This window comes from Chenopodium album, chromosome 20 (genome assembly GCF_948465745.1).
Source record: "Chenopodium album chromosome 20, dcCheAlbu1.1, whole genome shotgun sequence".
Lineage (NCBI taxonomy): Eukaryota > Viridiplantae > Streptophyta > Magnoliopsida > Caryophyllales > Amaranthaceae > Chenopodium > Chenopodium album.
The window spans coordinates 14,355,514-14,427,602 of NC_137853.1; the positions used below are offsets into that span (position 1 = coordinate 14,355,514).

Sequence of the window (72,089 nt, forward strand, 5' to 3'; positions counted from 1 at the left end):
TTTATCGTTCAAGAACTTTAGAGCCGTCTCTCCTACCGTACAGGCGTACGGGTCTCTGAAGTTGTCAATATTGGCGACGTTCTGTTCGGTCGTCGCCTCGCCTTCGGCTGTCTCACCCTCGGCCTCTTTTTCAACTTCTTCTTCCACTTGGTGAGAAGGGGCACTCCCAAATTCCGAGGACAGCACTCTGTCCAAATCTGCTGCCTCGGCCGAGCTTCGGCCCCTTGAGCTAGGAACGCCCATAGAAGAAGGAACGTCCTCCTCAACCATTCACTACCACAAAATAGGGAATAAGTAACGCATAATAGAGAGCTGTCAAGTTAGATAGGCGATCTCTAGCATTCTATAGAACGCCTATGTAAGATAAGCGCTTTGTATATTGTACCTATAGAGCGCCTCTGCTAATTAAGCGTTCCATACGTTTATATTAAAAAATATGATTATAGATATAGATCGCCTTTCTAAGCTAGGCGATCTATATGATTTTTAGATAATTAAAAAAAAAAGTAAAAAAAATAGAAATCTTACCCTAAAATAAACACGCCGCCTCCTCCTCTCCTTTCTCTCTCCTCTTTCTGTCCTCTCAACTCCATTCCTCTTTCTTTCTCCTCTTTCTGTCTTCTCAACTCCATTCCACTTTGTTCTAAAAAAAAAAAAAAACTCCATTCCTCTTTCTTTCTCCCCTCATCTCCTCTCCTCTCAAACCCCAGGTTGCTAAATTTGTTTGTTGGTTTTAAAATCAAGACCATAGATCGAGTAAGAGAAGTCGTCGTCGTTTATCTCGATGCATTGAAATGAAGTGTTGCTGCTGTAAAGTTTTATGAAGATTAATCCCGTTTGTGTCCGAATTTTAGTGTTCAAATCCGTTTTTTATGTTTTTAGAGTGATTGATATGATTTTTTTTGCCCCTTTTTTGTCAATCTATGTAGGTCATAGTTTAATTCTAATTCAAACTTTTGATTTTCATTTTAAATATTCGTTTTACTTCTCATTTATTTTAGATCTGTGGGTATTTGGTTTTCATTTTTTTAAATTCTGATTTTCATCTTTTATCAATTGATTTTGGTGTTTTTTTTTTTACAAGGATTTTGGTGTTATAATTAGATTAATTTCTGATTTTTCATGTTTATGTGTGGGTTTTTGGTGCAGAATCTCTATTTTAGTGCGTTGTTAGTGGAAGCCTAGAAGGTGGTTAAGGTTGGTTGAGGCGCTGCTGTTTGGGGTAAAAATACCCCCTATATGTGGACCAATGCCACCTCGACACCTGTCCGCAAGCTCAGCGCTCAATGAGCCAATTAGAGCATGACACGTGTCACTTAATGATAGAAGGGTGAAAATGGGCTCTAAGCCCACAACCCTAGAAACCGTAAAATGATGGGAAAGCCAATCTACTTAGGTTAAATAACCTAAGAGGCACATATCCCAATGCTCTATAAATACTGATCTTTACATCAGTTTCAGGGGATCCAATTCTCTCTCCAAGGGCCATGCCCCCCACGATTACTCTCCCTTCTCTCTACTTTCTCTCTCTAAAATACATTATTTCGATCACTGACTTGATCATCGGAGGCGGACCTCCGGCCCCCCGGGGTCCGTTGTTTTGTAGGTGTCCGAGCCGCTCGAGTGTTGCATTGCGGATCTGTCTCCCGAGGGACGTACACACCCTCCATTCGGGTACGTACAAAAAACCCCAAAACATTTGGCGCCGTCTGTGGGGAGATACATCTGTAATGGCACAACGGTTGTGGATCACCGACTCAAGAGAGGAGCCTCCTTTGGGAGGCAGCAGGCGTCATGAGGCCGGATGTCAAGTACAACAGGCGTCATGAGGCTGAATGTCGAGAGTCAGGCAGCCAAAAAGGCCTGTCAGACTAAGTCATGCATCTTTTATTCTCTCAATGAAAGGCCAAAAGGCAATGTCGTTTGATCTAAGTTGGAGGATGATACATTAGGGGTGAGACGGCTAAATTGGCCAACTCCACTATTTTAAACCAACTCATTTAATGAGTTGGCCGCATGCTATGCAGCCGGATATATACAGACGGTGGCCGCATGTTACTTTATCTATATATATTCCACTAGTTTTGACAACTAATGGAAGGAGCTTATTCATCTTTGGTTAAAAAGAGAAATAAGAATTTAATGGTTTTTTAATTAAACCAACAAGGTGTTGTTATGCACTATCACATGCGGCCAAAACATCCATCCTTCACTTTACACTCAAGCAGCATTTTATTATAATGATGAGCTAGCCCACCTTATAATTTGCATGAGAGCTTGGTGGAAAAAGTTGCCAGGCGGCAATAAACTATCAAATGGGGATTAGCTACGTACTCCACTTGTTTTAATAAGGTTCCCCTTTATTATACTCATGCATTATATAGGAAGTAATAAGCAGAGAGTTTGCTAGCTTGAGTTCTCAAGCAGAAATTAATAAGAGGCGGCAGCCGTATGTAATTAACCAAGCGTCTGATGGTTATTCATTCCAAACAGCTAGCTAGCTAACTCTTCCCATTTGTAATTTTTCATATTTATATATGTGAAAGCTTTTGAAGAGTAATATCCTATTAACAAGGGTATACAAGCGGCATCATCTTGATGTCAGATCATCATCACACAAAATTATTCATATATATTGATATATGAAGAGCCGCATGCATATAGCATTTGTGGGGGAGATCGAGAGCCGCTCATTCATGAAAAATGGAGCTTCATCTCCATAGCCGGCACCTAATCATCTTGATGGCTCATCATTTAAGAATGAGCACAAGCGGCCAAGCTTCTTTCTTGTCTTAGCATACACAAGCGGCACGCGACCGTAGTCAGTCCAACTCAACTGTTATGCAGGCGGCATGGGGCAGCCTTGCTCCTATGGTGTCAGCCAGTGATTGCTAGCAACAGTGGCAGCCGGTCAGAGCCATGATCGGTGCCTCAATTAAACGGCTGCCATGGCTGCATTGCGCGTCAATTTATCCCGGCTGTAAGGGCAGCCTTACTCACCAATTAAGCCCGCCTGCAGGGGTGCCTTGTGCCTCAATTATGCCCGGCTGTGGGGTGCTTTGTTCATTCCCAAGCCCAGCCGTGAGGGCTGCTCTATGCTTCAATCAGACCCAGTCGTAGGGTCTGCTGCTTGATTGCCTCATTTATGCCCGACTGTCGTGGTTACTTTGTTCAACCTCAAATCCGGTTGAATGGTTGCTATATTACTCATCATTATTATGATTCAAAAAAAAAAAAAAAGGGAGAGCTACTCCATTATTTATTCTTGCCTTAACAAGACAGACTCGGCAATTATAACCAACCAGTAGAAGTGGTTATCAAGGATGGCAGCCGGTCTCCGTCATTAATGGTGTCAGCCGGTTACCATCATCAAGCATATCAGCCGGTCAGCATTATCAATGGTGTCAGCCCGCCTGCGTTCGATTTTAATCTTGAACAAGCGGCATGTGTGCTTGGCCTAAGTAGTAATGTCAAGGCAAACTGATTGTGAGTATCAATAGGGTCAGCCGGTTACAATCACCAATGTTATTAACCCGGCTGCAGCATTGGCTCATTGAGCTCGAACTGACTCTAAACCGGCTGGGTCGTAATCAATCAATTCATATTTTTGCACTCCATACCGCCTGGGTTGTAGCCAATTAAACCCGGCTGCAGGGGTTGCTTTGAGCAACCTCAAAGCCGGCTGCCAAGGTTGTTTTGTTCAATCTCAAAAACGGCTGTGATGTGAGCTTGCAATGACAGATAAATTGCAATCATTATTATGATTACGAAAAAAAAAAAAAAAAAAAAAAAAAAATATTATGAGCTTAGTCAAAGGGCAACTAAGCCAAATAAAGCTACAAACTGCTGCTTTGTTTCTTCATTAAAACCGGCTGCATGGCTGCTATGTTCATCATTGCTCAAGCCTATTTGCTTACATGAAATATTGGGTTGTCATGAAAATTATCAATAAAATGCTTTGCATAATTGATAATACCAGGCGGTTGCTTTTGACAGCTAGCTTGTTTATTAATTCACAAAGCTTAATCTACTACTATTTCAATATTAACTAGTGGAACAAGCTTGTCTATTATTTTATTCATCTTCCTTTTGCAACATAGGAGCTGGTATGGATGATGGAAAAGCCGCATGTACAAGCTAGCCTTATTTTTTCATCTCCCATCTACAAGCGGCATTCTCAATAATTTACGAGATCCGTCTGTATATGTGTTGAAGCCGGATGTATAAATAATTATCAAATCGGCAGACGACACTTGATCATTGTTCATCAATGAAGCCCGGATGAGGGGCTGCTGCCTGCCTTGATTAAGTCCGGTTGTGGGGCTTTTTCTTGCCTCGATAAAGCCGGCTGCCATGGCTGTTTTGTTCAAGCTCAAAGGTGGCTGCCATGGCTGTTTTGTTCTTCAATCAAGGCCGGTTGTATGTGCTGTAGGGGCTGCTTTGTTTAAGTTGTTGGCATTACAAATTACTCGATGTATGCGGCTGTGGCTATATGTATGCCGTTTAAGTAGTGAGCAAGCAATCTCTAATTATTTACTTGAGTTCAAGAGCTTGGCTTTCAAGATTGTTCTAGCAGCGAACTTCAACTCCATATCTCATTGGTTGAGCTCACTCAGTCGGTAATCATGGAACCGCTCGACCTCCAATCTGATGCAAAGAAGCTCACCTTGAGAGAGCAGCCGCACCTACCGAATGTAGGGGCTGCTCTGCTCATCTATCCATCTCGGCTGTGGGCTGCTTCTTGTCTCAATTAAGCCCGGCTGCACTCAAACGGCTCTAAAGCCAATTTGGATGCGTTGTCTTATGTGAGCAGGGGCTACTATGTTCATCATTATTATGCAAAATAACCGCCTTTGTAATCAATGATCAAAATCATTCTTCAAGCTCAGTCGCTTGACATCTCAAAGCCGACTAACCTTCGAGAACTTGTGTTCAAGCGTGTATAAGCTAGCACAGGCGGCAAATTAAGTTCAAAGCAGGCGGCATGAAATGACAAGTGCCGCATGGCACTACAATAAGGATCTTGCGATGTCTCCGGCTCCGATTCTTAAGCTTTCAAAGCAATTCAATGACGCACCAAGCATTTGAATATTGGAGGTAACCTTATAATATGATTGTATTCCCTCCGATAATATTAATGCATTAAGATAGTAATGATAGTCTTCATTATTATTGTTATAATTTTTATTATTGATTCATTGATTGAATTTTAATATAATCTGACGGACCGTCCAAACTCCAATGATAAATTAACGTCCAAGTGACGTGAGGCCAATGGCCGGATAATAAACTAAGTTTGAAACTTAATAGCTAAATTAACGTCCTAGAGACGTGAGGCCAAGGGCCGGATAATAAACTATGTTTGAAACTTAGTAACTAAATTAACGTCCTAGAGACGTGAGGCCAAGGGCCGGATAATAAACTAAGTTTGAAACTCAGTATCAAATTCAACGTCCAAGTGACATGCGGCCAATGGCCAGATAATTAAGCTAAGCACAAAACCGCTTAGTGGCTATACAGCCGGTCTCAACCTAGACCAGAGGCCAATGGCCGGATGGCTGCTTTTTTCACAAATTCGTCTGTCCCAACATGGACAAAGGCGTCCGGCGACACCCCTACGGGTGCAATCGTCGCAGAGAGAAGCCAACCTGCTTACTCTACGTACCAATGCAGGCGGCCACAATTGGACGGCTGAATCAGCCATCCATAGCCGTCTGACCTGAGCAATCTACGGAACGACCAAGTTTCTACAACCGGATGTCCAAAAGACATCAGTCGGTGACCGACCGAAGTTCTAACTTAGATAACCTTTTGAAATTATACAAGTCCTCCCAATGGGGTAAAAGGACATTAAAAGTATAATCGGATTACAAACACCTCATGCGGCCATTTGCCTCCTGCCCTGTGAAAAGTGAGGCGGCCATTTGCCTCCTGCCCTATGAAAAGTCAGACGGCCATTTGCCTCCTGCCCCCAGGCGGCATTCGCTTCCTGCCCTATGAAAAGTCAGGCGGCCATTTGCCTCCTGCCCTATGAAAAGTCAGGCGGCCATTTGCCTCCTGCCCTATGAAAAGTCAGACGGCCATTTGCCTCCTGCCCCCAGGCGGCATTCGCTTCCTGCCCTATGAAAAGTCAGGCGGCCATTTGCCTCCTGCCCTGTGAAAAGTCTGGCGGCCATTTGCCTCCTGCCCTATGAAAAGTCAGGCGGCCATTTGCCTCCTGCCTGTGAAAAGTCAGGCGGCCATTTGCCTCATGCCCTATGAAAAGTCAGACGGCCATTTGCCTCCTGCCCCCAGGCGGTATTCGCTTCTTGCCCTATGAAAAGTCAGGCGGCCATTTGCCTCCTGCCCTGTGAAAAGTCAGGCGGCCATTTGCCTCCTGCCCTATGAAAAGTCAGGCGGCCATTTGCCTCCTGCCCTGTGAAAAGTCAGGCGGCCATTTGCCTCCTGCCCTGTGAAAAGTCAGGCGGCCATTTGCCTCCTGCCCCCAGGCGGCATTCGCTTCCTGCCCTATGAAAAGTCAGGCGGCCATTTGCCTCCTGCCCCCAGGCGGCCATTTGCCTCCTGCCTTATGGGATGTCAAACGTCTCACAAATATTCTAAGTCACCCAAAGGTCATATCACCACCATAGTGGGGCTAAAAGAAATAAAAGTCGTCATCTGTCTAGTTCAGGCGGCAATCATTATTATGATTGATTAACTTAGAAAATATCATACCCTTTAAGGTATCAAATTTTCCAAGTTAATCAAATCTCTCTTTTGTTGAACTAGACATATGCCGCCCATAGAGCTTTTGAACAAGCGGATAATAAAGCCTTGATTTCGAAAGGAGTAACTTCTCTTAAAAGAGAAATTACCCCTTTTGAGGGGCTAATGTTTGGGGTAAAAATACCGCCTATATGTGGACCAATGCCACCTCGACACCTGTCCGCAAGCTCAGCGCTCAATGAGCCAATTAGAGCATGACACGTGTCACTTAATGATAGAAGGGTGAAAATGGGCTCTAAGCCCACAACCCTAGAAACCGTAAAATGATGGGAAAGCCAATCTACTTAGGTTAAATAACCTAAGAGGCACATATCCCAATGCTCTATAAATACTGATCTTTACATCAGTTTCAGGGGATCCAATTCTCTCTCCAAGGGCCATGCCCCCCACGATTACTCTCCCTTCTCTCTACTTTCTCTCTCTTAAATACATTATTTCGATCACTGACTTGATCATCGGAGGCGGACCTCCGGCCCCCCGGGGTCCGTTGTTTTGCAGGTGTCCGGGCCGCTCGAGTGTTGCATTGCGGATCTGTCTCCCGAGGGACGTACACACCCTCCATTCGGGTACGTACAAAAAACCCCAAAACAGCTGCGGTGGTTCTGTGGTTGAGGTTGGTGGAGGCACTGCGGTGGTTTCGTGGTTAAAACGGTTTCGACTTTCGACAACAGTTTAAGTTTGTGCACTGCTATACATGTTAGCACATTGATAATTATTTTGTAATTAATTATAGAGAAATCATAATGTAAATTTTTTTTTTAAGAAATTTAGTTGTTAGGGTGTTTTAGTTATTAGCTACTTCGGATGAATTATTATTATTATTATTATTATTATTATTATATATAATAATAATAATAATAATAATAATAATAATTTTTTTTTATTAAAAAAGTGAGGAATAGAGAGCGCCTATCTATGATAGGCGTTCTGTTTTTATGTAGCTAGAGAGCGCCTATGCGAAGTTGAGCGCTCTATTTTCCTAGTTTTTTATTTACTTTTTATATAAAATATGAAGCGCCTATCTTAGATAGGCGCTCTGTATTGTGTTACATATAGATCGCCTCTTTGAGGCGTTCTATAGACTTTATAGGGCACCCCCTCAGAGGAGCGCCCTATAGGCGATCTATATTGGTTGTTTTAGGCGCTCTATATTCCCTATTTTGTGGTAGTGATTGGACGCTTGCCCTTATCTTTGGCAGCGTCCGCCTCATTTCCCGAAGGAGGGGCGTTGCGAATAGGCAGGTCGGACGGTTCCCTAATAGAGATACCCGTCCTAGGTCTGTCCACTCCGCCCAGTTGGAGCAGAGGTTGAGAGGAAGAGGGGACGGACGAACCAGCAGCGTCCGCCCCAGATCGAGTAGGATGGTCTTGGCAGGCAACCAGCTCGGCCTCATCCATGACACAGCTGGCAAACTGAGGGAACCTAAGTTCCGGGATTGGAGCGGACGAGGCGCCCTGAGCTTGTTGGAGCTCCTCGAAAGAAGAAGTAACCTCCACGGCCAAGTGATGGGAGCCCGTGGAGGCGGTTGTTGTCTGAATGGTGGAGGTAGTGTCCACCTCCATGGTGCTAGGGTTACTAGGGTCATAAGGGACCCTAGGATGAACCAGACTTCCGTCTGGGTTCTTGGCCGCATGACGCTCGCGCGTACGCATTGTTCTAGCCATTGCCTGTTGGGACAGAGAAGAATAAGTGGGGGTGAGTATGTACGCACTAGACATAAACTCACTCCAAGGAGGAGACAACTCTTCTCCGTCCACTCTAGACTCCTCAGTCCCACGCGAACGGCCGGCCTCATGAGGAGAGTCGGACGAAGCCGAGTATGGATCCAGAATTGAAGTAAAAGAAAGAAAAACAAGTAAAAGTAAAAGAGAAAATGTAGACGGCCTACCTATGTACGTTCTGAATACTTTGAAGGTGGTGGTGAAGTTCTTGAAGATTGACCGGAAAACTCAAAAAATGCCCGGAAAACTCAAACTCACGGCGGCGCCCTTGAAGATTAAGGAAAAAATTACTTTCTCTCACTAGAACGCTCTGACTTCTCTCTAGAATTCACAATTGGGTAAAGTGTGAAAATGAGAATTCACCTCCCATATTTATATAATGAACTCATGGGGGCAAAATGGTAAAACCATCTTTCCCGCCTAAACATTCAAACGGTCATTTCTTGAGAAATTACTCGAAGAAAGGGACAGAACGACGTTAGGGTTCTGTTAACTTGTGGAAAAATCAGACGGACAATTGACGGCGGCACGTCAAAGTGAGTTGAAATGGGTTAAGTCACAAATTCAAGAGTTTTACACCTTCAACACTTAGTCTCCAAAACTTGAGAATATCTAAGAGAAAAATGCATCCGCCCAGTTCTCAGATGTTTAGTCCAAAAGGAAAAATTCAGACGTACGCAGCATGATTAACGAGCCAGAGAGTACGTCTGAAATCATGGAAGCCCAATCTATCTCAAAAAATATGTGGCCGCTCGGGGTAGTTAGGAGATAAGCTCCTCCCAGAGTATCAGAACGTCCAGCCCCATTGCTGTGGCCGCTCTGGGTAGTTAGGAGATAAGCTCCTCCCAGAGCATCAGGACGTCCAGCCCCATTGTTGTGGCCGCTCTGGGTAGTTAGGAGATAAGCTCCTCCCAGAGCATCAGAACGTCCAGCCCCATTGATGTGGCCGCTCTGGGTAGTTTGGAGATAACCTCCTCCCAGAGCATCAGGACGTCTAGCCCCATTGCTGTGGCCGCTCTGGGTAGTTAGGAGATAAGCTCCTCCTAGAGTATCAGAACATCCAACCCCATTGTTGTGGCCGCTCTGGGTAGTTAGGAGATAAGCTCCTCCCAGAGCATCAGGACGTCCAGCCCCACTTTTGTGGACGTCCCGATGGGTTAGGAGATAAACTCCTCCCAAAGTATATGGACGTCCAAATGAACCTAGAGGTTAAGCCTCTCTCAGAGTACGAGAACGTCCAGTACAAAGTATGGACGTCCAAATGAGCAAGAAGACAAGCTCACTCCAGACTACGAGGGCGTCCAGAACGAAATATATGGACGTCCGGGTAGCAAAAAGAGCCTTGAATCAAAAGTATATGGACGTCCAGGGCAGATGGGAGGTAAACCCAACCCAGAGTACCAGGATGTCCAGAATGCAAGATCAGAGGAGGCGGCCAGTAAGTGTACGAGCCACCCCCTCTGAGGGGCAAATGTTTAGGGTAAAAATACCCCAAGTACGTGGCCCAATCTCATAGTGACACGTGGCCCAGTAAGAAGGCGACACGTGGCCCTATGAGAGTGTGACACGTGTACACCTGACAGGGTGACACATGTCAACCATCTTTAAATACCCAAATACAACATCAGAAAGAGAAAAAAGGCCCTGATGACCTCAGGCCCAAATTCCGAGAAACCCTTGAAAGCCGTAAAACGTCGCCCCCCATGGCACGTGGCGACCTCTGATTGCGCAGCCAATCATGTCACGAAAGTCTAGGGCATAAACCCTAGAGGGGCACATGTTCCCACCCCTGTAAATACCCCAATCATTTATGATGGGAGGGGTGGATGGTGACATAACATAAATATAGAGCACTAAAAGCTCCAACTTCTCTCTACTTTCTCTCTAGCCTTTTCCGGTTTCCGATCACTAACTTGATCGTCGGAGGCGAATATTCCGATCACCGAAATATTCGTTGTTTTGCAGGTGTCCAAGTCTCATTGTCAGCAGAGCGTGACCAGTATCCGAGGAAATCACAAAAAATCCCGAAACAGTTTCTATAAAAGGTGGAGTCTTGTATCATTAACTTATATTTTTCTTCTTCTAATACATATTAAAAAAAATGGCTGATATCTACGCAAATAAGGAAAAATGTTCTGTTAATGTCAGACCAATTCATCGGCTCAGTATGGTAAATACATTATACATTAAGTTTCAAATTTATACATTTGTTTTGTGTTTTTGTTTGTTTTGTGTTTTAGTAAAAATTTAATGATTTCATTCTTTTTTATTTTATTTCAGCCTCTTCCTGGAGAATGGAGAACCTTTCTTTTAAGATTTAGTAATCCTGTTAGAGTCTACTGTGAGAATAATGGCAAACAACGCAGATTTTGGAAAGTAAGAGTGGTAAGCGTACCACAAGATACAGGAGGATGTGGTGGTATTTTGATTGATCGTGCATGGGAAAACTTCATAACAACTAACAACATTGTTCCTGGAGACAGACTTGATATTTACCATGATCATGATTCCATTTACATTAGAGTTTTTAATGCTGATGGTACTGAAAGGCTTCCTACTGAAGCAGAAAATGGTACTAATGTATAAGTTTTTTTTTTTTTATTAAGATTATGTTTGTAATAAATATGATTTTATATCAGAAATAATAATATTTGTATCAAATATTAAATTATGTTTTTCAGAAATAAATTTAGTCAGTAGTTGATTTTAGTCAGAAATTAGATATATTTTGCTATGAATAAAATTTATTTTATTAGAAATTTGATTGTTCATCATCGTCGGGAATTAGATTATTTTTGTCATTTATTAGTTTTGTTTTGTCAGGAATTAAATTATGTATGTTAGGTATTAAAATATGTTGATCAGGAATTAAATCGAATATATCAGGAATTAGATTGAATATATCAGGAATAAAATTGTTTCAATCAGAAATTAGATTGAATATATCAGGAATAAGATTATCTTCTTCATGTATTATATTCTTTAGGTTAGGTATTACATTATTTAGGTCAGGAATTAAATTATTTTGATCAGGAATAATATTATCATGGCAAGGTATTATATTCTTTAAGTCAGGTGTTACAATTTTATGTTAGGAAATTATTTTTTTCAGGAATTAAAATATTTGGATCAGGAATAATGATATTTTTATTTTATAGTAAATAAACAAGTAATAAATTTTAAAATAACAAAGTATGTACGTACCTGATTCATTCTCATCCGATATCCTTGATTTAGCAAGCTTAGTCCAACGTTCCAGAATGTATCTCTCTGGTATAGCATGTATGCTGTACATTTGCATTATCTTGAGGATGTAAAAGTAGAGCAATCCAGTCTCTGTGAAGCACATACAAGAACACATAAACTCATGGTTTTGAGTGTAATATATGACTTGATAGGTGTGCTTATAATCTTCATCAAGAGAAACATCAAAGAATTTGACATATTGCATTGAAGTGGCCTTTACTCTTGCATATGCTCCTAGACTTGTATCAAATTCCAACTTAAAATCCTTGTATAAGTTTAGAGTATAAACTTCAGCTACATGTTTTAATATTTGTGTTGTTGTTCTTGGTTTCTCAGTAGTACATCTGAAGTTGTCACTCTTTTTAGTGCTTCTCCATCTTTTCACAGTAGCTTCAAATATGTAAAAGAACTCCAAAAGCTTAGTGTTTCTGTTGGCCTTAAATGAAACTGCTCTGTTTGTTACTTCTACTCTTTGAGATGAAAGAATTCCAGCTGAGAAAATATCCTTGCTCAATGCTGTGCACCATTTATCTCGTAGACTGAATAACCTGTCAAACCATTCCTTTTTTTTTTTTTTTCCTAATCCATGTTTTTCAACCATCTCGTGCCAGCAATCTTCAAATTCAGATTCTGAATCACAGCCACTTAAGCATTTGTGAAACATATTTTTGAATTCAAGATTGGTTTCTAGAGTTCCAAAGTGTGACACAAAATTCTTTTGCAAATGCCATAGACATAGTCTATGTCTTTAATTTGGGCAAACCTGCATAAAGAATTAAATTACTTTAGCAAGGATTTTATATTTTTCAGTTAGAAATTAAATATGATTATTATAATCAGGAATCAGATTACTTTAGTCGGGAATTAGATTACTTTAGTCTGGTATTAGATAAAGTATGTAAGATATTGGTATATTTTTGTCAGGCATAACAATATAAGAGTCAGAAATTAACATATTTTAGTCAGATATTACTCAGATTACCACCCAAATTAATTTTCCATTGGAATTCTGTCATGTGACCCCCAGTCAACGGCTAAAAAACGGCTGGTTTTTGCCTTCTAATTTAATAGTTTTCCCTCCCCGATTTTTCCTATAAATCATTGCCACTAACACAATTTGCCATCCCACCTTCAATTTCATCACAAATTCCACAAATTAGAGCTCAATTGTAACTGCAGAAGCAACCCTAACTGCGACAAAAAATCTTTTTGCTTCAGGTAACCTCTTTTTCTATAAAAATTAGGGTTCTTGTCTCAATTTAATTGGGGGAATTTGGGTGCTTAATTTATGTAGGGTATTAGGTTATTTACTAGTGTTGAATTGGGTTTCTGTTATAGTGTGTGCTTGAATTTAAAATAATTTTTGTGAATTTGTAGCTACTAATTCTTGGGATTGTTAGAATTGATTGGAACTAGTTTTAAGCTTTTGTTGTTTATTTGTTGTTGGAATTGTTATCGCATAAATGGAGGAGAATAAGGTGATTCTCATATTTAAGTATTTAAGTGTTGTTATTGACATTGAATATGAGATTGGCAAAAATAACTTGCAAGATACAACAATAGCATTTGAAGATCAACTTCGTGATATGGATGATCCAGTAGAAGGATCAATTGACCTCTTGTACCTCGTATTTCAGTATATTTATAAGTGAAAGTATAGGACCTTAGAGGATGATGGTGATGTATTCAAGATGATTAGGAGGTTACCTAATCAAAACATATACAACATACATGTGGGGAGCACAGATGACCCTGGTTTTTTGGCTGACTGTATCATTGAGTACAGGATGAAGCAAAATCGGACTTGGCCACCCCCAGGCTATCCTCATTATGGTGGCCAACCACCACAGTGAATAGGTCTGCATGAGTAAGATGTGTACTACCTCCGTTACTGGTTATCTGCAACTTTGAAATTTTTTATATCTCACAAATAATACCTCAAAGTTGCAGATAACCATTAACGGAGGTAGTATAATTCGTGGTTTGTTGGATGTTGTTGCATAAACTAACATCTTTTATTGTTATTGCAGGTTAGAAGATGTCTTGGAATAACTCATCTCCCACAAACAAGAAGAAATGCAGATCATAAGATGTCTTGAAATATGATTATTATAATCAGGATTTAGGTTTTATTAGTCAGGAATTAGCATATTTTGGTCTGATATTAGATAAATTATGTAAGGTATTAGTATATTTTTGTCAGGCATAACAATATTAAAGTAAAAAATTAGCATATTTTAGTCAGATATTAGATAATTTATGTCAGGTATAAAAATATTTTGGTCAGGAATTAAATAGTCTTATAGTTCACTAAGCGTGACTATGAATACTCAGTGTTTTGGGTAAAGATATTTAGAATCAAGATATTTACTTTGAATTTTGGATAAGGACAAAAAAAATGTAATAATAAGAAATAGAAATATATTTAAAAAGTATTTTTTTAATATTTTTTATTTGTCTATAAAACCATTATTTTCTCACACATTTTGTATGGTTTTGTTCTTGGTATATTCTCTCTCCTAAAATAAGCTCTTTTTTTCTGTATTGCTCAAATATGCAAAACAATTCTCAGTCTTCTACTTCATCAAACAATCCAGAAAAAAATGTAATTGATAACTTGAAAAAAAAATTTAAATGATATGTTGAAAAGGAGAGATAGAGTGAAGGATGGACTGATGAAGCTCTATGAAAAAGTGGAAAAGAATGAAATCGAAGAACTGAGGAAGAGAAAGAGAGTATAAGAGAAATGCCAGGAAGCACACAACAAAAAACAGAAAGAAGAAGATCAACAAAAGAAGGAAGAGAAAGAACAAAAAGAAGATCAAAAGAAAAAACAAGTTAAAAATTTCAAGAAGAACAAGAAGAAGATTAAGATTCTAGGGTTTTTTCTTTTTCTTTTTTTTTCTGTTAAGTTTTAAGCTCAATCAATATCATTAAAATATATGGATAAAATGATATGTAATAATTAAAATTTACTAATACATTATGTTTCTTTATTTGCTGATGTGATTATCAAAAACTTTTGTTTTGTTTTTTATTCAGGTATTGGTTTTATTTTTCATGAATTAATTATGATAGTCAGGCTTGAATAATTTTTCGTCAGGAATTATATTACTTTAGTCACGAATTTGATTTAATTTGTCATGTAGCTATTTATTTTTTTCAGAAGTAAGATATATTATCTCAATCAGGAATAAATGTTCAAGTCAGAAATTAGATAAATTAAAAAGGAATAAGAATATTTTACTCAGGAATTATAACATTTTGGTCAGAAATTGACTTAAAATGAAATCAAATACATTTTTAATTAGTAATGAGATAATTTCGTGCAGGTATTAGAATACTTATGTCAGGATTAAGGATGTTGCTATCATGAATAAGATTCTGTTAATTAGGATTAAATAATTTGAAGTCATTAATATATCTTAGTCAGTCATTGCATTTTTTTTCTCATGAATAATATTATTTTAGTCAGGAATTAGGTTGCATTAAATTATAGAATACATATATTATGATGCTAAAACATATATTATTAGTCAGGAATTAAATAGTTCTTAGAAGTCAAAACAGGTGTAAGATATATGTCAGGAATTAGATAATTTATGTCAGGTATTGATCTATTTTTATCAGTTATTAAAATATTTTAATCAGGAAACCATATATTATGAAGACAAAAATGCTTACCTCTGGTATGGCGGTACTCATTGCAAGATCCTGATTAGTGAAGATTGATTTTGATTCTATTCCACACATTGACTTTTTGAAAATTGAAAGAAGCCAAACAAATGTTTTAGTCTTTTCATTAGTTATGAATGCACATCCAAACATTGTTGTTCTCCAGTTATTATTTATACCAACAAATGGTGCACATATCAACCCATATTTGTTTGTTCTGTATGTTGTATCGAAGATTAAAACATCACCATAGGCTTTGATATCTTCAAGCATTTGAGAGTCACGCCAAAAATAGCTCACCACATTATTTTCTTCTCCAAATTTCAGTCTATAAAAGAATGAAGGATCATTATCTGCTCTTTCTTGAAGGGTATCTAATACATTCGGCATGTCTCCACCTTCAACCATACTCATTTTCACCCTTGATACATAGTTAAGGTGGTCTCTCTTAGTATGACTTACACATTCTTCTCCTCCAGCTTCATTGCTTATATAATTGTAAGCATGCATTAGTTTAATACCACTTTCAACCATGCTCTCAATTAGTTCACCCATTGGAGTTGATATTTTCCTTTCTGATCTTAGATGATGTCGTTGAACTGCTATTACCAATTCATGATTATGTTCCAACTCATGTGTAAGAGCAACAAAATTTCCTTCTTTGTTTTTCTTGAAACGAATATGAGCTTTGCATCCAGTTCTTGTCTCGTTTACCTCCCTTTCTTTTCTCTTTTTTTCATCAGTTTTACCCAATATGGGTATTTCCACTGAATTTTGTTCACCTGCTATCTTCATTTTACCCTTCGTATGTATGTCCTTCCTTAGAGCATCCAAAATAAAACTCATACAATTTATCATTGGTATCTCTTCTCTTTATTGATTTCCTGACGCTGAAACCAACAGATCTTGAATGAGCTTTGTGTAAAAAAAAAATCCATCATTGTAGTCTGATTCTGTATAACCTGCTAGACATCTACTTATGTTTTCACCCTTGTCATATTTGTAATAATCTGCAACAAAAGTAAATTTAAATCATATCATACTTTATATTTATTAGGAATTACAATACTATAGACAGTATTAAATATTTTTTAAATTTATAATACTCAGGAATTAGCATGTCTTAGTCAGGAATTAGATTATTTACACCATGAACTACAATATATTAGTCAGGAAATAAATTATCTCAGTCAGGAATTAGATTATTTAGATATGGAATTACAATATAGTAGTCAGGAAACAGATAATAATAGTCAGGAATTATATAGGAGTTAAAAAGGAAATAGATAATATTAGTCAGGAAATAGATAATGATAGTCAGTTTTAAGATAATAATAGTCAGTTTTATTATAACATACAGAAATTAGATTTTTTTATCCAGACAGAAATACATTGAAATTGTCAGGAATTAGATTATTTTCACAAAATACCATATTATGTTTCTTAGGAAATAGGTTCTATTAGTCTAGAAATATATTGTTTCTGTCAGAAATTAGACTATATTGTTTCTGTCAGGAATAATATTGTTTAGATCAGGAATTACAATATATTAGTCAGGAATTAAATCATCTCAGTCAGGTTTAGGATAATATTAGTCAGGAAACAGTTAATAATAGTCAGGAATTATATAGGAGTTGAAAAGGAAATAGATAATATTAGTCATGAAATAGATAATGATAGTCAGTTTTAAGATAATAATAGTCAGTTATATTATAGCATACATGAATTAGATTTTTTTATCCAATCAGAAATACATTGAAATTGTCAGGAATTAGATAATTTTCAGAAGATACCATATTATTTTTCTTAGGAAATAGGTTCTATTAGTCGGGAAATATATTGTTTCTATCAGAAATTAGACTATATTAAATAAATTTTCTACAATTACATCATTAAATTACAAAGCATTTAATTATCAGTATATAATAATTTTACAGAGCATTTAATTATCAATATACCTATTATATTTGCAGCATCTTCATCTCTTTCTTCATCATCTCTTTCTTCATTGATGTTGTCCTCTATAATTACATTATCTGCCGCATTCATCATTAGTATTAGTATATTTGAATTTCACTCTAAAATTATCAAAAAAAATGGATTCAAATTTAAATTAATTTTCTGTGACATCTTATATATACAATTCAAATTAAAATAGCTTTGCATGCAAATTATAATTCAAAATTAAATACGATCGAAAAATAAATTAGCCTTGATTGCAAATTATTAGTCAAAATTAAATGCTATTGGAATATAAATTAGCCTTGATTTCAAATTATAAATCGAAATTAACTATGATCTGAAATTAGATTAGCGTTGATTGCAAATAATAAGTCGAAATTAACTCGAATTTAAATACGATCTAATATTAAATCGAAATAAAATACGATCTGAAATTCAATTTGCCTTGCATGCAAATTATCAGTTGAAATTCATGTTACAAATTCACTATGACATTTAATCAAATATGATTTGAAATTAAATACAATCTGATATTATGAACTAAATTGTACCTTTTTCAGCTGTAATTGAGCTACAAATTGATTCTATTGGTGAATCAGATTCTCCTTCAATCATAATTATGTTGTTTGATTTCTCCATTTTTTTGATTTGAATTGTTTGAAATTTGAAGATTTGAATGCTCTAAAATTTGAGGAAATGAAGTCGTTGAAATTTGATGAAATGAAAGCGTTCGAAATTTTAAGTGAATGACGACGCTCGAAATTTTAGGAAAATGATGAAAATGAAAAAATTCAGACATCTTATAAAATGGCACGCGGGCTTTGGTCGGGTTTATCAGGCCCACACCTTTTTGATTAAGGTGTCCGGTCTCACGTGAGTCCTGTCTCACACAAAACGTTTTGTTAATTTGGAGGGATAACTTCATATTTTATCGCCCTCCTAACCCTCCTTCTAATCCCCATCCCTCTAAACAAACAAAAGACTTCTCAAATCCCTCCCCCTCTTCTACCCCTCTAAACGAACACCCTCTTGAATAAATGAACATTTTACTTGATTGCACAAGTACAACACACACATTATTAAAAACTTCTTAGTACGGAAGTTTCCTAAAAAAAAACTTTTCTTAGTATGAAGTACACATTCAAAATCATTTTGGACTCAATAATTCACAACAAACCAACAGAGCAAGATTTTAAAGGCCTAAAGGAGACATAATCCCTCCGTTCCACAATGATGTTCTTGTTTTGAATCTTTGACTTTTTTAAGAAAGAGAGAATCTTCTAATTTTCTCTTATTCTATAAGAATAAAAATATGTGGGATCTAGTTTGATTCATCTTGATGAGTAGCTTATTAATATCTAACTTTTATAATTTTTTCTAGTGTGAGATTAAAGATATTTTCGGTCAAAGTTGGGTAAAAATTTGCATCGATTTACGAAACAGGAACATCATTTTGAAACAGAGGGAGTACTATATAGGGGCGTGGCCCACAATTTTGACAGAGTGCAAAATGCGCACGACTACAGCTGTCAATTTGAATATTCAACTCAAGTTTGGATCATGTCAAATTAGGTCTCAAATCAAATCAAGATTAAGTTATGTCGGGTCAATCTAGCCTTAAATTAGGTTTAGGTTCCGGCCAGGTCAATTTCGCTTCAAGTTATTCCGGGTCATTCACCCTTTCGGGTATAGGTCAGGTTCGATTCGAGTCAAATTCAAATTAGGTTCAATTTCATGTTCGGGTTTTGTTGAATCGGGTTTAGGCGGGTAAATAGATGGTATATTCGGGTTCGGGTTAGGCTTGGGTCAGATAATATTTGATCGGGTAATCATAAAGTTGAATCATTCTTGATTTTTTCAAGTTCAATTCGAATAAATATCGATATGGTCAAGTTGAATCTATATAATAACGCCCTACATAATTTGATCAAACATTATCAAGATTTTATTAAACCTATATATACGAGGTAATAGAGAACAAAAGGTATATAAGCTGAATAAATTGTACCAATATGTTGTTAAGGATTAGGGGTTTACAAAATTGTACCAATATGCTAGTTGAACAAAAGCTATATAAAATTTATTAAACCTTCCATGACTCGGGTTATTTAACAGGTTGTGTTGAGTTATAACCATTTTCAAGTTCTAGTTGGGTCGGGTACTCGGGTTCGAATTGTTGTCAGGTCGGATTAAATAAGTTGGTGGTTACTATCAGGATGGGTGCAGGTTTGAGTTCAGGTCATAAAAAATTGGATCAAATCGGTTATCAGTTAGCATCAGGTTGGGTTCAGGTCGGGTTAAAGGTCAGTAGTTTCACCCCATTATTCGGGTACAAGTCAGGTTTAGATCAGTGTCTGTTCATGTTGGGTTCTCGGGTCAGGTCAATTTTTGACTGCTCTACGCACGACATATTTACCCATGTTTCGGGAGTTCTTTAATTTAGGTTAATTGGTTTGACCTTATGTCACAATTTTTTTTTTAGGGGAATGTCACAAATTTAATTGTTAGTAACATTAATGAGGAAAAATATGATATTCTTAGAGGTTTAAATGTCTGCACAATTGAAAATTTACAAAAACAGGCAATTAACATTAATGAGGGCAGATAAGTAAATAAATTTTTTTAGAGTGTATAATTGTTCAAACACTATTCATAAAAGTTATATAAAACTTTTTAAAAGGTAGCTAGGGATGTAATACTTTTTGAAGTAAACAAATAATTTTTTTAGTATGGCTGGCAAAAGGTAACGTAATTCCGGGGCGTTAGATAAGATGACTAAAAAGAATTATTAAATTAAAATGAAAATTAAACGACGCGTGATTTTGGCATGCATTTTCAAATCAATACCACTTTAGTAAATATTTTAAGCGTTTATCTAACGCCCCGAGGGCGTTCATTAGCAAGATCTTTACTATCGCTTCTCTCATTTTTTTCCAAATGCATGCATGCCTTATTTGGATGTTATTTTTAAATGTATCACTTCTAAATTTGATAATTGTATGTAATATATTTTATTATTTTTCTTTCTTCCCTAAAACCCCAATCAAAATATTTTATCATTTATCTCTCTTTTGCAGTCCCTACTTAAATGAATAAATAAATAAAAAAATAAATGTTTCAAATAAAATGAATAAATAAAATATTCTCACTCTCACATACTATCTCTTGCACGGTCCACATTATACTTTTATTGAAATAAACTAATCATTCACTTGCTCCACTTGCACAATAGAATATTAGAGCAAATAACTTTGCTAAAATTCCGCGTAAATACAAGCGATGCATTTGAAAAAAAATGAAGGGTAGTAAGTGTATTTAATTTTAAACATATAATCTAACAAATATTTTGTTTTCCTAAATACTACTCACTTCTGGTTTTCATTTGATATTCCAAATTAAATTCTATTCATTTTTACTTAATTTCTTTTATGACAATTTTTTTATTTATTTTTTATCATATATATATACAACTCCACAAAGTGGGATCCTATTATATTTAGTGAACCAATATTCTGTAGGAAAAATGGAAATAAATAATCTCAACATTTCTCCTTTTTCATCAACAATTTCACCTTACTTCAATTTATTTCAAAACAATCGATCTTACCTTTAACCCCCCATTTTCTTTTGACGGTCCTTGTGACCTACAACCTGGCCTATTTTACGAGTATTTTTTTTTCTTTGCTTGTTTCCTAAATCTCTCTCCTCTCCTCAACAACCACACACTACCACCAATATAATGCTACTGCCCTCACCATCACCACCCTAGAATACCTACCTCACCCCACCCGCTCTAAAACACCTCCCCTCCCTCTTCTTCCTACCACCCCCACGCCCATAGGCCACCACTAAACTTCCAAAACCACACATAATCCCACGCTTAGCTTTAAACACCAAAACCCACAAAAATCACTTTAGGGTTACTATTAATCAAACGTATGATCATGCGTGGTGTGTAAACCTCATGAAACGAGTCAACCAATACTAGCTAGGAGTACAACGTTATGCCAAGTATTGATTTCAAGTCAATGGTTCCAAATTGCCACAACTAACACATCACTGGAAATTTCTTCATTTTTAATTAAACAATTCTTAGGAATGTACTGTTGTCTTTCTTTAAGATCAGAAGCCTTGAAAACAATATATGTCCATCATAGATTCATAGTCAAAAGATTTTTCTTAAATTTTATGTCCTTTTTTAGTTGACATTTTTTTGTATAACATTTTTCATTGCATTATTAGTTTTAAAATTAATATCTCTAATTATATATTAGTTGTATAAAAATTATAAGAAATTAGTATCATAAAATTAAACTATAAATTAAGAAGATTCTTACAAGATCCCATATAATTATGTTTAATTAAAATTATAAATTACAAATCTACTCAGGTCAAAGAAGAATCGTGAATAAAAACGTCAAAACACGTCAACTTAAAATGAAATGAGAATTAAAGTAACTTCTTTACCATCTCAATTTTAATATATAAAATGGTAAAATTATATGTCTTTATTAATTGAATGTGAGATAATGAATGGAAATGTGAATAGTGACAAAGGCACCTATTTCAATTTCTTGTGATCCATAAACTATACGTCCATATCTTCCTAACTTTTTATCTTCACCCAAAAAAAAAAAAAAAAAAAGAAAAACAAATCAAAACCTTTATTTTTATTTGATTATATATACCCATTATTTGATCTTCCACTACCAATTAACTTATGAATTCAACAACTACAAAACCTTTATACAACTTTTTGAAAGCATATTAACCCAAAGAACCATGGCGAGAAACTACAACTTTATGAAAGCCTCTTTGGTCTACCTTTGCATCACTTGTCCTCTTACTCTAGTTTCTCTTCGAGTTGGTTTCTATACAAACTCTTGCCCTTCTTCTGAATCAATCATTCGCGATATTGTCGAACGTCGTTTTGTTGAAGATAAGTCTGTTGCTTCAGCCTTACTTCGTATGCATTACCATGATTGTTTCATAAGGGTAACAAGTTTAATTATCTTCGTCTTTTTCAGCCCTCCATGCTTTTTAATATATTTAATAATGGTGTTCAAATCATTTATTCTCTAGCAATGTCAATGATCCATGTTATAACTTCTAACGATTTTTTTTAACGTCTTATCCTAAATTTGTTTGATTATACAATCATTTGTAATGATTATATTACTTGTCACACCATAATGAAATATAATTTGGTTTGGGAAGGGATGTCTATTTGACTATTAGTATAAATAAATTATTATTTTCCCCTAATTTTTAGCATGAGATTAAAAAAGCCTAAACTTTGATATGTTATTATTTTTGTTAAATGTCTGTCTTTCTTTCTTTCTTTTTTTTTTTTATTTTTTTTTATTTTTTTTTTTGTTTGTTGACAACAGCTTAAATGTCTTTCCAAATTGTAAAAAATCGGTGAATTGCATGGCTCACGCTGTAAAAAAAAGCCTATTTTTCTCCTCAACTCCCTCAGTCCTTTTTCATTTGCACGATGCCCTACTTATATTTTGTGAGACCTTTATAAGTTAAATGGTGTAAAAAATAAGGGATAAATAGAGTATTAACTCTGCATGCTATATAGAGTAACGATGGTGTCGATGGATGCTTTAAGAGTGGGAGTAAAGGGGAAAATTCAAGTTTATCAATTTGATAAACAAAATTTGTTTATCAAATGGCACAATTGTAAATAAATCAACAACATTTTGTTAAATATGGGTTCCACTGTTGTTGATATATTTACGAAAATGCCATGATGACTGTGCATTTATGTTGTTTTATTTACCATTTTGCCATTTGATAAACAAATTTTGTTTATCAAATTGATTAACTGGAACTTCCTCGGAGTAAAGGTAATAAGGAAATATTTTATCTTCAATACTTTGTTAGGTTTGGTATGCTTACATATACATACTCTTGTCAGAAATTGAAGTTAACATCTTCCACCTTTCTATTTCATTAGCAATGTTGGAAATTAATATTAATCAAACAAACCCCTTTAACTGCCTTCTGTGATTTACAGTCTTTGCATTATACTACGTATTAGACTTGATATGCTTAAATCTACTCCAATCACAATTCACAAATGTAAACCAACGTCTACCATCTTTATATGTCACATATATATTATTAAGAAAAATGTCACATTTATAACAAAAGATCTACTTTTGGTAAGTTTATATTCAATCCTATATTATTCCAATCCTCTCTTTGATAATGTGATATCTTAACCAACTCGATGAAAATCTTTGCTTAAAATCATAGGCCCCAAAAGAAAACAATTTTATCTAAATCAGGAAATACTTGTTTGAATGTGCCAACTTATTGTTTACAAAATACGTAGAAATTATTAATCCTAGATTCATTTCTGTACGTAATAATTTATCTTGTGCATAAAATAGTAAACCATGCATGATGATCAAATTTAAATATCCGGCTGTATTATTTTAATTGCACTATTTGAATATATAGCATGTTTTGATCACGAGTCTTTTTACACATAAATTAAATTTGACCGTTCTTAAACCATACGAAGTATATTACTTAAATTTATCAATTATTGATATTTCAAAACTATGTAACATACTTGCATGTATTTAAAATTTTAAAGTATTACTACCTCCGTTTCTCATTATTTGCAACAAAGGATTATTTTATGTCTCACAAATAATTCCCCGTTGTTGCATATTATGCAAAAATGCAAAAATCATGTTAATGTACTTGTATTAAAGATGTAAAAGTCAAAGTAATGCATCTAAAAAGAAATCGATCGATAGAGTACTCATAATTCCATTCTTTAAGCAGGGGTGTGATGCTTCTCTACTCATAGACTCAACCCACAACAACCAAGCAGAGAAAGCAGCAGGGGCTAACTTTGGTGTCCGAGGATACGAACTCGTAGACAAAATCAAGGCTATCCTAGAAGATAATTGTCCTCAAACCGTCTCATGTGCAGACATCATAGCATTAGCAACCCGAGATGCTGTAGGCCTAGCAGGAGGCCCGAAGTATGACGTACCAACAGGCCGAAGAGACGGGCTCATTTCAAGGTCTAATGAGGTGAACCTGCCCGGTCCATCATCCACTGTCACAGAAGCTCGACAAGCCTTTAAAGCTCATGGATTAACCCTCAATGAGATGGTCATACTCTTGGGAGCTCACACTGTTGGAACTGCTCATTGCAGTTTCTTTCAGGACAGGATATCGAACTTTCGAGGAAGTGGTGCAGAAGATCCTAGAATAGACCGAGAAATGCTCAATAAGCTTAAGAAGATATGTGGATTGAAGAGTGAGGATCGTACTGCATTTTTAGACCAAAACACGTCGTTTGTGTTCGATAACATGTACTACAAGCAGATTATGAGCAGGAGAGGTGTGCTACAGATTGACCAGGAGATTGCAGAGGACAAAGCAAGTTCTGTGTTGGTAGCAAAGTTGGCTGCAAATAATGGGTTGTTTCGACGACATTTTACAAAGGTAATTGTCAAGCTAGGGAGTTTGCAAGTTCTTGAGGGTAATGAAGGGGAAATAAGAAGAAATTGTAGAGTTCAAAATGGTAGTTCAAAATGATTAAAAATGTTTAGTATGTTGGATTTGTATGATACATATATACCCTAGGAAAAATTCCTAGGCATTTCAATTCAATACATAATAACCTTCTTAATGATTTACTAGGCATACTTAGTAGAACAAATGTACCGTATAATTTTCAATATGACTTCCTCAACAATCGTCATATTAGTAATTCAATCATTCAAAATTACGAAATTGATACTTGGTTGTAAAAACCTTCTCTATAAGATAATAAGCTCACTAAGAATATGCTCAAATAATATTACATGATATAACAGATGCAAAAATATTACGAGTAACAAACAACAACCAATAATAACACATTAATATACGTGGTTCACAAGTGTAAGTTAGCAACATCCACATGTAGGGCTACATATTGATAGACTAAAATTGAGTTTATATAGTACTCCCAAATCCCAATACAAAAACGAAAAAGGCCCTAAAAACAAGCCTAAACATAAACTCGATAGAGATTAGAGATCAAGACATTCCAAATCATTCTGCTAGTAGAAGGGTAGATTAACGAAATGGGGAGAAAAATGAAAGAAAGAAAGAATGCCTAGTTGCCTACACATTATTTCTTTCCCTTTCACTATTCTGTATCCAGGTACGTCCAAACATAAGTAAAGGAAATAGATTGAAACACGGACGTCTTTCAAATTTGAGTATGATGGCTCAGTAAATTTATTTACAGCATCTTCAATATATACCACTAATCTGATACAGGATCATAGTGAAAGATAACAATAAAAAAAATGCGCTATATTTTACACAGGGTATCTTATGTTATTCTGAAGGTTTTCTTTAGCAAGGAAAATGACCTTGATCAGACCAAATGACCTCAAGGTTACAAGGTGAATCCTAAACCAACTTCAGCAAGCAAGTTTGGTTATGTGTGATCATAATTAATTGCAATGCATCTCTAATATACTAATTGTACAATACCAAATTAGTGTTTTTTTTCATTGCTTTTGTGTATCTTATTTAAGTAGTTGGTTTATTTCAAGGAATGAAATGTCACGCGCTGTAGTTTAGATCAGTACATCCAATATACACTTTACTGTTTCGAGCTCTTTGAAGTACCCAAGTTAGTGTCAGTCCAAAAATTGTTTAAGATGACTAGATTAAAATGGACAGAGTATTCGCTACCTTCATTTACTAGTTCGCTGCAAACATATCAAAGAACAATGGAGTACATGTCATCAAATTAAACAGCAAGAGTCCTTAGCTTTCATTCAACCAAGGAGCAAAAAGAAACAATCTTTATCATTTAGCTATCATTTTTGTCAAGTTGCCTGAAAAGTAGCTAGTTTGTAACTGAAAAACTACTACTACATCTCAACATTTTTAGAACATTTTTTTTACTTTACCTATGAAAAGGCAGATTTTGAAAATACACACAAGACCTTGCTTTGGATGATAACTACATGTCATTGATTTAACCACCCAACTTGTAGGACAAAACAGATAATCTGACAACTGACATCTCAGCTGTATGTCTGTTTCTTCAAGTACTGCATCTTCCTAGTCAGATTTATGCGATTTCTGTCACATCGACACGAAAACTTTTCTGCATCACTATGGTAACAGGAGAAGTTGAATGGAAGCATGATGCATTCCACCAAATTTCCTGCTTGAGTCTCTCTAATGACCACTTTTGCGCTGCGCAGTCACAAGATTTCGGACATGTAAAATTGCAGCCATTGAACAGCCATCACTTCTATTAGATTGACAAACTCCCTGTACATGCCCCTTCTTTCAAATCTTGATCGCCAAATACTTGCAGAATGAAAATTTTTCATGCATCATCTACATGAATTTTTAGTGTTTTTGGAGTAAAGCTCTCTTCAAGTCTACGATCTTGTGATGAATTTATATCTCTATAATGCTTGCCTAGAACTTGCAGATGACCGCTAGTAGGAGAAACACACCCATTTGACATAGGTAATGATAAATTTTCCGACCCAGCAACCCAAACAGCAGGGATGTAGTTCATATACGCAGTAGGAACTATCTGATAAGAAAAATTAGGCGTGGCAGATACAGGAACTGCCAAAGAAACCGAACAATTAGAATGAGGGCTTGAAGTAGTAACCTGAGAAGGAACAATGTAATGATACAAATGGTGTTGCGAAGGAACATCACTGTTGATCCCTCCTATCCGAGAGTAACCATTACTCTGTCTCTTGGACGACATGCTTGGTGTGGAGCTGTCACATTGAGGTAATTGGGGACCGAATTTGAGGAACATTTCTTTTGGACTAGAGACCGTACAGGAATTAGAAGATTCTTCGCAAGATCGTAGTTCATTGGCTGAGTCCCCAACCTCAACCATTAATGTGTCTCCGCCATCAGAGGATGCAATTACTTGACGGTATTGAGAAGCTAAATGCTTATTTCTTCGCCGCCCTGCACCAACAGGGACATTTCTGACAGTACCTCCAGCTGTCCAATACCTTTGACAGCTTTTGCAGAAGTGTCTAGGTTGATGGACATTGTAGTTATTGAAGTAGCAGAATTTAGTATCTAAGCTGTTACAGCGTGGACATGGAAGGATTTTGTCTGGTCTTCTCATTTGTTTTTGCTCTCCCGCACCATCAGAGTCTTCCTGGTAACCACTCGGCTTCATATTTGCTTGTGAAGTAATGGACTGTCTCATTGAAACAACCTCATGCTGCATAGAGTTCTCACTTTGCAATTCCACTGTTTCTTCTTTCACCATGAAGTTGGATCCATTGTCCTACAACTCAGAAAAATGAAAACTGAGAAAATACACTAATTAAGGTTGAATAATCTCATAATGAAAACAAGTATATTCCTCCAAAACATATCACATTATCAGTTTATCACATATATACAGGTTCATTCATCTACTTTATTACAGAAACAGACAGAAATATTCTAATATTCAAAATGATATCACATTATCAGCAGACAGCAATTGTAAATCCATAATTGATCATGTATACAAGTTGTCAAATGTCTCTCCGACAATTTTTGTGAGTGAGCCTCATTAGAGCTATTCGGCAAGGGAGTTGCTATGAGTACTTGATAGCAAGATAATTACATTTATTTTGCTGAAATAGTAGTCTTCCCAACCAATGGTCTCACTACAATACAACCATCCAAATACAAGGTTTCTAAATTATACACATATAGCCCTGAACTTGTAAGGAGTGATGGAAGAGGCACTACGATAATGATATAGCAGATAGCTTTGCACTACAATTCAGAATCATCGAAATGCCAATCCTCTGAACAAACAGAACTTGAGGGTATCACAAGAACCCGGGTGAATGTGTGTGTCCTATTTTGGCTTTTGTGTGTTGTGAACAAGGCAACTAACATTTGTGAGTGGTAATTCAATGAATGTTGAACTTCATGATAGGCTATGTTACTCAAACTTAAAGTACCCAAGTCAAATCCTTGAAAATCCTATATTCGTATGGAGTTATGGACACTTAACAATTAATTTAGATCCAAAAACATGAAGAGTTTACAGAAATTATCTGAGTCTGACAGTCACACATACTCTGATACTCGCGTATAACAAACAGGTCTGAGGTTATATGTCAGTAACTCTTGAAGCTGACCATCACAGATTAGACTGCTAATGTGCATTGAAAAAAAAAAAAAAAAACCACTCGTAGACAAATCAAGACTACCATCCCAATAATCATCTATTCATCTCACTCATGCCACCGGATGTGACAAAGTTTTACGCTACCCCAACCTTCCCCCTTACCCAAATGAAGCTTAGACAGCCAATGAGTGGCAATACCGGCAAAAGAGCACTCTTAGGCTCACCAGTAGATGAGCTATGCAAACTTCAAATTTTCTTTGAAACATAGAGATTTCATGACCACTTAACACCAAATTAACAATTTCAAAACACACTTTCCTTGTTCATCTCATTTAAATACTAAAATAATTCCCCAACGAAAATCTTATATTCATTTGACCCAAACTTACACCAAATTTCATCATACAACCGATTGTACCTTGCAATGTAAACTTTTTTCTCACAAATGCTCATTTGCACAAATGAGCAAAGTAATTTTGTTCATCTTATTTTCTCATTTCCCTTGGTTTTTCTTACTAGTACAAAATGAGCAAATTTGTTAAATAGGAGTAAAGCCGATATCCTCATTTGTGCAAATGAACAAAATTAGTTTGCTCATTCTGTCATTCATGCAAATGAGCAAATTGGACAACCAGTTGTATGCTGAAGATGTCACTATAATAAATTACAACTCATAAGTATTTATTAAATACAAGAACATCACCAAAATTGCATATATACACTAAAAATAAAATGACTAGTGAAATAAAAAATCTAGCAGAGAATAACCCTTTTAAAAAAATTACAGTAACAAAACCCATTAACTTAAACCCAGGAAAAAAAATACTTGTACATAAATTCATCAAATAATACATACATTTATGTATAAAAAAACAATCAGAAAGCAGCCAAGATGTAGTCAAGAAAAATACCTTGTATTCAGAGTGTTCTAAAAACTGTGTTTCAGGCAAAGAAATTGTTCTTCCAAATAATTTGATTGCTGAATCCTTATTTGCTACTGCTACTGACATATTTTCTCTGCTCATTTTTTGACTCAAAATTCAATTCTTTAACTTAATTTCATAACTTAAAAAAAAAATATTTTTATAGACCCAGATAAAAAAAAACACAACATAAAAGATACTTTTTTCAAAGTCTTGTAAAAATCCCACAAATCAGTTGAGAAAGTTGTTTAAAGTAAATAAAGAAGGAAAAAAGAACCTGAGAAAAAGAAAGAAATTAAATAAAGCCTATAAAACTCACTTTCTCATTGGAAAAAAAATGCTCTTTTTCTCTTTTTTTGTTCTTTTATTTTAAAAAAAATGTGGTTGGGGAGAACCAATAAAGCACGAAGAACGTGAAGTAAGAAGATGATTGAGGAACTCAAATCAATATTTTCATGCTAATATTTTATGCAATTTGTAACCGCTTTTGTGCACATTTTTGCTTTTTCTTTTTTCCTTTTTACGGCTTTCAATTTTAAAAATCCTTTTACAAACCAACTTCTATTTTTTATTATGCTAATAAAGTGCACTTTTTAAGTTTTTACGTGGAGTGACTTCAATAATCAATACTCTGGTAGTCCGGTCCGGTACTCCCTTAATGTTGTACTTTAACTTTGCGCTATTCACATATATAGGTCCTGTTTGGCAAAAGTATCGGTAGCGGGTATCTTTTAGCGGGTAGATGTTAAGGTAGCGTGTAACTGTCAATTAGTAGTGGGTAGAGGTTAGCTGTCAAAGTAACGGTTGATAGTTTGAGTGTTTGGCAAAAGTAGCGATTGTAATAATAATTGTATAATAATTCATATATATATTGTTTAAAAAGTAATAAAAATTTGTCAAACGCTACCCACTATATCTAAACGCTACTATTAGAGTTTGGTTTATCATATTTGTTAATATTGTATATTTGGAAAGTTTATCTTGTTTAGGAGTTTTAGGCAAGTTAGGTATTCTATTGTATTTTGGTATATATTTGTGATTAATATAATACAGAAGGCTAAGCCGTTTTCTCCAATATTCTCTCCACTTTAACATGGTATCAAGAGCCAGCGTGACACAAAGGTCACGGGTTCGAATCTCATCCACCCCCCACTTTCAAGTGGAATATTAAGCATAAGGTATGAGGAGGGCCCATGCTGCATCCACACTTCTAGCCCAACGGGCTCTCGTGTGAGGGGGCGTGATAGAGTATAAAACATATTCCTAGGCCTCAACCATCAGCTTAAGCTTTTGGTTGAGTTGGTCCGCTAACATGGTATCAGGCCTCTCTAATTTCTAGAGATTTTTCCATCGATCTTGGTTAGTTCTTGTTTAATTCCGCAAATTCGTTGTTTGTTTGAGAATATTAGGCTTCAATCTTATTTTTTTTTTTCGGTTTCTTTTACGTGCAAAATCTGTTGATTTGCTCGAAATTAGGGCTCACAAACCCTAATATTTTTTTTTCTGGTTCGAGTTTGTTGTGGTGCGCATCTTTGTCTGCTGCAGTTTTAGTTCTGTTTTGCTGCACTTTGGTTCAGTTTGTGTGCTGCAGTTTCGGGGTGTGGGTAATGCTGTTTGTGGTGCTCGTTTTGGTGTGTGGTGCGCCTTTGTGTGTGCTGCGTGAAGTGTGGTGCTGCTGTGTGTCGTGGGTGTGTGGAGTGTGCGTGTGGTGCTGCGTGTGTAGTGCTAGGCAACGTGGTGTTAGTGGTGTGGTGCGTGTAGTGCTACCCCTTGTGTTTTATTTTTTTTTTGGTGCGTGTTTCTTTGCTTGCATAATGTCAGGTGATGATAATAATACGCCTCCTTCTCCTCCACCTAAGTATGAGCCCTTCACCGATTATTATCTTCATCCGAGTGAAGGCTCTCAACTGGTAATTTGCCCCGTGTTGCTTACCGTCGACAACTATGAAGAGTGGTCGAGGTCAATCCGCAACAACCTTCGGTCCAAGAGCAAGCTCGGGTTTGTTGATGGTTCGATTGCTCAACCTAATTCTAAGCATCCAGATTATCGTCAGTGGGGTATTGTTAATTCTACTGTTGTTTCTTGGATTTATAATACTCTTGATGTTTCTATTCGTTCTACTGTTATTATTCCTGATGATGCTAAAACTTTGTGGGATGATTTGCGTGATCGTTATTCTCTTGGTAACGGTCCTCGTATTTTTGAATTGAAACATGATATTGCTGATTGTAAGCAACGAGGTCGTTTTGTAGCAGTTTATTATGGTTGATTGAATAAATTGCAAAATTTATTGTCTAGTTATGTGAAATTGCCTTCTTGTACTTGTTTCGCTGCGAAAGAATATGCTAAGTTACATGAGAATGAGTTATTGCATCAGTTTTGTCTTGGTTTGGACCCTAAGAAGTTTGGTTCTGTGGTGTCTACTTTGTTGATGAGTGATCCTTTGCCTAGTATGAATGCTGCTTATGCTAAGGTTACTGCCGATGAGCGTAAGCAATCTGTGTCTGAGGCACATGAGACCTCTGCTTCTTCTGCGACTGTTGGTTTTAATGCAATAGGTACGGCTTCCGGTCGAAATCCCGAACGGATTGAGTGTACTTATTGTAAACGGTCTGGTCATGATAAGGACCACTGTTATCAGCTCCATGGCTTCCCGGGTGGGGGGCGTGGAGGGCGTGGTGGTCGTGGTGGTCGAGGAGGTAGTGGTGGTCGGTCTTCTGGTAAGGGCAAGGGTGAGTTTGCTGGTGCTGCTGGAATTTCTCGTGGTAACAATGAGCCGGTTTCTGATTCTGATCGTGGGAGTGTTCCAACGATTTCTGATGCTCAATGGAAGGAACTCATGTCTGCAGTAAAGGGTGCCAAGTTTAGCTCTTCGTCAGATGGCAACAAACTTGGTACATATAATTCCATTGATTGGCTCATTGACACTGGAGCTTCAAATCATATGTCCGGTAATATTGATCTTTTCACCGATTTACATGACATCTCTCCACCTGTTGGATTGACCAATGGGAAGAGCACGACAGCAACGAAAGAAGGAAGAGTTATTTTGTCTGATAATTTAACTCTTGATAATGTTTTATATGTTCCTGCTTTTAAATGCAACTTGTTATCTGTGTCTCAATTGTTAGAAAAACAATGCTATTTTATTATGTTCACTGACAAGCTATGCATTATTCAGGACCGCAGTTTGAGGAACCTGATTGGAGCGGGGGTCCAATGTGATGGGGTCTATATTTTCGTCCGGTTCGTGCTCGGAATCTGCAGGCGAACAAAGTGGTTATTTCAGATGCAAGTTTGTTATGGCATAGGCGTCTCGGGCATGCGTCAATGCAAGTTGTGAGCTCTCTTCCGGGAGTCTCTAGTAGTCATAGTACTCATAGTAGTAATTCAGTTTGTTCATTTGATTGTGACATTTGTTTTATGGGGAAGCAACCCCGAAACTCCTTTCCCTTAAGTATCAATAAAGCATCTGAAATTTTTAAATTAGTTCATTGTGATATTTGGGGTCCGAACAAGATTGTTTCTAGTTGTGATGCTCGTTATTTCCTAACTATTGTTGATGATTTTTCTCGTGCAACTTGGGTTTTTTTGATGGTTGGTAAATATCAGGCTTCTCAGTTGGTGCGTGAGTTCTGTGCTATGGCTAAGACTCAATTTGGCAAGAAAGTGAAAGTGGTTCGAAGTGATAACGGCCAAGAATTATTGAGCTTGGGGTCATTTTTTGCTCAGAAGGGCATTCTACATCAAACCTCATGTGTTGACACGGCTCAACAGAATGGTAGAGTTGAGCGTAAACATCGTCACATCTTAAATGTGGCTCGTGCCCTTCGGTTTCAGGCAAAGTTGCCAAAGTATTTTTGGGGTGAGTGTGTTATGACAGCGGTGCATCTCATTCATCGCACTCCTACTCCATTTTGAAAGGTAAAACCCCTCATGAGCTTTTATTCGGTCAATTACCTTCGTATGATAGTTTAAGAGTATTTGGGTGTCTTGCTTATGCTGTGAATCGTCCTCGGATAAAGGATAAGTTTGATTCTCGTTCTAGGAAATGCATTTTTGTTGGTTATCCTCATGGAAAAAAAGGTTGGCGTCTTTTTTATTTAGAGACGAATGAATTTTTTGTGAGTCAGGATGTACAATTTTTTGAAGACAAGTTCCCGTACCTTGAGTCACTTCCGGATGACCGGAGAGTGTTATGGGAATCATATTTTGCCCAACCTCCTATATGGGATGACGAAGAGGTCGTTTAATGTGCAAGGAGGAGGGTGCGGATGCCGAGACAGCAAGCCCCGCAGCCCAGCCACGGCAGCAAGTGGCTGCCTGCAACCAGCCTGCGGAGCACGCTGCCCAACAAAGCTCGCAGCCCCCCAAAACAGTGGAGTCCACAGCCCAGCCGCGGGGAAATACTCCCAACCGCAGACAGGCTGCGGACCAGCCTGCCCAGCAGCGTGGGAGGCTGCCTGACCCCCTGCAGCAGCCCTGCACGCACCAGCAGGCTGCTGCCCAGCCACGGCAGGTGGCTGCCAGGGAGGTGGTGGTGCCGGTGAGCTCCGGACAGCTTGCCGGCGGTGGTTCAAGCTCCGGCAATTTTTCCGGTGAAGATTCTTGTGATATTTCTCGCTTCGGAGTGGTTGTTGAGCGTGAAATAATGGATAAAAATGTTTTTATTAACCCGGATTATTTGAGGGGGAGTTCGTCGGAAAATTTGGGTAAAGGTCATCGTGAGAAACGTCCTCCTTCGTGGCATCGGAATTATGTTACTCACACCATCGTCACTAAAAATATAGACCCATCTACATCAACTATCGACCCTCCTCAATCACATTCCTCAGGTAAACCTTTCCCTATAGCTTGTCATGTTGAATATAATCGTTTTTCTAACAGACACAGGTGTTTTTTGGCGACAATTACTAAGGGAAAGGAACCGTCTTCATTCAAAGAGGCGGTCAAAGACGTCAGTTGGCGTAAGGCTATGCAAGATGAAATTGATGCTCTAGAACGCAATGGCACATGGACCATTGTGGATCTTCCTCCAGGCAAGAGGGCCATTGGTTGTGGTTGGGTGTACAAAATCAAGTACACCGACAAGTCAAAGGTGGAACGTCTCAAGGCTCGTTTGGTTGTTCGTGGCAACCGTCAAGTTGAAGGTGTTGATTATAATGAGACGTTCGCTCCAGTTGCATAGATGACTACGGTACGTGTTTTGTTATCTGTTGCAGTTTCTTTGAATTGGGAGTTGCATCAGATGGATGTTCATAATGCCTTTCTTCATGGTGATTTGGAAGAGGAAGTATATATACAATTACCTCCAGGGTACGGTACTTCGACACCTGGCAAAGTTTGAAGGTTGGACAAATTCTTATACGGCTTGAAACAAGCCCCGAGACAGTGGTTTGCAAAACTGTCCAGTGCTCTGTGAGGTTTTGGGTTCAAAAACTCATATGCTGATTACTCTCTGTTTAGCTATGTACAGGGTAGTGTCTCTTTGCATGTTCTTGTTTATATCGATGATTTGATAATTGCAGGCAACTCTCATGATGCCATCGTTCGTTTTAAAGCCTATTTGAGCAAATGCTTCTATATGAAGGATTTGGGTTTGCTTAAGTATTTCTTAGGCATTGAGGTTTCTCAGAGTCCCGAGGGCATCTTTCTTTCACAACGAAAGTATGCTCTTGATATTTTGACTGAGGCAGGAATGTTGGGTTGTAAACCCATTGATACTCTGATGGAGCAGAATCATCGTCTTGCACTTGCCTCCGGTGAGCCGTTTGCTAATCCGGAGCAGTATCGTCGTTTGGTTGGTCGTTTGGTTTACTTGTCCGTCACTCGACCGGAGTTGAGTTATTTAGTGCATGTTTTGGCACAGTTTTTGAGTGTTCCTCAGGTTTCTCATTGGGATGCGGCCATTCGTGTCTTGCACTATCTTAAGGGTAGTCCGGGACAAGGTATTTTGTTGCGACCTACGAAGGATTTGCAATTGACGGCTTTTTGTGATAGTGATTGGGCGGCATGCCCCTTGAGTCGGCGTTCTTTGTCAGGTTATTTTGTTTTCCTAGGTCGCTCCCCTGTTTCTTGGAAGACTAAGAAACAGCCTACTGTGGCCACATCCTCTTCTGAAGCAGAATACAGGTCTATGGCTTTTACTTCTCGTGAGTTGAAATGGTTAAAAATGTTGTTGTTTGTTCTTGGTATTAAGCATTCAAAGCCTATGCAGTTGTTTTGTGATAATCAGTCGGCTTTGCATATCACTAAGAATCCAGTGTTTCATGAACGTACGAAACATATAGAAGTAGACTGTCATTTTGTTCGTGATGAGTTGATCAACGGTAATATTTCTACCTCGTATGTTTCGACAGGTAATCAGTTGGCAGATATTCTCACCAAGGCTCTTGGACGGCAACAGTTTGGTTTTCTCTTACGCAAGTTGGGCATTCGTGATTTACATGCTCCAACTTGAGGGGGAGTATTAGAGTTTGGTTTATCATATTTGTTAATATTGTATATTTGGAAAGTTTATCTTATTTAGGAGTTTTAGGCAAGTTAGGTATTCTATTGTATTTTGGTATATATTTGTGATTAATAGAATACAGAAGGCTAAGCCGTTTTCTCCAATATTCTCTCCACTTTAACAGCTACTATTTTTAAAGTTTGAGACAAGCTACCTAAACGCCCTTTCTATCGCTAACCGCTACTAAAATCGCTACTTTGCCAAACACTCTCAAAATTTTTATTAGTGTTTTGACTGGTCAAAAAGCTACTCGCTACTTCAATCGCTACCGCCAAACAGGGCCATAGAGTAGTACTTTGATCGACGTTTATATTTTATCAATAAGACTAGCAATGTCAAAACGGATTGACAATTCGGGTTCGGTTCAGTTTGAAATCGGTTCGGTATTAAATCGGGTCGGTTTGAAATCGGTTAAAGTGTTTCGCGGGTCGGTTTTAGTTCGGTTAAATAGTTATCGGTTCGATTCGATTTCGGTTTATTCTTGAGCGGTTTTAATTCGGTTCGGGTTGCAAACAGTTTGGGTAGTAAACGGTTCGGTGCAGATGGGTTGCGGTTTGTTAACGGTTCGATGTAAACGGTTTTTATCTCGGTTCAAACAGTTTCGAGTTGGGAACGGTTTCAGGTTAGAAACAGTTCGGTTCTTTTTTCGGTTCAGTTTATAACTAGTTCGGTTCTTTTTCAGTTCAGTTTATAACTAGTTCGGTTCTTTTTCGGTTCAGTTTATAAGTGGTTCAGTTTTTTTTGGTTTAGTTTATAACTAGTTGATGAGTGACATTTATGTCACTCCTAGGATAGTGTTTATGCCTTGTTTTAGCTTGTCTTAGGGTGTTTTGTAGTTGTTTTGTTCAAATAATGCGTGCATACATGTCTCGATGTGATTTTAATGAAATCGCGTATATTGTTGTATGCTTGCCTTCATTGCGTGTTTGCACCGTTCCCTATACCTTATTGCTTCCCTTGGTGTTTGTGCTTAGGTATTTGAAGTCTTGGATTGCAAAGAAGAAGCCAAGGAAGCATGAGAGAAGAATCGAAGAAAGCAAGGTGCAAGGGCGCAAATAATGTGCGGGCGCGCAGCCCTGTGAGAACCCGCGCAAAATTGGCGAAATTGCAGAATCGAGGCAGAAAGTTTTGCGCGGCCTGTGCGCGACATGTGCGCGGGCGCACACCCAGACCGTGCGGGCGCGCACACCCAAGCACAAGTCGCGCAACCCACAAATGCGCGGGCGCGCAGCTACTTTGCGCGGGCGCGCAGGCTGCTGCGAGGGAGCGCAGGCTGCTGCGAGGGAGCGCAGGCCGCTGCGAGGGCGCACGCGCGGGCGCACAGCTACCATGCGCGGGCGCACAGATCCTTGCGCGGGCGCACAACGGGTCCTGTTCAGCGTTTTTGCGCGATTCTTTATATATTGTGGGGCTTGTTTTGTAAAAAGAGAACTTCATTTTTTTAGATCTTTTTCCCTAGTTTTAGGAGAGCTTCCCTCTCTAGGTTTAGCTTAGGATTAGAGTAGTTTAGAGAGAGAAAGTGAGGGTTTCACCATTGTTGAGCTTGGATTTTGAAGAAGAAGATTGATCATCTTGTTTGTAGACTTTCATCTTCAATCAATGAGAATCTCTAACTCTCTCTCCTCTATTTTTATTGTTTTATTTTGATTATTGTTTTTGTTGTTGGTATTGCTTGTTAATCATGTTGATTCTTGATTATTTGTTGATTAATCTTGTTGTTATCATGATTAGTGAGTAATTTCCCCATTAAGGGGATGGTTGTGGTGTAGTTGGATCTTGAGAATGTTCAAGGGTTTGGAATTGATTTATTTTGATTAAAGTCTTTATATGCTTGATGTTCTTCAATCTACTTGCAAAATGCATGTTGTTAGTTGATTGGGAGTGAATCTTTGCTAACATGAAACGGAAGTTGACTTAGCTAAGTTCATTTATATCGATTGTTATTTGATAGTACCTCCTAGTATATGGTTCTAATGTGGAAACATAGAGGCTATGTTAGGAGAAGCCGATTAGCCCCGGAAGGCGGTTAGATTGGACCTTACTTCGATATTCGAGCATGTTTAGTTCATAATTAATTCAACTCCTATGCCTTTGTTTATGTTCAAGTGAATGCTACTCCTAGACCATTTCCCTTAATGTTTTATTTCTTGTTTTAGCATATTTAGACTTTAGTTATTTTTCTCCTATCCCGGACTAGCTTAATTGTCGATAACATTTGGTGGTGTTTAACCGTTCTCTGTGGTTCGACCCCTATGCTTGCCTTATACTCGTATTAGGTTTGTTTAGGTTGTATAAATTGTATTTGATCTAGGTGTAGTCGTTTGACGACGCGATTATTCCCCTGTCAAATTGGCGCCGTTGCCGGGGAACGGCTTCCATTACCATTGTGTTATCTTATTGAGACTAGTCCATTGTGTATATTTATCTTTCTATTTGTTGGTTTTTATTTGTGTTGCTTTATTTGAAAAAAATGGCTTGTATTTCTATTCCTCAATTTGATAATGAACCGTTTTGGGTGTATTTTAATAGACTTGAGGATTTCTTGGATGGTGTTAAAGGTTTTACCAAGGGTGATTATTGTGAAATCATTAATTTAGGATTAAATGAGCATTTTAGAGGAGTGGTTGATAATATGCTAAATGGTGATCTTGAAACTATGTCTTCGGATAAAGCTTGGGATTTCTATTCATGGTTAGCTAGGGATAATTATGATTGGGAGAGGGCCAATCATGAGACTTATGTTCGGGATTCTCATGCTTTTAATGTTGATGCTAATTGTCATGATTTGTCTAATATGAATTCCCATGATGTGTTTGATGCTCCCCATAGTGACCATGTAATGCATGATTTCAACTCCCCTCCCTCTATAGCTCAATGTAATGAGGTACATTCTAATGATGATGAAGTGCATGTTCTTTCTCATATTGCATCCGATTTTTGCATGAATTCTAAAGGTGTGTCCCATAGTTCCCTAGATGATTCCAATGAGCAAGCTTTTGACTCGTCTATCCACGATGATTTGGACTCATTTGAGATTATGGCCCAAATATTTCTTGCATTTCAAACGAAAGCCCATAACCTTTTGAGTGAGTTCATTGATAATGCTTCATTAGAAAGAGATGAGTTTGAGAGGAATTTGCCCCCATTCACTCTTGGATTTGAGATGGTAGGACTTGAGAAATGTATGGGAGATGTTGTTCAAGATGATGAAGAGGAGGTTGAGGTTGAATCATTTGGAGTTTTTGAGCTTGAGGGAGATGTAGATCGTGATGGTTCTTCATTTGAGGATTCCATGATTGATTTCCATGCCCTCATTAGTGATGTGAGACCTTGTGGTGAGGGAATAGCTACCCCTTTTCCCCTTTCTCATACACCTTTCTCCCAAAGGTTCAACCATATCCCCTACTATCCTATGTTCCTCCCTTCTTTTCTCAAAGAACCGCTTAGGAATCCTCTTCCTATCCATGCTTCCGAAGCCCCCAACTCTTTTATTGTTGATGAGGAAAAGAGTTATAATGCCAACCAAAAAGATTTTTGTGAGGATAGTTTGCCTCCCTATCTTTCTTTTTCTTCTTATTTTATTGTTTTTTCTTTTGATTCTTTTACCTTTTCTTTTCCCCCTCCTCTCAAACATAAAGTCTCCTTGTACTTTATGTTTGCTTGTCATATGAGCATCGCGTATGCTCTATTTCTTGATATGTTTGCCGGTGCATATGACAAGCTTTTGCGTTCTTTGTCGGGTTATTTACTAGATTGGTCTCGCTTGGACGTTAAGCAAGCCTTTACGGGAAGTAACCCGTGTTTTATTGCTTTCATTTTCTTTTGTTTTTAGATTAGATTTTCTCTCATGGACGTGTTTGTGTTCCTTGCTAGGTACACAACTTGATATACTCTTGCGCATTGGTGATGATCAAGAATCAAGGAAATGTGCCTCAACTTACATATCATGTGGAATTCAAGCCTTATTGTAGAGATTGTGGCTCATATGAGGTTATTTCGGGTTTTTGTGTGATTTTGCATTTATCCCATATCCGGTAATATCCTTCTTTTCCCTCTCTCTCTTACTTATTGTGACTTGAAGATCATGTGTTGGTAATGTTGGATTAATTTTTCCTTGTTTTCCCCTCCTTGGTTTCATCGTTTATGATTTGAGAGCTTGGTTTCATTCAAGCTTGGGGGAGGGTATTCTATCATGTTTGGTGGGATGTTGATTCATATATGTCATGCATTGAGTATATGCATTTCCATGTTTTTCATGCTTTTGGAAAATCCAAAAAGATTTTTGTTTACTTCAAGGTAAGTTTAGCAATCGTGTTTTGTTTGTTCTTAATTGGAAATTATATCTTTTGGATTTGTTTACTCTTGAATGTCTTTCTTCCTAAGTGGTTAATGTGTGCACGGCTTGAGAGTGTCATTGGTTGACTCTAGGATATTACATGCTAAGGTAGCCGGGTTAAGAACTTTTAGGGCGCCATGAAGCCCTAGTTCACGGGTATGTGGTAAGATGGTGTTGCTCTCTATAGTGGATTTGGCACCCTTGGTTGGTATTTGCTTAGTTATAATCCCGTGTGAGGTAACATTGTTCTAGCCTTCATCACTTTGTTGTGTGGCACATTTGGATCCTTAGCTATGCATGTCTTGATCCTTGTTTTGACTTATAGCTCCCAAGATCGTGACCGAAGCACTCTAGGGGAGGAAAAGGGCACTTCTTTCTCATTTTTTTTTCTTTATCTTCTTTTTGTTTTGTTACAAATTTGATTTTCTATTTTGCATAAACCTACTTGCTAACCAATTTGAGCCTTATGTTTTCCGCTCTTGTTTAAACCACATTACAAACCTAATGACCTATGTTTACCAACCTTTTAGTTAGTGAAGCATTGGCATGTGAGGTTTGAGTTTTGAGTTGTTAATCATAAACAAGATGCATTTTGAGATTTGGTTAGAGTTGAGCTTGTAAAGAAATATGCAAATTTATGAAAATCAAGTGAAGTTTCAAGGAAAAGCCGTCCAAAATTAAAAAAAAAGGCAAGGACAATGAATAAAGTTAAAAAAAAAAAAAAAAAAACAAACAAAACAAAAACAACAAAAATATTCTAGATGGTTTCATTTTCTTCCTTAGTTTAAGCATTGAGGACAATGCTTTGTTCAAGCTTGGGGGAATATTGTGTGTTTGTTTTGAATAAGCTTGGGGAATGGCATTAGTGGTATTTTTGCTTGATATTTAGTGAATTCTTGAGTTTTTTTTGAGTGTCGGCCGCACTTTTTGCTTCACTTAGGAAATATCACCAAATTTTAAATTTTTACCCCGCCTTAACCCTTAGCCTTACGTTATAACCAATAAAAAGACCCTTAGACTCTAGTGGGTTAGGTCAGAAGAACGGTGGAGGGAGATAGATTTCAAACCTATGGAAAGAGTATGCGTAGTTGAGACGTCGGGATTAACTTCTCAAAGTTTTTCATTTCTTTATATTTTTCCGGTTCCTTCGTGGAATCTTGAGAAGCTAGCTTAAGGGTTGATTTGAAACTAGTGGAGAGAACGTGGCCCGATTGGTTGGGGCTAGGGTGGATTGAGTCCTAAGTAGTTCTCTATGCTTAGCATGTGTTATGTTTCAATCAACCATTGACATCTTGGAACGTGCATACATTTGTCCATTTAGAAAGGTTTGCATTCATTAGTACTTGTCCCTATCTCTTGTCCATATATGAGCTTGTGTTTGCTTTTTCTCTTCGTGTTTCTCTTCCTTTTCCTTTTGTTGCCTTGCCTTGGTTTTTCTCAAGAGTTGTGGGTTAAGCTCTTAGGAAACCCTCACGAGACCTCACTCGTCCTCATAGGCGACTTTGGGGTTTTAAGGGCTTGTTGTAGCTAAAAACAACCGTGATTCCTACGACAGTGAGTCAGTGTAGATTCTTTCTCCTTGTTTCTATTTTGTTTCTTTTGCTTTCAATAATTTCCTCTAGTTCTCTTTTGCTCTAGCTTTGCTCGAGGACAAGCAAAGGTTTAGCTTGGGGGAATTTGATGAGTGACATTTATGTCACTCCTAGGATAGTGTTTATGCCTTGTTTTAGCTTGTCTTAGGGTGTTTTGTAGTTGTTTTGTTCAAATAATGCGTGCATACATGTCTCGATGTGATTTTAATGAAATCGCGTATATTGTTGTATGCTTGCCTTCATTGCGTGTTTGCACCGTTCCCTATACCTTATTGCTTCCCTTGGTGTTTGTGCTTAGGTATTTGAAGTCTTGGATTGCAAAGAAGAAGCCAAGGAAGCATGAGAGAAGAATCGAAGAAAGCAAGGTGCAAGGGCGCAAATAATGTGCAGGCGCGCAGCCTTGTGAGAACCCGCGCAAAATTGGCGAAATTGCAGAATCGAGGCAGAAAGTTTTGCGCGGCCTGTGCGCGACATGTGCGCGGGCGCACACCCAGACCGTGCGGGCGCGCACACCCAAGCACAAGTCGCGCAACCCACAAATGCGCGGGCGCGCAGCTACTTTGCGCGGGCGCGCAGGCTGCTGCGAGGGAGCGCAGGCCGCTGCGAGGGCGCACGCGCGGGAGCACAGCTACCATGCGCGGGCGCACAGATCCTTGCGCGGGCGCACAACGGGTCCTGTTCAGCGTTTTTGCGCGATTCTTTATATATTGTGGGGCTTGTTTTGTAAAAAGAGAACTTCATTTTTTTAGATCTTTTTCCCTAGTTTTAGGAGAGCTTCCCTCTCTAGGTTTAGCTTAGGATTAGAGTAGTTTAGAGAGAGAAAGTGAGGGTTTCACCATTGTTGAGCTTGGATTTTGAAGAAGAAGATTGATCATCTTGTTTGTAGACTTTCATCTTTAATCAATGAGAATCTCTAACTCTCTCTCCTCTATTTTTATTGTTTTATTTTGATTATTGTTTTTGTTGTTGGTATTGCTTGTTAATCATGTTGATTCTTGATTATTTGTTGATTAATCTTGTTGTTATCATGATTAGTGAGTAATTTCCCCATTAAGGGGATGGTTGTGGTGTAGTTGGATCTTGAGAATGTTCAAGGGTTTGGAATTGATTTATTGTGATTAAAGTCTTTATATGCTTGATGTTCTTCAATCTACTTGCAAAATGCATGTTGTTAGTTGATTGGGAGTGAATCTTTGCTAACATGAAACGGAAGTTGACTTAGCTAAGTTCATTTATATCGATTGTTATTTGATAGTACCTCCTAGTATATGGTTCTAATGTGGAAACATAGAGGCTATGTTAGGAGAAGCCGATTAGCCCCGGAAGGCGGTTAGATTGGACCTTACTTCGATATTCGAGCATGTTTAGTTCATAATTAATTCAACTCCTATGCCTTTGTTTATGTTCAAGTGAATGCTACTCCTAGACCATTTCCCTTAATGTTTTATTTCTTGTTTTAGCATATTTAGACTTTAGTTATTTTTCTCCTATCCCGGACTAGCTTAATTGTCGATAACATTTGGTGGTGTTTAACCGTTCTCTGTGGTTCGACCCCTATGCTTGCCTTATACTCGTATTAGGTTTGTTTAGGTTGTATAAATTGTATTTGATCTAGGTGTAGTCGTTTGACGACGCGATTATTCCCCTGTCACTAGTTCGGTTCTTTTTCGGTTCACTTTATAGCTAGTTCAATTCTTTAATGCTCGATCGGTAGTAAACAAGTGTGCATAATTAAATTTCATTAAAAACATCTTTTTACTTGATTTTAATATTCTCTTTATAATAAGCAGTTTTGTAGTCGATTCGTTTATAAGCGATCTGGTTCATAAACGATTTGGTTTGGAAGCGGTTTGGTTTATATACAATTCGGTGCAAACGGGTTGCGGTTTTGTAACGGTTCGGTGTAAACGGTTTTTATCTTGGTGCAAACGGTTTCGTGTTAAAAGCGGTTTCGGGTTAGAAACAGTTCGGTTCTTTTTCGGTTCGGTTTGATTTCAGTTCGGTTTAGAATTGGTTCAGTTCATTAACGGGTTCGGTTCTTATACAGTGTAACGTTATTCAAATCGGTTCGGTTTCGGGTTCATTCACATACGGTTCGGGTCGGTTTTCGGTTTCAAAAAAACGGTTTTTAATCGGTTCGGTTCTCATTTGGGTCGGTTTGTTTCGGGCAGTTAAACGGTTTCAGTTTGAAATTTGACAGCACTAAATAAAACTAAATATGAGTAGTTGTTAAAATTGTACGTCTCAATGCTTTCCGCATTGGCATCTAAGTATTTTTTAATTTAACAAAATATTATTGGTCAAAGTTTCGTGTCAATAATATTTTTATTTATCAGTTAACATTATACGAAGTATGATAAAAAAAAGGAGTAAATTTTTCACCCGTTCTTTTTTACTTGACTTAATTTGACTTTTACAATATTCATAAAGTTACCTTTGATCGTCTTTTATGATTTATACACAAGGAATAACATAGTTGTGTGGACTCTATTGTCTCAATAAATCCTATCATAATTTTTATTTTATATAAATTTTACTTATTAGGAATTTAAGAAATTAAACCTTAAATCTATGCATCGACAAATATGATAAATGAAATAGGTCAAATAAAAAGAATAAATTAATACTTAAAATCATACATTATTACGATTTTAATAAGTACCTTCTGTATTATGCTTAATTAAAAAGTAATGTATTACATACGAGGTCAAATGGATATACTACTATGAATTATGAATGTATGATACTACATTTTCTATATGAATAATGTGAAAGTCAAAATAATACTACCTCCGTTTTTGTTTTATTTGTATCAATTTTCTTTTATATGTGTTTTTTTTTTAAATGCATCACTTCTATATTTGGTAACTTCATACTCTATTTTATCATTTCTTTCTTTTACTTTAAACTCCAGTCAAATTATTTTATCATTTCTCTCTCTTTCATAGTTTTCACTTAAATAATAAAAATATCAATCCTCTCTCACATACTTTTTTTTTTTCGAAACTCCTCTCTCACATATTTTCTCTTTCGTTGTCCCCATCTTACTTTTATTATAATAATTTATTCACCCACTCACAATATTATACTTCCTCCGTTTTTATTTACTTGCAATAAACCTCTTTGGGACGCATTTTAAGGGAGATAGTAGACTTGGTAAACGGATAAATTAAATCGCAAATTTTTACCACCGATAAGAAGAAAAGGATAAGAGTCTGTGATGCAAATATAATAAAAAAAAATAAATAAAAATAAATAAAAATAAAAAATAATATATGAATCGGAGAGAGTACATGAATCAAGTGTGGTGGAGTTAATTTTATAAATTCTCTTTTTAGATTGGGTTTTTTCTTATTTAATTATTATTATTAACATTTATTAGTTTAATATTTTTAAAAAGGTTGGTATTAGAGGTGGGGGATTGATATGATATTATGGATTTTTGACAATTGTTAGTTGTATGTTGTAATCTAGTGAGTAGTGATCGTGAGGATTGAGTACGTCATTTCGCTAAACAGTTATTGGAGTCTTATAAATAGACAACAAAAACAGTAAGAAATCTACATTATTTTGAATGTGGTGGGACCCAAAAAAGAACCCAAAAAAGTATTTACGGCCATCTTTTTAGGGTCACTTTTATCGCCGACGTAGTAGTTGTCAGATATTCTCTCGCAATTATCTTTTGAAAATTTTACTATGTACTTTCCTCCGTTCTATTAATATTGCAACAATCCGTTTTATTAATATTGCAACAATGGACTTTTGCACTATTCATCATTCTCGTTTGACCATATAATATAAATTTATATGTTAAACAAAATATAGTCATGTGGGATCTTATTGGATTCGTCTCATGAAATACTTTCACAATATCAACATTTTATAATTTTACTCTTACACAATTATAAATATTTAGCATATAAAATGTGCTTTGGGATGCGTAATTTCTTCCTTGTTGCAATATTAATAGATACGAGGAAGTATAATTTATCTCAATAAAAATTGCCGCCATTAATCTCAACTTTGTTTCGTTCGCTAATAATAATCCCTACTTTCGATTATTCACCATCACTCCCAACTTAATACCCTACTAGTTTCTATTGCACCCAATCGGTCATCCAATTTTATATTACAGGTTACAAAACACATGTAAGCCTAGAATCGGCTTACAAATTTTTGAAAAAAAAATAAAATATTGGTTCAAGTTCTCAACTAGTAGCCTAGCGGCATCAACAAGAGTATCGTTGTTAGCCATCCTCCTTTTTCGCCTAGAAATATAACGGACTCTAAGGTCAAGGTCAACACAAAAGAACTCTACTTGTATAGCACATCACATGCATAAAATATATTAAGGTAGAATGGTGGGCAAGGCCACACAATCGCCCCTGATAAGTCACTTTTAAAGGAAATGATTATTAAATTTTAATCATTCCTATGCACATAAAAATTATATAAAAAAAATAATTCCCTTATTAGACAAATTTTAATATTCCAAAAATTACATTCTTTACATAATGATTATTTACACATACCACATAGCACAAATCATCACATATCATTCCATATTGCATGCTTTAAACCTTAAACATAATACTAAGTGATCATACTTAAGTTTTGCATAAAGACGTAAAACATATACTACCTCCATTAACATTTACTTGCAACTTGAATATTTTATGTCGAGAACTTACCAACCATAAGTAAAAAACAACTTTCTCTCTCTAAAATTTGAGAGCATCTCTCACTACATTGTGAGTTACACTAGCACAGCTAGAGTTCATTCTTCCTCCTTCAAGGAGTGCATGCTTGACTGTTTATCTTCCAAACTTATCCAAATTATCTTCTGGCAGTTATAGAATCTTAGGAGTTTACTTGTGTCTGTGATTTTCATTCACCCCCTTTTTATCTTCTCTAGAAGATTATTTCAGAATTTATATCTTCTCTCGGTTTTATTAAAAGGCATTAACCTTTAGCAGCTATTCTACCCCTCAAATATTGATGTTAACCCTTCGTTTTTTGCATCCAATACAATTAAGGCAGTTAATGCTCTCCTCTCACTGGTGCAACAATTAATAGGGAGAGGCGGCTAAGAATTAGAGCTTAATTTCTCCAGTTAGCTTGCTCCCCATGCGTGATTTGTGTTTAATATTCCAAGAACTATAGTGCTTCTATAAATGAAGCAACCCAGATCTGTTTAATCTTCATTTCTCAACTACTCTTTCTTCTTATTCTCTTCATTCTATTCGTCCTATTCTCAAACGCTGCTTCTCCTTAATTTCTTCTTTCATTCTTTCTTGTCTTCTCCCTCTCATTCTTCTTGTCTTAATCAATGAGTAGTAATGGCTATCCCCCTGGTGATCAGGAGGATCGTAACAATCAAGATTTAAGGGGGGGGACCTCTAATTCCCACCCCAGCTGATTTTAGCATTAATATTGTGTCGATCGACTTCAATTCAAGTGTGATTGGCCTGTTCGTTGGACCACACCATCCCTCTGAGCACTATGTGCAACATATAGTGAATATTCATTGGATTATGAGGGGGGAGATAACAGGACAGGACCTTACTTCCTGTTCGAATGTAGAAGCAGTAGGGACCAGGAAAGCTTGGTAAGGGCAAGTACAGCTATTTTCGATGGTCGTTTAATTAATTTTCGTAGGTATCAAGTGGATCTTGCGCCACAATACATGAGCTTTACACTCACTAGGGTGTGGGTAAGAGTTTATGGGCACCTTCTAGCATATCTTATCGAAAGTTGGGCAAGGCAAATTTTCAGACACGTTGGGTATATTGAAGAGTTGGATCATGATGGTAATGAGCTGCCTATCCATGCTGAATTAAGAGCTCGTATGCTAATCGATCTCTCTATTCCTCTTACTCCAGAATGCTTTATTCCATTGGAAGGTAATAAAGTCATGTGAGTGTACTTGAGGTATGAAGGCATCTTCAAGTTTTGTAAATCTTGCGGGTGTGCAGGGCACTCAACCTCTCGGTGTAGACTCCATGCTGCGGTGGCGCGGAGGAGAGTGAGAAGAAGGTTGAATGAAGTGGAGGCAGACGACATTAGAGTCCTTTACGGGCCAGCCGAATACCCGTTCTACTCTAACTATATCCGTGGGCTTCCGGATGTAGGAGTTTATAGGTACTACGCAGCGGAAATAATATATATGAATCATATTCAATAAAGTACCTAATCCAAGGATCACATGCATAACACACAAGACACAGAATCATACCTTTGAAGCGTGAATTCCACGAACCTATTCGACAGGCAAATCAGGGAGAGAATAGAGCCCCAAGTGTTGCTCCTCTACTTAGTCCACGAGATTCGAACGAGCCGTCCACCAATACTAGATTGGTCGAGTGATTGAGGAAAATCGCGATCACCACCTTTTCGGACAACCTACCACCGCACGAACCACCACCACCACGAGACACCACCGGCGCCGAGAGGAGGAGAGTGACGTGAGAGAGGGAGTATGAGAGGGGTTGGTTTCGTGTTTCCTAATTAGGGTTTGATCTAAATGATCAGTCAACTTCATACATGCAAACCTAGGCACCTAGTCTATTTATAATCTCATTATAATTAGACTAGGGCACGAAGCCCAATAGCCACTCAAAGCCCCTACATGGCCGGCCACCTAGAGTGATGAGGCCCATGATGGGCCTCGTCCTCTAATGCTCGATCTAGCCCCTTTGTGTGACCTTATAGGATCCGTCCAATTGGGCTTTGGCCTATTTCTAGTCCAAAGATCGTAAGTACCTCTAGCTATGGCAAAACGACGACCCAAATGTCCGGACTTAATTATCTCCATAATTTGATCCAATTATATATCTAGTAATTGCACACGACGAAGACATAACTCCTTCAATCTCCCACTTGTCTGAGACAAGGGTGCAATATTCAAATTCCTTAAGTCAATGTATATGTCGATTTGATAATATGATTGCATCACATGTCGAGATCATATTAATCTACAAATCGTTTCTTGAAATCTGAGTTAGAATTACAAAACCAAATGATTACTGAGTAATGCATTTGAACGCGGCCACGTATTTTCTGAATTCTCCCTCTTCAAGCGGCCATGACACATTTCCTAATTTAATAGGTAGACTCTATCCAATCTTGTGGCAACAAGCCTCCCACTCAACTTCTAAAATGACCGGGAAACACCCTTTATAATCTCCAGTTACGGGCAGACGTTTGAGTGTACCACAGCCATAACATCCATTGAATGAAATCAATGTTCCACTCATGTCAAAGGAATCCACTAATATATACGGAAGCTCTATACTTGAACTTCAAAGTAGGTCAATAGTTCGATCATGCATCATTCATGCATATCCAAGTGACTGACCGAGCATCACTATGCCCCCATAGCCCATGAAACTGCGCTATCCAATCAATCTTACATGCTAGTCCATTCATTGAAATCATTTATGTCCACTTTAATGATCTCGAACTAGGAACTTAAATAATATATGAATTTTGTTCACCTGTGGGGTTTCATTCAAAAGGTCATCAACCTAGTGAGCCCATCAATTCATAATTATTTTGGACATTTTATTTAATTTCAAAACCATAATTAAATAAGAGAAATAATAATTTCTATTTTAAACATAATTCTGCAAATTGATGTATTTTCTTATGTAATATGTTTTCACAAACATACACAACTTAAATTTACATAATTTGCTTCAATCCAAGACTTTAATATGATTTTCATACCTTTGTCTATGGAAGGGGTTTAGTGATTTCTCACTCATAATAAAACTTTGCAGAACGTGACCTCCCACTGGTCAATGATCTCATAACTGAGGCGATATCTCATATCCATTTGTTTGGATTTGTGATGTAACCCTGGCTCCTTTGTCCTTGGGCAAAGGTGACCCTTTAGTCATATGACATTTTAATCCGAACTTCCTTTAAAACTATCCGACTATAGCTTAATACACATATTCTGACATTGAGCATGCAATAGTGCTCTGCTTTGAACTCTTCAAGCTCACTGTACTTCTCCATACTAACAAAACTGTGCATCTAGATCAACTTCTAGAATCATCTTGCTTATTTGGAAAAACTTGCATTCGTAAAACCTTTTGACAACCTGTTTACCTTTTAACACCATAAACTAGAAAAATTCCTTTAGCGCTTCTCAAGTATTCAAGGATTTGTTCTTGGTAACTTTCCGTATGCTTATTCTGCATTTGCTTGAAACTTGCTACACATGCACAAGTCATATGTAACAACTTGTTTTGTACATTTCATGGCACATATAATGGACCTTTTGCAGAAGCATAAGGTACATTACCTTTACAACTCAACTCTACTAGCTTTTAAGGCACTGAGTTTTACTGAGTGTAAAACCATGAGACATGGGAAAAGATCCTCTCTTAGAATCTTGCATCTTGAACTTGTCAAGAACCTTATCAACATAAGTCTCTTGATTAGGTCCAGTCATCCTTCAAGATTCACTTTGTGGATTTTGATTCCCAATATGTACTCAACATCTCCTAAGTCTCCCATATAGAAACAATCTTTCTAACCATTGCTTGACTTATTCAAGCATTGATATATCATTTCATATGAAATGTATGTCAACTACATACTAGACTAAGAAGACCAATTACTCCCACTAAACTTCTTGTCTCTACAAGATTCCTTTTCATTCTTCCAAGGTAATCAAACTGTTTGATTTCCTAATGAATATTCCAACTCCCTGATGTTTACTTCAATCCATAAATGAATTTCTGAAGTTTGCAAAACATTCTAGGAATTCTTGGATTTCAAAACTCTAAGGTTGTATCATATACATACCATCCATCAAGAACATTTCATGAAAGTGATTTTGATTTCCATAACTAGAAATAATCCGAATAGGCTTACATAACTAATAGGTTTGACCCCATTTGCAAGACTATCATGGACTAGTACATCTTTATAGACATGGAGTCCATTCTGGATTTCTTGGCTTTAAGCCACTTCCTGAGTTGGCACTTGTCCAAAGCTTGCTTGTAGGTATGGATTCCGACCATTCCAATAGGAAAATTTTAGAATCCACCTTTTACTAGAATTCCAACAAACTATTTGTTTTAATCCTAAGTAACCTACAATAGGTATGAGCGACAATAGAATTATTCTCTTCAACCCTTTGAAGTCTTTCATTCTAGTAGGACGATAGAAGTCTCACTACTTGAATTAGCTTGCTTCGACACATGTTTTATCAAATTAGCTGATTTCATGCGCATTCGTCTCTAATGTAGTGTTATCTACATCCCTTTGTTGCTCGTCTCGAATCTCATCGAGATCTAACTTTACTCCCACTTGGCTTTGTAGGAAGACATTTCTTTCTATAAAGACACTATCGCGAGCAACAAACATTTTGTTTCTACGCGATTGTAGGAATAATACCTCTGATTTAGGGACTAATATGTCATCTTTGTAAACATTTTACATAGATTTCATAACCCTTGAATCCTGTTAGAAAAGATAACTTTGGAACATTTCCATCCTTTCTATTGCTTTGGTTAAGTTTTTGTTTAGTATATTCGCAATTGTTGTTCTAATGCATATCCTCAAACGATATTTGTAAAGCATTAAGTCTTGGATCGAACCATGGCAAGCAAAGTTTGATTCCTACTTTATACATACATTTTAATTGTAATGTTTCTGGATTGTGAACTAATTCAACAATTCCTTTAGATGATCATTTGTTTTGAGTTAAATGTTTTTCACTACAATCATATTGTAGTGCTAAATTGTTTATCTCAAACTTGATTTTACATTTCATTTTGGAATTTTGAACATTTCAATGATTCCAGTTTTTATTTCATTAAGTAATTATCGACGTATTTACTTAAATCGTTAATAAAAGCAATGAAAAAAATTAAATCCTTTTTGCTAAATCTTGAACTTATGGTACACACACATCATATGTTTGTGTTCTAAAAGGTCATGTTTAGCTCTTTTACCCTTTCAACTAAAAGGTAACTTGGTCATTTTACCTTATCAAGCATGACTTCTAATTCTCAAGTGATTCATAATCATATAAGAGTAAGAGTCCATCCATAACTTTGGATGTGCAAATGGTTTATGTGACCCAACCTTACTAAGTAAGTTTGCTTTGAATCATCTAAATATACTTTTGTGATCTACTTATATCAATGTCATAAATAAAATTAACTCATATCTAGCAAAATGAAAAAAATTTATTACCTTGGTCATGGATCAACATTTGTCCAAGCCAAGTAAAACCAAATCAGTATTCAAAACAAGAAAACCGAAATATTGTCTCATCAAAAACTGGAAATTGTTCTAAATGTCATGATAAACTAATCAGAAAATAAAACTATGAAGCTATCTCTGGCCACTTAAATACTCCTAGTGCACCTTCAAGCTCCATCTCCATGCTAGCTTCACTTGTTTGCAGTTCCTGCACAACATCATAATGTTAAGCTCTGCAACTTGGTATCATATACCTTAGTGAAAGTTAAAATGTTTATAACATAATACCTGAGGTTGATGCTCCATTCTTCTTCTTGAGGAAATCAAGGTATTTTTGGCAATTGCGTTTCCAATGCCCCTTCTTCTTGCAGTAAAAGCATTCACTCTCACTTGCAGCTTTGGGTTTTGGATTCGCCTTAGGCTTTTCAAGAGCTTTGGCAACTTGCTTGCCCTTGCTCTTGGCACTAGCCTTTTGCCCCTTCTTCTTGAACCCCTTTCCCTTTTGAATCATAAGAACTTCCTTCTTAGGTTCCTTAGGGATTTGTTTCTCAGCACTAACCAGCATTGCATGCAATTGATTCATAGTCTTTGCATTCGCAGTCATGTTAAAGTTCATGATAAACTGGTTGAAACTCTCTGGAAGTGAGTGGAGAATAATGTCTGTTGCCAAATCATCACTTATTGGGTACCCCAGTTTCTCCATACTTTGAATTAGGCCGATCATTTTGAAAACATGATCATGAACTGTGGCACCCTTCTCCATTCTACAATCCATAATCTCACGATGAAGCTCATACCTTTCAACTCTAGCTTGTTTCTTAAACAAAACTTTGAGCTCTTCCATGATTGAGTAGGCATCCTGGTCCTCAAAACGCTTTTGAAGACTAGGTTCCATGGTAGCAATCATTAAGCAAGTGATAGGCATAGCTTTATCATGAGCTTCCTGGTGCTTCTTGATCTTTGCCGCAGTTGGATTTTTTAGCAGAGGTCCTGGTAATGGGTTATCAATGACATCCTCCTTACCTTCAGATTTCAGAACAAGCCTTAGCATTCTTTCCCAGTTGGAAAAGTTTTCCCCTGTCAACCTATCCTTCTCAAGGAATGGTCGCAAATTGTAAACGTTGTTGTCATTATGATTACGGCTACCCATCTATGTCAAAATAAGGCAAAATTTAATAATTATGTTTAATAAGATTAAAGTACCATAAAAAACATTCATTTGGTAACTTTAAAACACTTTATTCAATAATTAAATGATCCCAATTGAATTTTAAGGGATTCCAAGATCCTTTATTTGTGCAATAATTGACCGGACTGAGGCCCTGCCATCAACCATTACATTTTCAAGGTGAGTAAACTCTTTATTGATTACAGCTCTTGTAATTCTTGGTTGAATAATTAACCATCACATGTTTAATTATTACCCTTAGCTTCAAGGTTCTAAACTGATCTTTAGGTAACCTTGTTGAATTTAACCAATTAAAAGTGTAGAACGTGATCTACCCCCACTTCCCCAAGATATATTATGACGCTCTGCTGAGGCCGACCCATCATAAACGATCAAGGTTTTCGTCGGGTTTTCAATTGGAAAAGTTGCATCAATATTACTGGGATCTAGATTCATTATGTTGTGATTATTTAGTGAACTCTAACGCATCATCAAACAACATAAATAAACCTAAACATGCATAATCAACTAATGCAATAAAATATGACATAGTATGGCCCCTTAGTCCTAAGAAAACTAGAAATGAAAGATGCTCCCACTTGAATCATCATGGATCTTCATCCACCTTGCTCCTTTGGGCCTTCACTTCATGGGCTTCTTTTGGGCTAACACCATTTAAATAACTATTCTATTTACATTAAATAAAAGTTATAAAAATACTCAACGGTACACAGACCGTATTTAGATTACAAAATTACATCACGATACGCAGATCGTATTTAAGAATCTATGGGCCATACTAGTCTATATATAGCAACATAATATCATATATTAGAAAAGTGCCATATAATAAATCACTCAACATGCTTGTCTAAACTACAACATCGAATGTTCATAATAAAATCAACGCATTTCCTAAAATATCTTATATTTTAATCATAATTAGATAATATCATATATTATTCATGACGGTTCATAAAATATCATATATTTAATTTAGTCATGAGATAGAATCAAATCATATTTTAATCTAGAAAGATAAATCATATTTAATCTTTCATGATTATCCTAAGTAATTTAGGAGATTCTATCCTAATTACTAGCCAATCAAATAATTTTAAAATCAATTACATCTTAATCTAATTATGGGATAATCACATTATTTAAATCAATTATTATCCTTTTGGAATATGCTCAGAATATCCTAATCAATCTTATCCATAATTAACCACTTTAATTTAGGATAATTACTAAAATAAAAAACTAAATATGGATAATATCAAATATGACAAATTTTGAATATTTGATTTTATCCTAAAATAAAAGATTTTATCCAAATAAAACCAATTTTATCTTTTAAAATAAAAGATCATATTTAGAAAATATTTTAACTTATCCAAAATCAAACCGATTTTATCCCAAAATAATTCGTAATTATCCTGGAATAATTTTTCATAACAGAAATAAATTTTTTTTTTTTTTTGAAAATACCGCAACCACCAACGCCGGCCACCGTGGTTGGCTAGCCGAAGCTAGCCACGGTGGCTGGCTGCCGTGACAGCAGCCACTGCCGCAAGGGCAGCAGCGTGGCAGCTGCTACTGCTGGGGCTGCAGGCCACCGTGCGTGGCCAGTCGAGGCTAGCCACGGTGGCTGGCTGCCTTGCAGCAGCCACTGCCGCGCAAGGCAGCAGCACCCCGAGCTGGCAGCCGCGGCAGCAGCCGTGCAATGGTTGCACGCTGCTGCCCACAGCCACCATGGACCAACGCCCTCCCCCCTCCCTCTTGGACCGCCACCTGGTCGGCAGCCGCCGTGGCTGCGCGACCCAGCCGCGGTTGCCGGCCTTAAATAATTTTTTTTTTGTGTGTGTTTTCAATTTAATTAAAATAACATTTATCCTAATTAAATTAAATTAGTCCATAAGATTAAAATTAAATCACATTCAACTTTAAAATTAGGGTTCATTATAAAATTAATCCCAATTTAATTCTAACATTTAAAATTAAATCAATGATCATACATAAAACATTTTTATGCATAAATCAACCCAATTAAAATTATGAAACATAAAACAATTCGAATTAAATCAAAATCAAGCACAAAAATCATATTTTAGGGCTATAAATTTCGAAAATTCGAAAAATTAGGGTTAGGGAGTTCGAAATTTTCGAACAATTTAGGGCATAATTCGGTCCTCTTCATGGCTATTTGAGCATAATTAAAGCGCATTTAATGTATTCCAAAAGTTTAATCATATTAAATATAATAATCGAACCATAATTAAATTAATTTCTCCCTCTTAATTGATTATAAAATTAACGTGGACATCAAATAATCGTATTATTATGATCTAGCGCGTTCATGCAAGAGGCTAACTGATACCACTGTAGGAGTTTATAGGTACTACGCAGCGGAAATAATATATATGAATCATATTCAATGAAGTACCTAATCCAAGGATCACATGCATAACACACAAGACACATAATCATACCTTTAAAGCGTGAATTCCATGAAGCTATTCGACAGGCAAATCAGGGAGAGAATAGAGCCCCAAGTGTTGCTCCTCTACTTAGTCCACGAGATTCGAACGAGCCGTCCACCAATACTAGATTGGTCGAGTGATTGAGGAAAACCACGATCACCACCTTTTCGGACAACCGACCACCGCACGAACCACCACCACCACGAGACACCACCGGCGCCGAGAGGAGGAGAGTGACATGAGAGAGGGAGTATGAGAGGGGTTGGTTTCGTGTTTCCTAATTAGGGTTTGATCTAAATGATCAGTCAACTTCATACATGCAAACCTAGGCACCTAGTCTATTTATAATCTCATTATAATTTGACTAGGGCACGAAGCCCAATAGCCTCTCAAAGCCCCTACATGGCCGGCCACCTAGAGTGATGAGGCCCATGATGGGCCTCGTCCTCTAATGCTCGATCTAGCCCCTTTGTGTGACCTTATAGGATCCGTCCAATTGGGCTTTGGCCTATTTCTAGTCCAAAGATCGTAAGTACCTCTAGCTATGGCAAAACGACGACCCAAATGTCCGGACTTAATTATCTCCATAATTTGATCCAATTATATATCTAGTAATTGCACACGACGAAGACATAACTCCTTCACCGGATTGGTATAGGTTTTGAAATTCAGGGATCGATCTCCGTCAAAGTGAAATCCCGGAGGACTCTCCATTGTACAGGAGGGTACCAAGAGAAGATTAGGGCTACGAGGAGGGTCATCAATATGATGATCCGATTTCTTCGCAAGAAAGTGATGGAAGTGAACATTATCATACCGGGGAGGAGGAGTTATCGAATGGTGAATCTGAAATTGTTGAGATGGAGATAGAGCATGTCACGCCGGAGCTCCACCTTTCACCTGGACGCCGGTTGGGGTTAATGGGGGACCCATATGCTGAGTTTTCGATGGAAAGGGTGTCAAACCCTAATGTGAGCAACCCTAATATTGGGAATACTCAAGCTACTGCTCGTGAACTTGAGCAGCGTGAGGAGCATGTTCAAGTAGTCTTTAGGGGTGGTTGGTTAAGCCCAATAAGGCCCATCGCTGCTAGGGTGGAAAGGGAGCAACCTGTGAGTGGTTTCCGACCACCAGCTAGGAGGTTATTTGCGGGCTTAACCTTCGAGGTCGGTGAATCTTCATCAGCACAAGCAGTGACTAGGATAGGTGGTGGGTCGGGAACTCTTTTTCACACTCTTGGCATCTCGGAGTGGGCCGCTTCGCCCCATTGAATTTGGAAGAGATTCGGGTGGTTTGCTTAGGAATGGTGGAAGTAATAGTAGGGGACTAGAGGTGCCTCTAGGGAATGTATCGCAACAAGGTTTGGAAGGCTCTTCATTCGATCATGGCTACTAGAAGATTTGAGGAGGTTGAACAATTTCCGGATGAGGAATATGCTTGTATTATGGAAGCAAGCACCATTTTGGCTTTGGGAATTAGAAGTGCAAGGAGAGAGGAGATACAAGATATCCATCGAACGGCAAGAGTTACTACCCCGCCTTTCTTACGGCTTTCACCATCAGATTTGGGGGGTCTCCCGAATCTCTCCCTCACAGAGTTTGATCCTCCAAACACTCCGGTATCGCATCTTAGTTCCTTCAATTTTACTAATTTATTTAACTATGATGACAGTGCTAATGATAGGAAGCGCATAAGGGAGGCAATCGGGCACTATCCACTTTCTTGTGATGGGGACTCAATTAGGTATAGCGAGTCGGATTTTGAGTGGGTGGAAAGAAAAAGGTTAAAGAGGCTTCATAGGTGGTCCGACAAGGGTGGGTGTAGACACCATTTGTGTCTCCCCAAAACCAAACCCAGTGATGAATGCCTTTCACGTCGAACCATAATCGAATGAGGTGAAAGTGTGGAAAAGTCAAGTGTTGCGGTTTAGTTTTATTTAAAATTCTCTTCTCTCTGTTTTCGAAAATAACTCTATTTATTCAAAAATAGCCAAACCAGTTTAGTTTGGTCCATAATTAAGGTCCAATAATAGTGTAGTTGAATGGGGCTCGAAGAGACCTTTCCAACGATATATTATAAGCCCAATTCCGATGAATATTGAGGAAGTTATGGCCAAAATACTAAACTGGGCCCGGTTAATTATTTACATACGGCCCAATGATCTAGAGGAGGGCCCAATGTTAATTATTATTCCTAAAATTATTAGGATTAATTATAACTTTCTAGAAGTTTCTAGAAGGTTCCTTTTAATTCTAATATTATTAGATTTAATAATTATTTATTTTAAAGTGGACTTTTATTTGGAATAAAATATTATTATTATTATTATTTTTAATATCATTATTATTATTTTTATCTTTGAAAAATACGTTTTTATCTTCTGTACGGATTCCGTAGATCAAGTTGATTAAAGATCGGATTCCGCGTGGAAAAACGCGTCTAAGTTAGGTTGTCGCCAAACGACATGGCTGTCGCCTCGCGACAGAGTGAATTCCTGGCGACAGCGTGTAGTTTTATTCCTTATCAAGTTCCATACTTTTCCGGACTATTTTCCTTATAAATAGGGTCTCAAACCTCCGTTTTTATTCATCAAATCTCATCAATTCTCTCTACTCTCTCTCAAGAATTACTCAATTCTTATTTTCTCTTTCTCTCTTTCTAAACCAACCTTTTTTACAAATACAATATTCCGTATTCACAAGACTTAGAATCACTTAGCCAAGTTCGAAGTTGCCTTCGCCCTAGACGTGCAAGGTTTAATATTTTCTGAGGGTTTGGTCCCAAATCCAGTCTAAACTTTATAACTCTTTCTTTCAATTTATTTAATTTAATTCTTTGATTTATTATTTTCATTGAAGTTTACTAACGCGTGTAATTTGTTATTAGAAAGAGGTACGAGGCTTCAAAGTAAGTAGATTATTAGCTTACTCCCTATTTTATTAACAATGTAGAAAGCATGTTTATTATTGTTTTATGATTCCTAGTGTCATGTTAGGATGATTTTAATGCTTTCTAGTATCATGTTTAGGGTGCCTTTACTTATTTCTAATATCATGTTAGCATTTTAGTACCATGTTAGGTCTAAAGCTTTGATCTTTATTGCTTAGTGACATGCTAGGATTTGTTATTAATCTTGTTAGTATCATGCCTAAGCTAGGATCTTGCTATTATTATTAAGCTTTATTATTACATGATGTTATTATGATTACAATATTGTTTATTATTATGTTGCTTGATTTATTTATTGTTATTGCTTGATCACACCTTTTATGATTGTTTAAAGGGAATTTGTACTTGAAATCACGCTTAATAAGATAATTAATAATTTGGTTTAGGCTAATATGATTTTAACTCAAGTGATCGCCAATAATAGTTTTATTTGTGGATTAATATTCAACCAACATAGATAAACAGGGTAGGTTTAATATAATGTTTGCATGTTATTCGAAAAGCGCACATGAATACGAGCAGAACAAAGTAGAGGCCTATTTTATAGGGCGGGTCCTTTCTTTTGTAGATTAGATTCGTACCCTCATCCCCGAACCCTGTTTGGTTCAAGACCTTATGGAGTTGATGGTCCTTTTGGATTGTCTTTTGGGTTTACAAGTTCCTAAAACTTGTTGGCGACTCTTTTGCTCTCTTTTCTTTCCCTTTGGAACGCCACCATACTTAAGTGTATGATCACAGCGGGGTTCAAGTTTGGGATCATAATGCTTGAAATATTCCCTACAGTGGGATTTCTATTTGGATCAAGGATGGCATAGGAGAAGGCAAGTTTGCTTCAAAGGCTATCTCAGATCCCGATATGGCAAGGGAATTTGGAGTGGAGATCGATGGGGATCTCAAAGTGAGGGGTAAGAACAAGCGACCCAAGACATCTCTTCTTCTTCATCAGAGTCATTCAAGAGGCAAAAGAGTGAGGAGGTTACTTCAGCTTTTAGGGAGGTGAGAGATGACATGGATATTGATTATCAAATGGCAATTTTTGAATCGGCAACATCGGCAACAAAGGGTGAGGCGGCCGTACCAGATCAGCCCCCAAAGGAGATCTGAAGGTAGTGGCGTGGAATTGTAGGGGTTTAAATAACCCACACTCTCTTACAATTCCCTACTTAGTGTGGCTCTACCGTTCGAAATCTCCTAGTTTCATGTTCATTTCGGAAACAAAGATGGCTCTTGTTGATGCGGCTTCTTCTTTAAGTGTTTTGGCTCCTACATCCACTTTTGGTTGGGATTCGGATGGGTGTAGTGGGGGTTTATTAGTTTTATGTTTGTCAAATGATGTAGTAGATTGTTTGTACTCTTCCAAAAACATTATCTTTTGTAAGATTATTGAATCCAATGGAAGCTTTAAGTATGTCCTTTTCTTTTATGGCGAGCCTCAAGTAGAAAATAGGAAGTTAGCTTGGGAACTTTTACAATGGTTCTTGGATGAGTTCAAGAATGTTTTAGTCATAGGAGACTTCAATCAAGTTGAGAGTGGAAGTGACAAGCTAGGGGGCTCGGTTTTAATCAGAGGCCTTGATGCTTTTCTTGATTGGAGGTTCAGTAGTAACATTTCAGAGGTGCCCTTCTCGGGGCCAAGGTACACTTGGAGGTGCCCTTATTCTTGAAAGGCTTGATAGGGCTTATATTACAGAGGGTTGGTTCCATCACTGTCCGGATGGGAAAATCGTCCATGAACCGATTATCTGCTCGGATCATGCAGCTATTACTTACTACTCGTAAGCCAAGGAGACCATCTCTAATCGGCCTTACCAACTTGAGAATTGGTGCCTCAATTTTCCGGAAGTAAAGGAAATTGTGACAACGGAATGGAAAGAAATAGTTCAAGGTTCTTCCATGTTTCAACTTGCTCGAAAGCTTGGTAGTGTGAGAAATAGGCTCCAGTTTTGGTGCTTGCAAAATAAAAAAACTAGGGGGATTAATTGGAGGAAGCTGGCTAAGGATCTGCAAGGTACGGCAACAAATATTAGGTCAGTTCAAGATGGGGACAACTATATCCAACAAGTTAATCTTAAAGTTCCGGAAAGTCAACTTTGCTATGATTTTTGGAAGCAACGAATGAAGGCAAATTGGGTTAGGATGGGGGATCTCCCAACTCCCACCATGTATAGGAAGGTAAAACAACGCCAGGCCCACAATGAGATTCTGACTCTAAGGGATAATAGGGGTGATTGGGTGGAAGGTCAGAAGGAGGTGGAAGATGTTATACTTAGTTCAGTTAAGGAGGTCTTCAACCCCTCCTACTCGGAGTGTCATGGAGAGGAAATCGATATTCTTCTTAGACAGCTTGATATCCCACAAATGTCAAGGGAAGACAGGGAAATGTTGGATAAACCGTTTAAGGTGGAGGAAATTAAGAAGGCAATGTTTGGTATGCATTGCTTGAAGTCCCCGGGGCCAGACGGGTTTACAACTAATTTCTTCCAGGTTTACTGGGATGAGGTAAGAGAGCTAGTGGTGAAGAGTGTACAACAATTCTTGAGGACAGGTAATATGCTTAAGGAGTGGAATCAGTCTCTTCTAGTCTTAATCCCCAAGGTTAGGGTCCCTGAACTGGCAAGCCAGTTCAGACCGATCAGTTTATGCAACACAGTCTACAAATGCATCTCCAAGTGTCTGGTCAACAGGCTAAAGACTATTCTTCCAGGCCTTATTTTCGAAAACCAACATGCTTTCATCCCAAGTAGGTACATGGAGGATAATATCTTGTTGAGTCATGAGCTTATGCATTTGATTAATTCGAAAAAAGGTTCGAATTTCACTGCGGTCAAGATTGACACGTCAAAGGCATATGATAGAGTGGACTGGCTCTTCTTGCAAAGGGTGCTACAGGCTTATGAGTTTTCTGGTCATTGGATAAGGATGATTTCTCAATGTATCTCGACGGTTAGCTTCAACGCAGTCATCAACAGGAAAGCAACGGAGCACTTTGCTCCTAAGTGTGGTCTAAGACAAGGGGACCCTCTTTCCCCTTATCTCTTCATCTTCTGTATGGATATCCTATCAAGAATGCTCTCTCTTGCAGAGGATATTAATCAATTCAAGGGTTTAAAAGTCTCAAGAAGGTCCCCATCTATTTCTCATCTTTTCTTTGCAGATGATGCAATGTTGTTCTTTAAGGCAAATGAGGAAGCGTGTTTATGCATTAATGATATTCTACTTAGATTTGGGAAGGCTTTAGGGCATCAGTTAAATCTCCAGAAATCTTTTGTCAAGTTCTCCCCGGGTTTTGACAATGACAGAAGGTTAGTGCTAAAGAGTATTCTTCCTATGCTAGAAACGGATAATATGGGTGTCCATTTGGGGCCCCCAATTGATACACAAGGGAAGAAGAGTGTGGCCTTCCAAGGCCTGGTGGATAGAGTTTCTGATAAGGTTCTGTCTTGGGCCTCTCTCAAGCTCTCTTAGGCAGCAAAATTAATTCTCATCAACACAGTTCTTATTAGTATCTCCGCCCATGTGATGAAATGCCTTAAACTCCCGCAAGGCATTGCTAACAAGATAGACTCTCTCATTACCCAGTTCTGGTGGTCCAACAAAGGAGGTAAGGGTATGCACTGGGTCAGTAGGGAGGTCATCCAAACCCCAAAGAGTATGAGGGGTCTGAGGATTAGGGGCACTTCTGCCCTCAATGATTCGCTTTTGTTCAAACAATCTTCTAGGATGCACCTCAACCCTCAACTTTTGATATCTAGAGTGTATGGAGGGCTGCAGTCTTGTGGGGTGTGTTGTATGGCTAGGCCGTATGTGAGGAAGGGGAATCCATCATTGGGAAGGTCAAGTCTGCAAAGGGTTGTTAGGAGGTTTAGTGATGGGTTTGCTTGGAAGATCGGCAATGGGAGAGAAGTTAAGGCTATCAGTAGGCCTTGGGTTGATGGTGAGATCCCAACTGTTAGGTCTAACCAAATCTTGGGTGAGGCTCTAGGTTGGAAGGTGGAAGATTTTATTGATCGGAACACAGGAACTTGGAATGCAGGGAAGGTTAGGAGTTTTTTCGATTGGGATAGTGCAAAAGCCATCTTGGCTATGGACCTCCCTCACAGCGGGGATAATGACTTCGTCTACTGGAAATACCACCCATCAGGGAGGTATACGGTTAAAACAGGATACTATTTTCTCTTGAAGGATGCGGGGCTGAGTAAGTCTTCCTTTTCAGACAGGGATCACAGGTTTGTAAAGCTGATTTGGAGATTAGACATTCAACCAAAATGGAAATTCTTCCTTTGGAGACTCTTTCATGATAGTATTACGGTTAAGGCCAACCTAGCAAGAAGAGGGCTACAAGTTGATGAGACTTGTGATTTCTGTGACTCAGGGCTGGAGAATTGTCAACATCTCTTCCGGTTTTGTTCTCTGGCAAGGGAAGTTTGGGGGAATTCTCCTCTTCCTATTAGCCATGACACTACTGGTTCCAACTCCGTGAGGAGGTGGATCCAGAGCCATATCTTGCTCTTTCAAAGCGAGGATGGTAAGAATGGGACTCGTATTCCTTTGTTTATAGCAAACTTGTGGGGGCTCTGGAAGTCAAGGAATGCGAGATGTTTCAAGAATGCAAATGGGAATGCAAGTTTGGTTGCAGAATTCACTAGCCAAGCAATACAAGACCATGAGGTCTTTACCCATAAGGATAACCATGATAGGGACAACACGGGGATAAGGAATGAGGACCCTATCATTCCCCCAGGGTTCAATCATGTGCAGTTGGGAAATTACAGGATTGGTTATGATGATTTCATAGTGGAGGTGGATGGGTCATGGGATAAAAAGACCTCAAAAGCAGGGGTTGGATGGGCAGTGGTAGGGAATAACTCGGCTAACTTGATCAATGAAGGAGGTATTAGTGGAGCAGCTTCATCGACACTATAGTGTGAAGCATGGGCATGCCTGAAAGCAATGAAATGGATAAGAGCACGGGGGGAAAATGGTATTCTTTTGCTTTCTGACTCCATCTCCCTACTTAATAACTTACAGGATAACATGTGTAAGGATGTTAAGATTACCTGGTTGGTTAGGGAGATTAAGGAAATAGGGGAAACATTCCGAAGATGTGCAATCTTAAAGGTCCTGAGAGAACAGGTGAAGAGGGCAGACGACATAGCTAGGAAATGTTGTCTTACCTTGTCTAGTTTATATTAGTTTTTAGTTCCTTTGCTTTTGTCAAAAAAAAAAAAATTTATGTCTCTCAAATAATACCCCAAAGTTGCAAGTAAATGTTAACGGAGGTAGTACAAAATTATATAACATGCATAACACTTCATACAATAATTAAAGCACAACATAATTAATTACAATGCATATAAAAAGAAATAATCTATCCTATACGCCCTTCCGAAAGCTACCAAATCTCATCAATAAAATAAAATAAGCACACAAGTTTAAAGAATAAAATAAATAATCAAATTCATTTTATTTCAAAATAATTAAATAAATTGTATATATATATAAAACAAATAAGTACTAAATTTAATTGAAATGCCGGACTAAATTTAATAAAAATAAATAAAATTTTTGAAAATTTCGTTAGGTTTATATAAAGTAGCTAAATAAAAATCTCTAGATTTAAAACATTAGGCGCCTAAAAACTTTAAAATTGGCTTAAGTGGTAATAAAAATCCAACCAAAGCTCTGATACCACCTTGTAACACCCCAATAATTCTCGCTTTTCCAAATCGCTTAATTTAAATAAAATAGAGGAGAATTATTGGCATGTTACCGCCACGTGTTAAAACGTTAAAAGCTTTATTAAAGTATCACAGTGGAAAACCAAACTTAAGTCTTTAAAATAAATAGTTTAGAAAATCAATAAGTCAAAGCTTACAAACTAGAAGCCATTAAAGTCCTTATAAAAAACCAAACAATTAATCAAATCCAAAACATAATTGAAATAGCAAAGCATAAATAAGTTCAACATAAGAATCGAATAGTCTCAATCACACCAATCCCTTGATAATGCATTTAGTAAATCTGAGTACATACAAGCTACAATGTACCAAACCTAACATGCTCAACAAATTAAAGTAACTAAATATACAACATGAATTCATTAACCAAGACTCCTCACTAAAATAGTTCAACCTACTCATCATACTCATTAACCAATTCCAATCACTTGACTTTTATATTTAATTTAGGAAATTTTGATTTTTACCACCTCCAAAAAACGGCTTATTTGCTTTTATCACCTACATACAAACAAAAAAAGTTTTACTTTCCCAATACACAAAAATATAAAAGTTGGCTTTTACCACCAATCACCTCCTACTAATGGATTCTGTCCATAAATCCGTTAGTGGAGCCTACCATGTACACGTGTCACCATATTAAAACAAAAATATTAAAAAAAAAAGAAACCCAGCCAACAACTGACACCTAGCCACCATCGGATCGACTACCAGCCCCACCGCCGAACAGGCTATAATCCCCACCTTCGGACCGACCACCAACCGCACCACCAACTCGCCATACAGCACTAACCACCCACCGCACAGCCACAACCACCGCACAACGCACTAGTCGCCGTACAACAACCGCAACCACAACCCACCAGCCACCGCACCCTCAACATACCAGCTACCACACAACACACCACCCATAAAGCCGCTTCCTACCGAATTTCGATCACTCCTAAAACCCTAGCCACCACTAAATTTTGCACTCTTCTAAACTCTAACCATCATATAATTCAAACCTCCTCCTTAGCCAACACTAAATTCCGACAAGCCCTAGCCCCATTAGAAATTCTATCCAACCGAGGTGAGTTGATTCTGATGCTGGCTGGTTGACATGGAAGATTGAGGAGTTTAAGAGGAAACATCAAAAAGGTGGGCCCTACTAATGGATTCATGGATAGAATATGTTATTTGGTGGTGAAATTCAATTTTTGGAAATTGTGTTAGTGGTAAAATAAAACCTTTTTTAATGTACATGGTAAAAGCAAATAGGTTGTTTTTTAGAGGTGTTAAAAATAAAAAATTCCTTTAGTTTAGCTAATTGAATTTGGAGTAAGAAATAGTCGAGGTTGTCCAACCCACCAAATCATTTTGGTCCCAAATGACTTTAAAATAAAAGTTTATCCCGATGCAAGAATAGGCGCAACTCCATTCTCTCAAAGTTAGTCTAGGATGTAGGAACCTTTAGATGTGATAACGAAATTCAAGAACGCTTCCTAAACATCTAAACAGGATCTCATGCATATAATCAATAAGAATCACATAAAAGGAGTTAAATGTACCTTTGATGTGTGTACTCCCTTTCAGCCTTTGATAACCTTCCTTTGGAGATTAAGAACCTCAATTGTGATTCCTTTTTGCGGTCCACAAACCCGAAAAATATAATCAATTCACCAAAACATGTCTTATAAACATAAGCACATGAATGAATTCAATGTTTAACCAAATAATTTTAATTCCATCCACGTGTTCTCTAATTCTGAAACAAAGCTCTTCCCTTTTGATACCTAAGCATGATACTACTTACAACAAAGTACACACCTATGCATCTCGTGTAAACAATCCTTTGTGCCATTTTTAAATATTTAAAAGTCTCCTAGAAAATATTCACCTCCTAGAAAACAACTAATAATCACAAATTAAGACCCAAACTAATTTCCAGCAATATAATTAGATTTAAAACACCTTAAAACTTTCTTTAAAATAAGTTTTTATGTTAAATTAATCATTATAAATACATTAAGTACAAAAGCCCCAATTTAATCACTTATTAAAACCCTAAAATCCAAATTTAAATGAATTAAAACCCTAGGTTTTTCAATTATATAATCTGAAAATTAAATTCATAAATATAATCTGAAAACATAAGTATTAAACAATCAAAACATATTTTTTGATACTAAATTAATCAATTTCAAACAATTTAAACACACTGCAAAATAATACATAACTATTAACCAAATAATGAACAAAGGGGGAATGAAGAAGAGAAGACCAGCCATGGTGGATGGCCGGGCTGGTGGTCGACGATCAGGAGGTTGCCGGCATTAAACTTCGACGGGCGTCGATCGCCGGCGACGGTGCCGCAGCTTCGTGAGTTTTCTCATGTAAGAAGCTATGGGGAAAAAAGAAAGAAAAAGGAAAAAGAAAACAAAAAGAAAAGAAAGGAAAAAAGAAAAGAAAATTAGAGGAAAATAAATAAATACTAACCTTTTTGTATGGGGAAAATTTTGGGGATTCATGAGGTAATAGGGGAGAGAGTTGTAGGGTAAGTAGGGTAAGATTGGGCCTCATGAAAATAAATAATAGGCCACTTAATTAATGAAATAGCTTAGACATTGTTTTATGGGCATAAATTGTAGAATGGACACATAAAAATCCTTATGTAATAAAATAGTTTATCAGCCCAAAAATAATTATTTCAAACTTTTAAAATAAATTCTGGAAAATACCAATAGATATAGCAAATAAAACAAAATTTCATTTATAAATTATTTGAAAATACGGGGGATTACATATTCCGAAAATAAAATGAATTTTGATTAATCCAGAATAAACGATCTTTGACACACATGCATTTGCCAAAATAGAACGTGACTAGTTGGTAGATTGTTTTTATAATTTTATTTTTTATAAAGTTGATTTAAACCCTTACAAAAAATACTACAATAGCTCCCCACCTTATCAACACCCCCCAATCTTGTAATTAAGCAATCACTACCACCACCTTATCCCTTTACCTACCCTCCACCATCCCCAAAACACCCACCTAACCCTCCACTGTCGTCGATGAAAACCCCCACTTTAGACTCCACTGTCGCCGAAAACCCCCCAATTAACCCTTCATGATCCTGAAATCCCAACCTTAACCCTCACTATCACCAAAACCCCCACCTTATCCTTTACCCTAGTCACGGCCGATGTTTTAGTGGGGGTTTCGAGGGATGAAGAGGGCTTGTCGGAAGTGAGATGACAGTTGCTGAGAAGGAAATGGGCTTGTCGGTGTTTCAATGGAATTAAATGAAGGGGGATGGTCGGAGATGGATTGCTGGCTAGGTGATGTTGCGGAAAGGAAGAAGGGACGGAGAAGGTGATACTGCAAGAAGAGGGATGAAGGGGGATCTAATCATGGCCTGAATAGGAAGGGGTTGGATGGGGAAGGGAGCGAATTTTTAAAAAACAATTAAGTTTTAAAAAAATTTACATCATATTTTAAAAAATAAAATATTAAAACTAAAACTAAACCAATCACAATGCGACTCGAGGCATCGCGTAAAATGCGCGTGCTTTAGCATAGGTGAATATGCTTGTAAATCGTAGGAAGTTGGGAATAATATATTATAACAATTTCGGACTAAGGATAAAGTAGGGAGCTACAACAAGTTTTGAAGGAACTTCTAAACCGTTTATATATGAATTTTACGAAAGGGACAAAGGCAACCACGAATTGAATATTATTAATTCATGAAGGTTACACCTCATTCATAATCCATGATATTACTAACTTTATATGGTTACAAACCAAGACTAGTTAGAGAATTGGGGTTCATAGTATGAAATTGAGTCAAGGATAACATCTCGCCTATACAGGCCTCAACTCGATTCGTATTGCGACAAGTATTAATTTGCGATTTAATAGACATACAATCAAATTTCAATTTGCTCGAAACTAATATTACTAATTTGGTTGAATAATAATGCACATATAATTCTTAGTATTCTGAATTTGTGATCACTAATCAACTACACAAGATTAAAGAAAACTTAAACCAGTTGTCCAAAATATCTTATTAGGCATGGTTTCATTTACATAATACTAATTAAACACACAACAGGGTAGTTATAATAAGCAAATTATACGACATCAATATTAAAAATACTAATTAATTAAAGCATATAAGGATGAAAATAATTAAGGAATTTTTTACTTTTACCACCTCTAAAAAACCACTTATTAGCTTTTACCACCTACAAAAAAATACAAAAAAAAAAAATTTATTTTGCCACCAAATAAATAAAAAAAATGTAAGTTAGCTTTTACCAACAATTGCATCCAACAAACGGATTTTGTCCATAAATCCATTAGTGGGGGCCTATTGATGGGTGTCATAAATGGCACCCATTTGATGAGCATTTAGGTCCTTTTTATCCTCTTTTTATGGCTTTCATGCATAATAAATGCTTAGTTTTATACTTTGTTGCTTAGTTTTACCTTTCCTCTCTTATTTTGTAGTTTTCGTGCATTTCGTTGGTTTTCTAGCCTTTTCTCCTTTATTTGCTCTATTTTCGTGGTTGTAGGTATTGAACGAGGTTCGGGTCTTGATTTTGGTGATCCAATGAGGTGGAGGAAACTTTTGGATCAAGTTCATGGCATTCGGGAAGCTCAAGATGCAAAGAAGTGGAAGTTCCAAGTCTTGGCTCTTCTCTTGCGCTCGCATACGGTGCTACCATCAAAGGGGTGGTGTACCCACCAATATTAAGCCTAGCTACTGACACTTCTAGTGTTCATCACCATCATAAGTCATGCACCCATCGTAAATACTTGATGACATGAGAAAACGAAGAAACCCAGCTAGGTGTGGCCGCGCGCGCAGGTGGTGCGGCCGCGCACCAGGGTGGTGCGGGCGCACCTCCCCTGCTGCCCGGGCGCGCCGCCGTGGGTTCTTTTTGCTTGGTTTTTGACGTTTTTGCACCTCTATTTATACCTATGTAAACATGATTTTTGGAAGAAGTTTTAGAAGAAGAATTAGATCATAATCTTAGCTTAGTTGAGAGCTTCTGTCTCTAGATTTAGGGTTAGTTTTAGGAGTAGATTTTAGAGAGAGAAAGTGAGGAATTTCAATGGTGATTCAGAGATTGAAGATTCAATGGTGACAATTGTATTGGATATCTTCTCTATTATCAATGAGCTTTTCTAAACTCTATCTCATTTATTGTTTTGTTTAGTATTCATGTTTGGATTGCTTGATTTTTATTGGAATTTGATGATTGATCTTTGATTAGTGTAATTGTTCTTCTTAGATTGTTGATTATTGATTTCTTTAGTTGTTAGTTGATTTGATGATGTGGTTAGAGTAGTTGTTTAGTTAGGGATTTGGTGAAGCTTATATGATGTAATGGATTGATGTAAATTGGGGATAATTGATGGAGTTGCTGATGTGATTAAATTGGTTAATTGATCATGTGCATGTGTGTGATTAATTAAAGATTAGCTAACTTTGATTGTTGCACTAGATTGCATTGTAAGTTCACATTGATACGGACCATTGATTTGTGGCTTGCATTTACACGATTGAGGTGTCTTGTGATGTTTCTTAGCTAGAGTTCATCGTAGTTGACGCTAGTTAGACCTCTAGGAGAATAGCTTGATATGCTCTTTTGGTTGCATGATTGATCCTCCCTCACATTGCTTGACTTAGTTAACTTTCCTATTCCAATTTGCTATGTTCATTGCTATTATTTGCGGATCCTAATCCCTAGCACTTTATTTGTTTGGTTTCTTCATCTTAGTAGTTGTTAGTGTCACCTTTTACCCTTCGCCTTCGACCTAGCTTAGGCATATAATTGAAAGCACTTAGACATTACCGTTCCTTTGGGTTCGACCCTTGAATTACCTCTATACTTGTATTTAGGTTTGTTGAGTGTTTATTAATTTTGTTTGGCTTAGGTAGGATTAGTCCAACGACCTAGTTTTCCCCTTGTCACCTATCATGTACACGTGTCACCATTTTATTAGGTAAATTTTCTTAAAACAGTAGATAAAAAATAATAAAAAAAAAATTTATAAAAATTAAATGAAAATCCAGCCACCAACAGGCTCCCACCCACCGTCAAACCGGCTACTAATACCACTGCCGGACTAGCTACCAGCCCCACTTTGCAGCCACATCCACCGCACCGCACAACACACTAGGTACAACCACGGATTCCGACCCCCTCCCACCGGATTCCCACCCCCTTTCCACCAATTTCCGACCTAAAAACGCTAGCCACAGAATTCCAACCACCCATAAAGCCCCTTCCTACTAAATTTTGACCACTCCTAAACCCCTATCCACCACCAAATTTCTCACTCCTAAAACACTAGCCACCACCTAATTCCGACCCCCTCCTTAGCCAAAACAAAATTTCGATGAACCAAGTTGAGTTGATTTCGTTGTTGGCTGTTTCACATGCAAGATCGGGGGAGATGAAAAGGAAGCATAAAAAAGGTGAGCCCTACTAACGGATTTATGGATGGAATCCGTTAGTTAGTGGTGAAATCCAACTTTCGGAGCTGGTTTAAAATTTCCAATAATAAATAATGAAAATCCTATGATGCATGATACTAGCAAATTAAATAGAATAAGTAAATTAATAAATTAATTACTTACAATGTGCACACTCCTAAATTAATGAATTAATGACTAAAGTATTAATTAGTAACTTCTATAAAAGATATAAATTAAATTGAAATAAAAAAAATTAAAAAAAAAAAGTTGGATTTGTCCAAACTCTTAAAAATTTGACCTTTCATGCCTAGGTTTAAGAGTTAACTCCAACTATTGCAAAAGGATGTGTCGAATTAAGTTGTATGATGATATTTGGGTCGTATAGTTGTCAAAATGATGTGTTTTGTCGTTCAAATTTATGGACAAAGGCGTGGAAAATACGGCTGCTGAAGAATCAAAGTAGTTACGCCACGTCAGCATCAAGCGTGTCGCGCTATCCTTGCCATGCTACGGCAAATTTGTTGTGGTACGACAACACGATGTTTTTGGAAAACGTATTATTTAGCTAATTTTATCTAGACTTGGCAATCGCATCATTTAGGTTGGGTCAATTTCAGGTTGACTTAACTAACATCTCGATTGGGTTTGTGTCAAGATGAGTTAATTTGAGTTTCAGGTGGGGTATTAGATCGAGTTTAGGTCGGGTTAATTTTGGGTCGTGTATGTTTGGGTCGGGTCAATTTCGAGTCGAGTATGTTCATGTCGTGTTCGGGTTGGTTTAAAATTAGGTCTGGTCATGTTCGGGTCGTTCATTTTGTGTCGATATTATTGATCAAGATCAAATCGATAACTTTATTCGGATTGTGAGTATGGTTGGGGAAGAAACAATTTGAGTCATTTATGGCACTAGATATCTTTAGTTTTAGTACTAGTAATTTTTGTCTGAGTGTTTTTGGTATCAGGTCGGTTTAGGTCAAGCAATTCGGGTTAAAATCTAATCGGGTCAACTTCGGTTTGGGACATTTCAGTTACTAGGTCAACTTTGGTTTCGGTGCAATTGGGTCAGATCATTTAAGGTATTGATTGGGTCAAGCTCAAGTCAACTCCACTTTTAGTTCCGTATGGGTGAGGTCGGATATATTTTAATTTTCGGG

At 37.4% G+C, this 72,089-nt stretch overlaps 1 protein-coding gene and 1 pseudogene across 2 annotated transcripts; one reads left to right on the forward strand and one right to left on the reverse strand.

Annotated features, from left to right (window-relative positions):
• Window positions 1-22,032: 22,032 nt before the first annotated feature.
• On the forward strand, window positions 22,033-24,942 carry LOC145596845 (peroxidase 57 pseudogene; annotated as a pseudogene). The gene is made up of 2 exons (XR_014103296.1): window positions 22,033-22,365; window positions 24,178-24,942. The product of XR_014103296.1 is annotated as a peroxidase 57 pseudogene (transcript).
• Window positions 24,943-26,246: 1,304 nt separating this feature from the next.
• On the reverse strand, window positions 26,247-29,804 carry LOC145598861 (uncharacterized). The gene is made up of 2 exons (XM_081655257.1): window positions 29,443-29,804; window positions 26,247-27,688 (listed from the first exon to the last, which is right to left on the reverse strand). Exons 1-2 carry the CDS (start codon window positions 29,554-29,556, stop codon window positions 26,747-26,749), a joined length of 1,056 nt encoding a protein of 351 aa, XP_081511383.1. The 5' UTR covers window positions 29,557-29,804; the 3' UTR covers window positions 26,247-26,746.
• Between the last annotated feature and the right edge of the window lie 42,285 nt (window positions 29,805-72,089).

Excerpts from the sequence above, each read along its gene's own strand:
- LOC145598861 (XM_081655257.1), bottom strand. The coding sequence starts at position 29,556 with ATGAGCAGAGAAAATATGTCAGTAGCAGTAGCAAATAAGGATTCAGCA. Across the intron at positions 27,689-29,442 it reads TAGAACACTCTGAATACAAG|GACAATGGATCCAACTTCAT; the intron begins GTATTTTTCTTG and ends TCTGAGTTGTAG.